Source organism: Phoca vitulina, unplaced genomic scaffold (genome assembly GCF_004348235.1).
Source record: "Phoca vitulina isolate PV1807 unplaced genomic scaffold, GSC_HSeal_1.0 scaffold10, whole genome shotgun sequence".
In the NCBI taxonomy this organism is placed as follows: domain Eukaryota; kingdom Metazoa; phylum Chordata; class Mammalia; order Carnivora; family Phocidae; genus Phoca; species Phoca vitulina.
Window position 1 is genome coordinate 8074039 of NW_022589713.1, and position 72089 is coordinate 8146127.

General features: G+C 38.6%; 1 protein-coding gene and 1 long non-coding RNA gene across 4 annotated transcripts in view; one reads left to right on the top strand and one right to left on the bottom strand.

Moving 5' to 3' along the window:
• TSC22D2 (TSC22 domain family member 2) overlaps nucleotides 1-18877 on the bottom strand; it is a 54338-nt gene extending 35461 nt beyond the window's left edge. For 2 of the 3 annotated variants that reach the window (XM_032408459.1, XM_032408461.1), the window contains exon 1: nucleotides 16293-18877. In XM_032408459.1, the coding sequence (XP_032264350.1) occupies nucleotides 16293-18262 (1970 nt within the window). In that variant the 5' untranslated portion in view covers nucleotides 18263-18877. Of the gene's footprint in view, nucleotides 1-4839; nucleotides 4912-16292 lie in introns of all 3 variants that reach the window. The other variant, XM_032408458.1, reaches the window with a different exon arrangement.
• Nucleotides 18878-39314: 20437 nt separating this feature from the next.
• Nucleotides 39315-56962, top strand: LOC116634936. The gene is made up of 4 exons (XR_004300079.1): nucleotides 39315-39352; nucleotides 48861-49017; nucleotides 49705-49778; nucleotides 56010-56962. It is a non-coding gene; the product is annotated as an uncharacterized LOC116634936 (long non-coding RNA).
• Nucleotides 56963-72089: the final 15127 nt, after the last annotated feature.

The following is a 72089-nucleotide window of genomic DNA, read 5'->3' on the forward strand; positions in this document are numbered from 1 at the left end:
TTATTAGAGAATATATTTGGGGTGCTTACAAAATAGTTCAGGTTCTTATCCTCAAGGTACTTCTAATAAGTAGAGAACATCTCCTAATAAGGAGAGAATATTTGACTAGTAACAGTCTCCAACAAGTAACTCACTATGTGATTCTACAAAATTATGTACTGTTGACCCTTCAACAACATGGGTTTGAACTGCATGGGTACAGATAAAGATTTTATTTATCTATGTTTACTGATGTACAGTTGACAAGTTATTTAGTTTCATGTGTACGACAAAGTCAACATAGTGATTAACATACATGAATTTTTTACAGTACTATAAATGTATTTTCTGTGATTTTCATAACATTTTATTTTCTCTAGCTTAATTTGTAAGAAAACAATATATAATACATATAACATATAAACTATGTGTTAACTGGTATCAGTAAAGCTTCCAGTCAACAGTAGGCTATAGGCAGTTAAGTTTTTGAGGAGTCAAAAGTTGTACTTGGATTTTCAACTTCGCGTGGGGGGGAGGGGGTCAGCGCCCTCAACCCCCGCATTGTTCGAGTCAACTGTAGTTCAGATCTACAACTGTGCAGAGTCATATAGATGAATCTCAAACACTGGGTGAAAGAAGACAGACACAAAATAAGGAGCTTAAAATATTGTGTCTTGATCTGGGTCCTGGTTACACAGGTGTGTTCAGTTTAAGCTGTACATTTACAAATGGTGTACCTTTCTGATACAAATTATACTTTAAAAAAGTCTTATCACTGAGCATTCAAAAACTAGATTAGCCAAGTTCTGCAACCTGAGTTTTACCATCTGGGTTAGCAAGTACTGGTGGGTGTTAATGATGTACCCAAGCTTCTTGGAGGATGAATAAAACAAAACAAATTATCTCATATAAGCAGCTTATTTCTGATTTACTCCTAAGTTCAAAAATGAAATCTCATAGGATCAATGATAGGAAATACTGAATATCTGTCTTCTAACACAAAATACTTGATTTAAACAAGAACTTTTTAAAATCCAATAATTTTTAAACTAGATATAAATAAATTTAAGTGAATAATCTCTATAAAAGACAAAACAAGGGGCGCCTGGGTGGCTCAGTCATTAAGCATCTGCCTTCGGCTCAGGTCATGATCCCAGCATCCTGGGATCGAGCCCCACATTGGGCTCCCTGCTTTGCGGGAAGCCTGCTTCTCCCTCTCCCCCGCTTGTGTTCCCTCTCTCGCTATGTCTCTCTCTGTCAAATAAATAAAATCTTTAAAAAAAAAAAAAAAAGACAAAACAAAACAATTTAAGTGAAATCAGGTATCTAGTAAAAAGACCATCAACTTGGACATTCATTTTAATAACCCAGGTGCACTACTACTTTCCTTATTCATTTCTCTTTAAATACTGGTGCTATCATAAGGAAGGACAAGCCAACTCATGGGGATAGTGTACCTAGCAAACTGTTACTCTCATTTGTTAACTACATTTATGCATTTTCTTCATTAAGGCAGAAATAGTGCATGTATAGTTCATCAATGAAGTTTAAATCCTGACAAGCTACCTGATTTCTTCCTTTAGTCTACCTGAGCAAAAGTTTCTTCCTCCCTAGTGCTCCTTTACCTTACTGACCTAATATATACTAGAAGGTAAATTTGTTTGCTATAAATTCTTACCCTCAGCTTTTTTGCAGACAAAGGACTGCCAACAAGAGCCTGTTCCCCAGTTATCAGTAAAATAAGTTTCTAAACTAATTTTGTCAATGTAACAAAGCAATGCCAAAAATTAAGTTCAGAACTGTTCTTTAAAAAAGTAGAAAGTCAAAGTTTAAAGTTACTATTTGGAAATGCCAATAGGCTAGAATATCACTAAGTATCACTACCACTATAGTAAGATAATCTCCAGAAAGCTAATTACTGAAACTACATTATTCATTTTAATAAACAGTGAATGCAAATATTCTGCACTTCCTAAGAAAGGGCTGTATTATTTTTGAGCTGTCAGTATCAATTGTCCTTGTATTTGGCAATGGTTTCAGCTTGATTCCCTTAGTACTCTGCAAATGACAAATGGGGAAGACAGGGAACAATGATAGCACCTACAGGAAAAGGGAAAGGAAGGCTTGACAGTATAGCTTAAACTTTAATGCAATAACTGAATAAAGCATTGGCTATCAATGGAAAGAGATAATTTCTAAATACAGGCAGAGGCAAATAGGTGAAAAGCTTCTCAATTTGCTAATTCTAATTTAAATAGAGAAGGAAACAAAGGGGCCATTAGGGAACTCTGAGTCAATGTAGGAAAGGTATATTAATTACTTGTATTTTGATTAAAAGATACTCTGCTAAAAGAATCCTGGGGAAAAAAAAAAAAAAAGATTCCAGTCTTTCAAGTAAGGCAAAATCAAGGATCTTCAGCTATTTAGGGCAGGTTTAATGAAAACTGGACAGGGCTTAAAAGCTGTCTCTACTGAAAATGAATTCCAAGATCTCATAAACAAGAGCCTGAACTATGGTATCTGTCAATACTGAAAAGCAATTTTATACCTCAAACTAAGTAGATAATGTAAGGGATTTATATCTCCTTAAACTCCTGAATGGTTCTGTTTAATAGAACCATCCCTGCAAAATACTTATTTGCCAAATTAGTAAAATTGTTTTAAAAATCCGTAATTTATAATAATAAAAAAATGAACAAGGCAATTTGGTGAAATCTAACATAAACATGGTCAGGAGAAGTTATATTTAATATCTTTTAAAGCTTAACACACATAAATCTTCAACGCCGTCTGCAATGAAAAAGAATGTATAATCCATAATACTTTATTTGCTAATACACCTACTAAAAAGTCTGTAGATATTTGCCAACTGAGGTCATACAGTTATAACTAATAAAGCTAGCCTACTGCTCTTATCAATTGAAACAATTTTTTTTTTTAAGTTTTATTTAAGTAATCTCTACACCCAACATGGGGCTTAAACTCATGACCCCGAGATCAAGAGCCACATGCTCCATCAACTGAGCTAGCCAGGCACCCCTCAATTAAAAATTTAATAAGCTAATTGCAAAGTTAAAAGGAAGCCACTAGCACTGGGTTGGACCTGTCACTTTGGTACCAAAGGGCCAACTTACAGTGAAGAATGGCTGACCTAGAATATAAATTCTGATTATAGATTGGCATTCACATACTATTAACACGCTATTAACTTCTTTGACTCTGGACGACAGGCTTCAAGAAGAGCAAATACTTTCAACCCATGAGAAACTACAGATACAGCAACTTGCCTCATTTCTGATACCTTAAATATTTCTGTATCTAAAAAGGAAAACAGATAAGAAATATTTAGCTGTAACAACAAATGATGAGTAGGCAACTTCTATGGTTGTTTTATAATGAAACAAAAGAAAACTTTTAATATTAAGTCAAAATTATAAAAAATAAAGCTCACACCTTTCTACATCGTTCTGATGAAAATACTAGCTCTCGTTTATATTGATATCATGGTAGCTTACAATATTTAGCTATTTGAAATAAATTACCATACAACTAAAACTATTCTTGCTACATTTCTAAACAGAATGTTATTTTTCCTTTTTCTAATGGAAAAGTATAAAGTACAACCGAAAGTACTCACCCTGGCTACATCGGATAAGCCATATGAATGACTGAGCATTCATGCTTGTTTCATGTCACAATTTACATTTATGTCTTAATTTACATTGATACAGCTGTACAATTTCAAAATTGAAATTATAATCACTGTCCTATAAATTTTAGAACTTCTTGTTCTACAAGAAACTATTTTAAAACATTTTCAGTTAAGGAACATATCACTGAAAAGATACTTTGTTAGAAAATCTCTTTAGAGTGACACACAAACAAATCAAGCCTAAGAATTAAAAGACTGTTACCATTTGTAGGCAATGTAAACCATGTCTTAACATGACATGTACATGCACTTAGCAATACTCTTTTCCAATGAAAGAGATGGAGTTAAGTCCATGAGTAGTATCCAAACTATGCCAGAGGACACAAATGCGTTGCCAGGCAGAGTTAAAAGAATCTAACAAAGCTTTGTGTGAATTTTTAAACAGCATTTGAGCTTGTTCTAGTCATTAAACACAGAATGATGGAGCGCTAATAAATATTCACCAAAATAACTGAACAGAGCATATACTACTTAAAATGTGTGTTAAGCAGAAAGATAAACCAAATTATCTTTTGCTATAAATGAACTCTTAAGACTTCGTTCTATATTTTAAAAAGTTAAAAACAAAATTTATGTAACATTTCTATGAGAAAAACTGTTTTAGGAGTTTACAAAACAGTAATGCAGGCAGGTCTAGGGAATCTAACAAACAAGCTTGATGTTAAAGTTTCTCAACAATATAAAACAATGACTACTACTTTGATACCTTGGTCTTGTCCCTTTTCCAATTTCTTAGTATGTAAGTAACATTTCGCTTTGAGTTACTAAGGCGTTCACAGAGAAATCGTATAAAATAGGACAAAAGTAAACTAACTGTTGTTTATTTTACAGAATATATTTTTACATTAAAATATACAAGGATAAATGGATATTTCATATAATAAAATTCAAGAGAAATATATAAGTCCTTCAAAAAAGTAAATATACTTAAAAGTGAAGTAAAAAATAAAGTATGTTTATATTCTATTTAAAATATAGATTGCTCTTTTGGTTTATTTTGCTGCTTTGTCCCATGCTAGATACCACATGATTTCCCCCCCCTTAAATTACATAAAAAGTTTAGGTTTAATGATGAGAAACCAGTACAGTGCAAAGCAATTCATGCATACACTTTTGCATGTATGCATTCCATATGTAAGTATTCATACCTATCCCAGAGGTTCTTTGATTCCTGAAACGTGTTCAAATGGAACGCTTGGTAGAAAGCAGTTGAAGGATTCCTGTGAGATCCAAGAATCAAATGGAAATGAGGTTGAGAAAGTACAGTAAAATCACTACTTTTCAAAAAAAGATGGAAGATTTTAGATTTTTAATATAGTGTAATGGCTTTAGTAAAATGAAAAACAACACTACATAAGCTTGCTTAAAAACATTTTGAAAGAAATTAAAAAACTGGATGAAATCCAGCAGACTTGACAACAATTCAGGATCACAGTTCTAAAAGAAAGGGATAATACAGATAAAATAGCATCCAATTATGTGTGTGCGCATAAGTTTAGACATATATGTGACCAGTTCATAGCCTAATCAACACTACTCTATATCAGATGCCTTTGTAAGTCTCTAAACATTTAGCAGTTTAGCAAAGCTGTTCCCAGGTACAGTACTCATGTAAAATAAATTAAGCTACACCTTCATAATATAAAAATTCTTCACAGGATCTATTTGACAGAGTTTGATGATGAACAATTGAGTCCTTTTCTGGGTTGGACTTGACATGGTTTCTACTTTCATAATCCATTTATTTATGCGTGGTTTCTCTGGATTAGGGCAAAACATGGTGCAGCAATTATATGGCAGCTTTCTAATTTCTTGCATTAGTATAGTGCCCCTTTAAGGGGTAAGAGCTTCCACACCTTAATTACTCTCTATTTCTACCATTCCCTGGACACACATTCCCTAGGGCTATAACCACAGAATCTTAACTGATGGGCTCATCCTGGCGAGCTCCCAGCATGCACTATTCACCTCACATCTCTGCAGTGGTTTCTTAGGGGACTACTTAAACTTTTGACAACTCTGCTAATAGCTCCCCCTCTACCTCAGAATATTCCCGTAGTTTCCCCAACCCCAACCTGTACATTAGGGAGCTAACAAAAACTTGTCGTATCACCTCTAAAATCCTTGACCCACGCTGTAGCAGAGTAACAGCAAGCTAAGAACCTAAGTACGTATTACATACCAGGCACTATTCTGAGTGTTTTACATTTATTAACGCAATTCTACAACAACCCTAAGAGGTAGGTGTTATTATTCCTATCTCACCAATAAGAAAATGGGTCAGAGAGAAGTAATTTGCCTGATGTCACAGAGCTAGTAGGTAACAATCTGGTCCTAGAGTTTATCCTTTTAAACTACTATGCTAAACATATAGTGGAGTTCAATTTTAACCTCTCTAGGTCTCTTTATCAGTTAAATGGTGATATTATGATCTAGCCTTGCAGAGTGGTTAAGGAACTGAGACTATATATAAAGCTCTTTATATATATACAGTCTATGGTCAATAAATAATAGCTATTATTTTATCACCAAAATGAAGTTCAAATACAACATGGCAATTCTGAGACCCTCACAAGCACCTTAAGAGAGTCCCTACCATATTACTAATACAGTAAGAAAACTATTTCCAAATTCTACTGGAATAGCAATCAAATATCAATGATCAACAAGCAAAACAAATACTCAACAGAATTCCATGATTTCAAAATTCAGATTAAGACTCATTGTCTTAATACCTACTGAATTTTTTAAAAATACAAAATGCATTTTTTATTTTAACCACTAGGTACCTCTTAGATGATCCAAAATTAGGAAAGGCAGACAGACACTAGATGCCAGAGTGTCACCAAAGCAACTATTTGATTAATTGGCATCTTCAGTATACGTACTTCTCTTTGCTCTACCTACTTTAACTCCTTTCTATGCTTTTAACCCTTTCTCTATTTTTCTCTAGACTAGGTCCAAGGTAATCAAATATATTGATTAGACCTGCTAATATCAAGGATTAAGAGGCTGTTAACTACTGTTTATTTAACAGCTTGTATCCTCTCAAGATATATTTGGCAGGCCCTTTTTTTCACTGTACTTGGAAATCAGTCTATCAATTTAAATGAAAGTCAACTGAACCAACTGAAGAAAATCGATTGGCTTTTTTTTTTTTTTAAACCAGGCTTACCCAGGACCATATGGGGACAAGTTTGCTTTTCACACAGGTTTGGAGACCTTGGATTTAAAACAGAGTGACTCAAAGAGGAAAGTAGTAAATATGAGAGAACAACAAAGAGTAAACCTAGAGGTTATTCTGCAAGTCTGGAATTTAAAATTCATTAAAGAGTTACAATATATTTATAAGGATGACATTCTTTAAAAAAACTTCAGATCCTCTGACTTTGGAAAAATACATACATACATATTTAATTTGAATCAAATTCATATGCCAAATAAATTGGGTTTTAAATGAAATCATATGACTTTAAGTTATGAGATTCTAGCATTTTTACAGCACAGACTCTAAAAATGAAATGTTTCTCATAAGTCAAATGTAGAAGTGAAAAAAGAACATATCTGCAGTTAGTTGTGTATCTTGGGGCAAAAAAGGAACCTATGAAATAAAATACTATAAATGGACCTAAAGTCTTCAGAACATGTCAGAACAAATACACTTAGGTTGCAAAAGCTGGCAGTGAATCACTTTCTACATACATTCAAAATGAAGAAGCCATATGGAGTAATACAATCTATGTACTCTGGAAAAATTTAAATAGTCTAGATTCCAAGGATAAACATTTAGACAGGCTTATAAAATATGACATTTTTGGTTTCTCGAATACTTCAGCAGGGATGCCTTCCATAAACTTGAGGAATTTTTAGCAAATAGCAACAATTAGCCTCAAAATATTGATTAACAGGTATAGATTAAAGAAGTCTGTAAAACCTAGCTGATCAAGAACTTCAAAAGAGCCATTTGTAAACAATGAAGGGCTTGATCATCAAAGACTTCTGTTTTGGAATGGCATAAAATTGAGGAAATTAATAGCCCAAGGAAAACACCGTTAATGGAGATCATTTCAAGGTTATATAGTCTATGTAATCTGAAGGCACCAAGTCGCAACTGACATCATTAAAAATTTATTAGAAAGAAGTACTGAATTTTATGCAACTTTGGTCACAAATTCTCTTCTGCCCAAGAAATAAAATTTTGAAACCAGTTTTCTAATAACGTATTTGATGTCAATGTTAACTACTAATCTAAATATAAAGCCAACAAAGCACTTCTTAGGGAGACTGAGGTGTGGTTTATTCTGAATTTTCTGAAAATGCTGTTTTCCCATCTGTGGACATTTTTCTTTTTATTAAGGAGGGCACATGTTGTGGACATTTTTCAAAACCAATGAACAAAACATATCCTCTTCCTCCTGACTTTATATACTAAATAACCCGTCCTATTAATTTCTAAGTACATGAAAGTAGTACATCACAGAGTGACTCAAATGTGACATACATTGACCTGCTTTGGTAAGATACTATCTTTGTAGGGTAACTGTAACAGAGAGGAAAAACATACATATACTACACCTCAAAACTAAGCTATGAAAATTGTTGAAGCTTAAAGGATGAGGTACATGAGCCTTGAACTCAGCAAATACTTTCTTCCCTTACGTCAAAACTCAACTTTAGCAATCTCTAAATAGAAACCAGGGAAACACAATAAGCAGAGGAACAAGGGCCATCTCCAACATTATTATCTAAGGATTTAAAATGATTAAAAATATCCTTTAGGTAAAGGGTTACAACACAACAGATCAGTAGCTACAGTAGGCTTTTCCTTCCTCCTGTCTTATAGTCAGCAAATTAATAAAACAAAACTAACTCTGGAAATACCCAAGAGCACTGGCTTTGGAGTCAGAAGGCCTAAGTCTGAATATATGTTATGTTACTCAGTAACTATGTGATTCAAATCCTCAAAGCCTCAGTTTCCTTAATCCATAAAAAGGGGAGGAACACTTCCTTACAGTTGCGGAAAAGCTCAAATGAGATTATGCATACATAAAGCCTGACAAAATTAAGCTTGGTTTGTTGTTTAATATAGGATTACAGTTTCCAAATCATGCTATATAAAAATCAACTTTTAGTAGAGTATCTTAACATACACCAAATATTTCATCATTATTAAGGTAATATTGAGGCAAACAGAATATTTAACTTAGAGCTAGGTATATACCAAGCTATTTAGTACATTCCATTGGATAAGAATTCTGACTTCTGGGACTCAGAGCTCCCCCAGGATTTCCTTATTACACAACTTTATCGCAAGATTTTAATTAAAAATACAATAATCACTGAAAAGGGTACTGAAATGGTTCCAAGATACATACTACTTTAACAATAAAAGCTTCAAGAAACACCTTTAACAGCAACCATAAACTTCTGATAAAAAAAAAAATCTCAATTTCTCACCATGACATTTAAGCCCTTTACTCTGGTTCCTGTCAAATTAATCACATCATTTCCCAAATCTGACATCTCATTCTTCCACACTGTTACACAAACTGCCATTCTCCTCTACTCAGAAAATCATCCTTTTCTCTTAACGGTGACCCCTTTTAAGATTCAGACCAAGAGTTAGCTTCAGAAGAATGCACAAGTAATAATGGGTTGATGCTGAGGACAGAAATTGGGTGGCTGGAGGAGAGAGGTGCAGAGAGGCTTTCAGCTTATACTCATATATTTAGAACTGTATAAACGTATTACCTATGCAGATAATAAATTAATTTTAAATAGAAATCAGTCCATTTCCTCCCCATACCAAATCTGACCTTATGTCCTAAGCTGTTCCAATTAGTACCTTTTATTTTACTCCATCATAGTCTATAATGTATATGAAAGTATACATTTGATAATTATTTTCATATAATCTGAGATCTTGGGAGGGTAGGATAGTCTTTTTTCTGTATTCCAGAACTTACTATTCAGAGAACACAAAGAAAGTTGAATGACTGACATACTGTCACTTTAAATGTTTTCTTGGGTATTCAACCTACTTGATGAGTATCTGGCAAGCTTCGTTTTTGCTTTGTTTTGTTTTTTGTCACATGATAGTCTGGTGGCAGGAAGGTTTAACTTGGCAGCTCTCTTATGAAACATGTCTAAATGTATCGAGTCATACACAGGGAACCTTAAAAATCTGACCAAGTCTCAAATTCTAACATTAAAATGAGGAAAACTGAGATAAGTTGAAAGACTTAACTAAAGAAATTAAGTGGTAGAAAAGCCAGGATTAGAACCCAACTGCTATATGTTTTACAACATCATGACTTTTCTGGCCTAAAACAATGTCTCCCTTTCTCTTATTACATCCATATACCATGTAATTACACTTTCAGATCAAAACTGAAGACTCTTGGTATGATTTATAGCATGATAAGGTGTGATTTGGGAGAACAGTTTGTGGACAATGAAATACTAACATTTCTGTAATGTATGCTTGCCATACATATTATATATGGACTGTTTACAAATTATTTGCATACCTCATTTAATCCTCTCAAACTTTCCAACACAGGTATTATCCCCATTTTTCATATGGGGAAACAAGGGGCTTATAAGGCTAAATAACCACCTGAAGGTCAAATGCCTCAAGTATGCAGCACAGTTGGGATTTCAGCCCAGGCATATCCAACTCCACTGTCTGTAATGGTCATTCATATAATATGCTAATACATAATTAAGCACACTACTGATTTTATTTGACCAAGAGCCTCCCTCTCCTTTTTTGTTTTTGTTTTGTTTTCAAAAGCTAGGTAGACCAAATACGAAGCAAGGATGGGTTTCAGATTAACTTACAAAACTATTTAGTAAAACTTAATTCTAATTCTCCTTTAGAAACTAGTTGGTTTTAAACTTTGCTTTGGGTATCTTTCATTCACAGATTAAACAATTTTCTTGTTTAATAATGAAGAGGGATTGCCTAACACATTAAAAATAACATTTAAAACACACCAGCATTATTTACAATAATTAACACATTAATTACAGTTTCTCTTCTATATATTAATATTCTTCATCAAATTTTAGTGAAAGCTTATGAGGAAAGGAGGCTTTAAGTAATTTAACATTCAGACTTCACTTATTTGTCTTGCTTACTCCAATTAGCAAGGCACTAATAGTCCATGTTCTAGGTAAACACTATTAAAATTATTACTCAGTGATGTGCAGAATTTTCACGTAACCATCACATATAAATGTATAACTTAATGAGAGTTCATTCTTTTTAACAAATGTTAGTTCAGTACAAAGAAATAAAACTAAATACTGAACTCTAATTTTGGGCTTTAAATGTGAGAGGTAAGCAATCCAGAGAAGCATGCACGCAATTTAATTCACCTGATTTAAAAGCAGAAATTATGAATATACTTTTTAGAGATAAAAGCAGATTAATATATTCTTAATATTACCAGCCAAATTTGAAATGTATACATTAAAATATATTATGAAAGTCACGTAATGATGTACAGGAATGATATGAATTGGTTACTGTTCTTAAATCTTTACGGAGGGGTTTTTGCCCTAAACCATGCCAGATTAAGAATGTCACAAATATTGAGTCATTTGGTATGTTCAAGAATTGCTGTGGGACAGACCCAAATTATACCAATGATTCAGGTATGCACATTCTTTGTGGATACAGTAATTTTATTACACCATATAAAAGAGCAGCCTCAAATCACAAGTCCACTTGGTTTAGTATAAAGAACTAAGTTAAGAGATTTATTCCAATTCAGGAATTTTGCTACACATACCCCTTAAATACTGTTAACTATTAAGGTTTTTAAAATTAGAAATCTGTTCTTCCCATTAGTAAGAAATTACTTAGGGAACATCATCATTCAGGCTACATTTAACCAGACAAATCTGTTTTTATAAACCCTCTCTTCCTCATACTTAAAGAATATTTAAAGAGTAATGCAGTTAAGAAATAAACAGTATCTGTTCAAAAAGGAAATACATACTGGTCTAAAACAATTATTTAAAAAAGGAATTAGATGCCTTTTCTTCACTAGTAACAAGTATTCCTATTCCTTCTGAAACCATATTTCATATCATTTCACTGTATGTTTTTCTGTCTTGGTTATCTGCCATCACCCTCTACCTCCCCCTGCCCCAACTTCTGCTATTTTAGGTAAGAAAAGTCAAGATCTTTTTATACTCCCCTAACAATCATTCCTCAATAAAGAGACTAATTTTGGTTTCTTTACCATCTGATTGTTGGGGGTGCTCTTTGTTACTAGAACACTAAAGTGCATGACTACTTCCAATCTCTTCTGGTGCACAGAAAGACTAAACTCTATTCCAAATTAGCAAGTACCAGATCCATAAATCCACTATCACATTTTACTATTTCCAAATTAGTGCTATCAGAATTCTCAAAGAACAGATTAACATTACACTTATTCTCAGGAAGTAGAAAACATATACACCACAGTATCAGTACTATAAAAAAATGACTTCTCATAAAAGCAATTTAGTTCAAGATACCCTACTTCCCCTACAAGGAAAAGATAGTGTTACTAACATAGAATGTGTCTTACCCACACACATATAAGCCCTTATGTTTACTAAAGGTTACCAATGTTCAGCCTATAGAATTTAGTTCATACAAAATTCTGAACAATATATATGGCACTGTTAAAAAAAAAAAAAAAAAAAAAGGCGCCATCCATCTTTTGGAAATCTATGATAATTTCCTTTACTTAGAGCCATGTTTATGACTAAAGTATATTTTAGTAATCAGCCTGGCACTCTGATGAATCCATCAATTATCAGTTTTTATACTAAATAATAATGTCATTCATACAGAGGATTTCACACTTTGATTATAAAATCCTTGGTAAGAGTACATAGGATAATATGTAGTGTGTGATTTAAACGTCAACTGTAAAGCTGGAAGGGCAAAATTACCTCCACAATTCAGTATCGATAAAGAAACATAAGCTCCCAAGAAATACAGATTCAACTAAGGAGCTTTCATTTGTAAAGACTAAATGCAGTGAGACTTTTAGAGCTCTAATGAGTATCTATAGATTTTACAATAAAGGTAAGAGTGACAGTTCTATCTCTTAATATACATTTACATAATCTTCTCACTTAACCATCAAGTTAAAAAAACCTGCCCAAGTATGTGTGTGTATATTTGAGAGATATATATATACATACATATATATATATTTGTACAAACAAAATTTGTGTATTTATAGCACATACCAGGATACACCACTTAACATTCACAATTTGTAATACTTAACCAGTAGTCATTAGCAAACTACACAAATAAAACCATTAACAAGATACAAAGATATCTGCCACTAAGGGATCCTTACAATCAGGTTTTCAACAATCTTTTGGTTGTAGCTGACAGTTCACAATTGCAGCCATTCATAAGAGTTCCTGGAATGTGGCCTACAGAGTTCACATTGGTCAGCTATCTGTGGAAAACGATCTGTACTGTGTTCCCTTTCCAAAAGGGCCAGTAATATTTTGCACCTCTCCCCATTTACCAAAAAGGAGTCTGTTAAGTGTGTCGGAATTTAAACAAATTTTTAAACTTTCAGTATAAAAGTGGCTTTTTATGAACTATATTTTCAACCATTATTATATCTCCAGTTTACACAAAATCGGTTTGAAGAATCATCGACTATAAGCCTTTCCAGTGAGAAAGGCTAGAATATATAAACTTTATGGCAATTAATAGTATAGAGTCAACAGGCAGTGTTAACTGAACTTTAAAACATTTTCTTGCTTTCTATATATAACCGTCAGCCCTTTTATAGGTATATTATTAAAATGTATTTATAAGTCTTCTTTCAAAATAAATAAGTCTCAAAATGAAGCTTTGTAAAAGGTAATGGAGCCAAAACCACAGATAGGGTTTTTAATATACAAACTAAAGAACCTCAATCATTTTTGTTAATCTTCCATTTTCCTTCCTTTTCTCAAAGAACTAGACTATGTTTACTAACATATTAACTTTAAAAAAAAAGCAAACTGTTTACAAATTTTTAGGATCTGAAATTTTCAACCTATTCACAAAGTTAAAGTCATAATTACTCAAAACCTCTCACTCCAATGTTTTATTTTGCATTTGAATGACTGCAACTAAAATTGTATGCAGATTTTAATTTAAGAAGGCAACCCCAAATCACCATATAAAAAGTATGATTTTTGTTGGTACAGTTTCCTCAAAAATAGTCATCTTAGTAATTTAAACATATGCCTAGAAAAATTGTGTTATTTAATTTCAAGCATACAATTTAAAATGCCCTCTTTCACAAAGGCTTTCCATTAAAAACAAAAACAAAACAAAACACTATTTCTACTTAATGGATTTATTCCTTCACCAGGTGTGTTGGTCCAGTGACAAAATAGTCAAATGTGTAAGATTACATCTTGAAAACTAGCATGTTAAATTAAAAACCAATGAAAGACTATAACAAAAATTAGAAATGCACATTGGTAAGTAATGCAGATTTTAGAAGACTGGGTGGGGGAGGGAAGGACCATATTTAATATAGGACTGCACACACATCAAAACCCCTGCACTGGATTAACTATTGCCAATTGATAAGAACAGATGCGGTAGTATCTGTAGCTCATTAACCTTACGAAATAAATTCTTAAAATTATTAACCTTTTAATAAAGAGGATAAATAATTTTATTTTTGAGGTCGTACCCTAAAGAATACATCCCAGAGTTTCCATTTGTCAATGGATCTGTCTGCTCCATGCCACATCATTATATTTAAGTTCTGGGGAATGTAACTGCCTATTTTGTAAACTGAAAGAGTTGTGAAGAGGAGAGAAAAATACATTCTTCATTCATAGACGGGCATGTGTTTTACAAGGAGGCGGGTGTGGTTTGGGAAACCACTCATCATTTCTTGAAATATGGAGGCAATATACAACAGGAACAGAGAGGCAAGCAAATGGTTATTTACCAACCCATCAGAAAAAATTGGCTTCTGGCAGCTAGAAAAGGGAAGATACCTGTTGCCTCTTACAAAAGATAAATAAACAATCTGCATTTCAGGTGTGCCGCTATGTGTGAAAAGTGAAATATGCGAGATGTAAAGAGGGATTTTTCTGAATGGCTTGTGGAATCAATTTCTTTACTTGGTAGACCCATCCATATAAAATTTCTCAATGACTAGCTAGCTGAGCTCACTTATGGACACGTGGTATTCTCTAAGAGTTCTCAAATGGAAGAAAGACTCCCAACAAGCAAGTCACCTACAAAAAAATATGAACTTTGAATTACAAAAAGCAGAGGAGATGATTTCAGTGAGCATTTTTCAAACCAACAGAAGTATATAACAAAAATACAAGGCTAATTAGAAATGAAAAGTTAAGAAAAGAATGTGAAGGAACTCAGAAGAAACAGAAAAAAAACCTTCAACAGATCTCATGGTTCTACATACCAATTATTCTAGAAATCCATAAAATTATCTTTTAACACATCTAAAATTAACCTCGCTCAAAACAAAAAACCCAGCAAATAAATGCCTGTGAAGTACCTGAAACTTTCTCTGTAATTTTTAAATGTAATTTTAAAGCTTTGTAACAAGTTGGTTTTTAAAAATTTGCAATATGTCAAATTTTCCTGTGACAGTTCCTGAAAACCACTTAAAAATCCTCACTGAACCATAACCAAACATCAACTGTTGTACAACTGGTAATGGCAATACACCAATTTTCACTTAAACCATTAAAAAAGCATCCCTTAAATAGAGGGAGCCAATTGTTGACAACTGTTAACACTTTTACTATAAAATTACTCTAATTTCAAGAACTGTAGCTTTTACTACTGTCAAAGAGTCTTACTTCATACCTCCCTTTCCACAGTTAAAAAACTACTGATGGAAGATAACATCTTTCCAATACACTTTTTACTTCAAAAAAAAAAAAAAAAAAAAGGATCTTAACGAAGTCACTGGGAAGCCTCCTGACCTTCCATGTTCTTTTATTTAAAAGGCTGGAGGACGATATGATCTTCAAAGCCAGACTTGACATTTCACCATTCTCTCTCCAGCCTTTGCAGATACACTGGAGGAGATTCCTTACATGGATCTTTCCCTACTATAGAGGACCTCTGGTTTTGCAGAATGGGAAACTTCTGATTTTATGTCTTAGTCTCCAAACTCACACTGACAAAACTCTCTGCCGTAAGGGTTCAAGTGCGATTGTTACCTAAGAAAAGGACAATCCTGTGGGGCATAATCTACTAGTTACCACCTGTAAATCGAGAGAATTAAGCTTAAATCCACCTTTTTTGAATGAACAAATGTTGTGTCCTTATCCAATTCAGTGCTTTTAAATGACTGTGACAAGACCAATTCTCTCATTACACCTTTATATTAGCAATCTAAACGAATGCATTTTCAAGAACTGACAAATTAATCTTACTAAACACAAACTAAACTTACTAAACACAAACTAAATTTAAAAACGCTAAGGGCCTCAAAGTGAAAAAAGAACTCTTAAGTTGCATTCTAAACTACAATGTTTGGTCAAGCACTCCTATCAAATATTTTAAGTAAGATTTCCATACCTGTCTTCATCACCATCAACAGGAATAGCTATGCTGAATACAGAGGTGGCGAGACTGTTCATAGGCGTTAACTGAAGGGGGTTTGCCAGGGCATCTGCAACAGGAGGCTTCACAACAGGCTTATTTTCAGCAATGAGAGAAAGTGGTGGTTGAGGTAGGGGTTCTGATTTTCTTCTAGTATCGTCAACATGCCCGACTAAAGGTTGGGTCTGAGTCTGAAACTGGCTTAGCTCAGACTGTGGTAGACTTGTTGGTGCACTGGGTGTGCCTTGCGCTAAGGGCAGCCCAACATGCTGGATTATGCTGCTGCTCCTGCTGACTGGCGTATGGCTGCTCAGCTGCTGCGACTGGACCAGAGGCGCGGGTACATTTGGCATAGTAACAGAAGTGGTAGACACACTAGGCACGCTTGGAGCGGGCACGGCTGCAGGCACGTTTGGAACTCCGGGCAGCACGGCGTGGGGGCCGCCAGGCACGGCTGACGGCGCACCACTGCCACCCATCTGCGGCGGAGGCACGGACTGGGGCTGCCCGGTCCCAGGGGGGACCAGGCCCGGCGGCACGGCGCATCCCACAGCAGCCAAGGGCACTCCGGCCGGCTGACCAGGCGCGGCCTGTCCGCCTGGCGCGGGTCCCGGCCCCGGGGCCACAGCTTCACTGGGCAAGGAAGACACGCCCATTATCTGCGCACCCACCGAGGAGGCATTCGGGCCGGTGCCCACGGGAAGGCTGGCAGCCGTGGCGAGGCTCGCTCCGGCGCCGGTGGACGAGGGCTGCGCGGGGCTTGGCGGCTGCAGGCCGGCCACGTGCTGCTGTAGGTACTCACTCTGACCCGCGGGCTGGACTGGCAGCAAATGCCCAGGCGGTAGCTGAGGGTACGCGAACGGCTGGAGCGGCTGCGTCGTAGGAGCGCCGACGGCGGGGCCCGGCTGCTGCGGCAGGGGCACGCCGGGCTGCGTCAGGGTTACATTCGTCAGCGGCAGCCCCTGTCCATTGGGCCCCTGCGGGAGGACGCCGGGGCCGGTTCCCTGGGGCTGGCTTGGCTGCGGGGCTGCCATCATTTGCTGAGGCCCGGCCGCGGCTCCCGGGAACGGCGGCACTGGAGCCGCGCTTTGAACCACAGCCCCACCTACGGGCGGCGGTGGCTGTGGCTGCCCAACGCCAAAACTCTGCGGCTGGGCCGGGGCGGGCTGGCTCATTTTCTCCGACGGGGGTAGCTGTGACACAGCAGTCAAGGAACTGTCAGTTCCCGAGTCGGGCCCGTGCGCCCCCTGCATGGAGGCCACCACCACCACCACCGACCCTCCGGTGGCGCCCAGGCCGCTGTCCCGCTCCGCAGTCTGGTCAAAAGTATTGCTGTGCCTAATGCAATCCCCAGACCTGGTCAGGACGCTGCTGTCTGAATCCCGCTCATAGTATTCCATACACGTCCATCGGCCGCGGCGGTAGGGCTCCCCGCTCCCGTGGTCCAGCTTGATCACGCGAAAACGGGAACTACAAGTGGTGGGGGGCTGTGATGGGGCTGCGGTCCCTGGCCCGGCAGACGAGCCCGTGACCGGGGGGGCGCCGGGTGCTCCCGGAGAGGGGGCCGAGGTGGCGGCCGCCGCCAGGGTACTGGCCAGCGCCCCAGCCACGCTCCGGGCCGAAAGGGCTCCTCCTCCGTTGGCGGGAGCAGCCGCCGCGGCCGCCAGCTGCCCGTCCAGGAGGAGGTTTGGAGAGACGGTCCCGGGAGTCTCTGCATCCCCAACATTGTTGAGTGTCTCTTCGGAGGAGCTGCGCTCGCAGACCTCCTCAGGGCCATAATCCGTGGCCCGAGAAACGTCGAATATTTCGGAGGAGACGTCCTCTGTACGTGACTCGTCCGGGTCGTCCAGGCTCTCAGTGTCCTCGGTGATGCTAGTGGCCACCTGAGCCGTGGTGACACTAGTGATCTGGAAGCAGCTCTTCTTCTTGGCCGGCATCTTGGACATGGTGAGGAAGGCTGGAGGGCAGAGAGGCACGCCGGCTCCTCTGCGATCTTGCCGGAAACCAGGAAGGGCAGAGCAGGGGCCCCCAAAGACAAAGTCCGAGTCCGCGCTGGGGTCTGAGGCCCGCCGCTGTTAAGAGTCACTGGCTGATCCGGACGCTGGCCGCTCTGTGAGACATCCTCCTCCCCGTTTCCTTCTGAGTCGATCTCTACGGCTCTGCCCCCGTCGCACTCGCGCGGCGGCTCCTCCTTCCTTTTCGCCTCCCGCAGCCGCGGCGCCTCAATTCAATCCCCTCAGCGGCGGCGCGAGCGCGAGCGCGATCCCAGGGGCGGGCCGCCTGCTTCCTCCTCCCGTCTCCGGGGCCGCCGTGGTCAGTCTAGCTCGGCGCTCGGCGCGGTCAGCAGGCCTTGGCTGGGGGTGGGAGTGGGAGGGCGAAGGGGAGGAGGAGGTGGAGGTGGCGGTGGCGGCGGCGGCGGCGGCGTTGGCGTGAGGGGCGGTGCTGCCCCGCTCGGGCTCCTCAGGCCAGTGCCGGCGTCAGCTCTGGGCTCCCGGACGCTGAGGGAAGAAGGGGAAGGAGTGGCGAGTCTGGCGCCGGGGATTCCTGATTCAGCCAGGAGCCGCGGGCTGGGGCTGGCTGAAGGTCCCGCGGGCGGGCGGCGGAGCTGCGGCGCGGGCGGGCGGCCCCCTCCCCGGCTTTAGCCGGAGCTCAGCCCCAGGGACATGTCGACTGTCTCTGGCGGAAACCCGCTCCGGGGGAGGGGAAAGCCGGTTCGGTCCTCCCCTTACAGGGGGAGCCACCCCGCGGGCGGCGGCGGCGGCGGTCTCGGCCTCCCCTCGCGGCTCCTGAGAAGAGTGAGGGGCGGCGGCGGTGGTGGCGGCAGCCGCCTGGCTGGCCGGCGAGCGGAAGCGCTCCGGCTGTGTGAGGTAGCGGTGGTAGCTTTTTCGGCTCCTCCTCGGTGCGCCCGGTTCGCAGACCCTGGAGAAACTGAAATTCAAACTGCTGAAGCGGCGGCTGCAGCTCCCTCCCCTCGGCCAAGATGGGGCTGAAATGGCCGCGCCAGGGATGCTGGGAGGAGCAGCGGCCCCGCTGCCGCCGCCGCTGTCGACTAAAATGCCGCCGCTGCCGCAGCCACCGCCAGCGCCGCAGCCGCCGCCGTTCCGTGACGCACCGGCGTCGTGACGTCACCGCCCCGCCCCCTCCGGTTTCCTGCAGTTTCGCGTGGAGGCTGGGGGGCGGGGGAGACGGTGGGCGGGACTAAAGGTTAAAAAAGGGGGGCGGTTTTTTTTATTTAAAATTTTTTAAATTTAAAATTTACGCTGTAGGTCTTTAAGAGTTGAAGAGCTGAAGACTCTTAAATTCCAACCCTAGAGAAGCTTACAACCGCGCCAACCGGTTTTGTTCCGAGACGCTGGAAGACTGGATGGAGGTCATGTGCTGTGTCTAATGTTTAGCAAAATCTTAGAGAAACAAGGGCGATAGAAATGGGGGTTAGGGAGAGTTAGGATAAAGAGGGAGACCAATGGAGGAAGCAAATCACTTAAAAAAAGTCTTCTGAAAATAAATGTTGACCACTGTAGTCAGAGGAGTGAAATATTGAGAGAAATGCGGATGATTAACCAAGAATAGCAAGCCAGATTGAGTCAGAAAACTGATCTTTCAGCCAGAAATTCTGTCTCCAACAATGGCATCAGGAGATGGTTACTTGCCCAGGGTGAGGTCAGTTTAAAAAAAGATTAGAGGTTACCAACATATCCCTCATTTTCCTGAATTTGCTGTGATTTCAGCATCGAAGAGTTCATTTAACCTCTTGAGACTGTTTTTACTTTCAGCACGAAATCAGCTTATGGGCTCCATAAATGTAGAACCTACTGCGTTAGTTATAGTTCTTTCTTTTGTTTATTCTAAAACTCCTAGTTGGAGCCAGAGTGTTACGTGGTTTGAATTGGGCCATGAACAACCAGAACAAGTCAGAAAGCACCCTTTCCTCTCCCAGTACAGAGAGCAGCTATAAAGTACTGGAGATTTTATCATCTTTTCGCTACTTTCTGGCAAAAGAAAGTGGTAAGGCCATTCTCTTACCCAGTTAAAAAAAAATGGGGAAGGTGGCTCTTGAACTTTGACACACTAATACATCATGTATGTAAAATCCAAGAAATCTTGAGGGGAAATCAAGATTTCATATCACAGCTTTAGCAGTCATATCATTATGACTTACATAAATCAGTTAATCATTATACTCAGTTCTCTAATCTTTAAAAAGTAGAAATACTTTTTATGACAAAGGATGGTGAGTATAATGATTTTTTGATTTTTTTAAAGATTTTATTTATTTATTCATGAGAGACAGAGAGAGAGAGAGAGGCAGAGGGAGAAGCAGGCTCCCAAGGAGCAGGGAGCCCGATGCGGGACTCGATCCCAGGACACTGGGATCATGACCTGAGCCGAAGGCAGACGCTTAACCATCTGAGCCACCCAGGCGCCCCAAGGATGTTTTGATAATGACAGTTTACAGAAAATTTTTCGGTCCTTACTTGTAAATAACATACAGACACATGTCTTTTCACCTTAGTAGAAACCATGTCCTCCAAACCCAAGTAAAGGAGGTCAGGATGTGAAATAAGACCACATAATAACATCCCTGTTTCTTAAGAAGATGGGAGAGAGTAAAGGAACAAAGTGTAACATTATGCCGCTATTGTGGCAGAGATAGCTAAAGGAATGTTTCATTTCTAAATCTGTAATTTTGGTAATTGTTAGAGATATTTTCCATTAATAAGTTAGATCAACTGGTTAAATCCAATATCAACTTACGAAAGCTTAATTTAACTTTGATTTACCATATTGTTAAAAATGGTGAGCAATTTTGGAAAAATAGGTATAAGATGCCTGCTTGCCTCATTACATTATCTTATTACATAAACTTCTTTTTTTTTTTTTTTTAAATTTTATTTATTTATTTGACAGAGAGAGACACAGCGAGAGAGGGAACACAAGCACGGGGAGTGGGAGAGGGAGAAGCAGACTTCCCGCGGAGCAGGGAGCCCGATGCGGGGCTCGATCCCAGGACCCTGGGATCATGACCTGAGCCGAAGGCAGACGCTTAACGACTGAGCCACCCAGGCGCCCCTTGATTACTTGTTATGATGATCTTAAATCACACAAAGGAAAAATCTAAAGTAATCTGTAAGATGATTTCTCCTTAAAGAACACATTAAGGATTTATTATGAAATGAAAGTAATGATAAAGATAATTTAGAAGAGATCAGTAAGTGGGCTATATTTTTGGTAAGAATGGGGTTAAAGATGTTAAAAGACATCTTAGCCTAAAATAAGATGTATAAAGTTAAAATGTTTTGTTTATATTTTTAAGGATTTCTGTGTGAATAAAATAGTTCTCTTGAAAGTAAGTTTTCCAGAAGTCTTAAAGGCCCTAGCTTCTCTTATACATTTGCTCCTTAGAAATGTAAAGAATTTATTGCATAAAATTGCTATGAAGAAATGATAAAAATTCTGGTTGTTACAAATAGGTTTGAAACCATTTTACAGAGGAAAAAAATCATAGAACTGTCATCAGACTACACAACTATGTAATTCATGGTTGGCCCACAAAGGATTAAAAGCCTCCACATAACTAATTAAAATGATAGGAAACAAGATGTACCAGTCAGTATATACGCTCTGGGTGTGTGTGGAAAGTTGACAATAAGTAACATGGTAGCCTAACTCACTGGAACTGGAGAGATCTCTGGAGTCCCAAACCTCAAGACCAAGGGTCTTAATGCAAGTATCCTGGCTCCATGCTTACACCCAAAAACCACATGTGGAAACTGTGGGAATCCTTGATTACTGCTCCAGAGCACCCAACTTGACTGTCCTACATCTGGTACTTCCCTCAAAGACTTATTTTAAAGCCATGTGTGGGAGGTATGTTTAGGAAGAACAATGCAGGGGGAAAGAAAAAACAATTGCAGCAACTTAGAAAGTAAGGACGGTTTCCACTGATGACCGAGAAAACCAAAACCAAACCAAACCAAACACACAACTACTATAGCAAGATTTCATCTTTTCAGAGTATCATACTCCAAATTCTACTAGGTTATTATCTAACCATATCAGTACCAGATGGTAAATTGTTTCATAGTCACAAGATCCTGGAATGTGAACTGTAGATACTCAAGAAAACCTTTTTTATTTTCTCAGCAAGTACATAATACATTTAAGATAGTCATAGTACATTATCTAAATACTCTGGGGTAGAGAAAAGAAAACCATATTTTCAGGAGAACTTAAGCAACTACCTACCTAAGAGAAGTAGTCCTTTAGCGTTAATACTATCAGTTAGTGACATTTATTGAGCCCTCCCTGTGTGCATTAAGAATTGAACAGCCTGTATCCTAGCCAACAACTTTTTCTGGGATTTAGAAATAGCTTATGTTTACTTTCTATATTTTTATCACCAAATTGTTAGAAAAATACAAAATGGAGGACTAGTTTTCAGATTCCAAAAAGCATTTGCTAGAAATAAATATCAGCTGTCTAAACAAGTAGCACTTGATTTATTACTTTGATTTTCCTGGGGTTCCATTTCTGGAACCATATCTTACTAATAACCTCTTGCAGTTGAGGCCATTATGTAATATTATCTGAAAAGTAAAAAACAAAAACAAAACAACAACAACAAAAAACTGTAATGAAAGAAGACTAAGCCTAGTGAAATTCCATAAATACTTTTATGAAAGAAAACATCTGATTGAGATGCATAATCTTTTCATCACTTGAGAGCGAATGAAGTGTGTAAAATTTTCACATTTAAGAAAAGTTCTATTAGATAGTCTTCTAAAGTTTGATATACTATGAAACAACAGTGTCTTTTTTAATAGTGAAGATTCCCTTGAGTCCCAAAGATCTTTGAAGTTCAGGCAAAATATAGCAATCTGATGGAAGATAATGGTGCATTTTGAACTAATAATAAATATAATGTCCTATTAAAGCCTGTTTTCTTCTATTATGACATTTAATTTAGAATCTAAAATATTATGTGGTTCTGAAATCTAGCTTAATACTGCAATGTAGGGCAACTTCAATAGAAAATCTATTAGTAATTATATTACATATATATATATATATATATATATACACACGCATACACATTATTTGTGACCAGTTGGGATAAAATTAAATAAATCTACATTGCCTAATTGGAGAAAACTTGAGATCAAGAGTAAGCTTCAGTTTTGTTGTAAACTTGTTTTGTGACTGTTGACAAGTCTATTAATCCCTCAGTTTCCCATCACTGAAAAGAAGCAACATTGTGGTGACAAGATGTTAAACTACCAATCCCACTGAGAGAGTAGAAAGAAAAAGATAACACATATGGCAGTGTTTTGGTGTCTTTGGAAGAAAAGATGGCAACTAATGTGATACTATTGGTAGTACTATTTTCAATGTCATTTGTTAATTAAAAAGAAAGTTACTTGGGCGCCTGGCTGGCTTAGTGCTACTCTTGATCTCAAGGTAGTAAGTTTGAGCCCCACGATGGATGTAGAGATTACTTCAAAGAAAAAAAATAAATAAAATAGGGGTGCCTGGTGACTCACTTGGTTAAGTGTCTGACTCTTGGTTTTGGCTCAGTTCATGATCTCATGGGTCGTGAGATGGAGCCCCTGGAGTCCTGCTCTGCCCTCAGCGGGGATCTGCTTGAGGATTCTCTTCCTCTGCCCCTCCCCCAACTTGCACGCACCCTTTTTCTCTCTGTCTCTGTCTCTCTTGCTCTCTCAAATAAATTAATTAATTAAATAAAAATCTTTAAAAAAGTACTAGGTATACATGATTTTATGAAGAAGCCATATTCTGTCATAGATGAGCTATTTAAAGACATTTAATGGGATATCCTTTGGTAAGGTGAATAATCACCATCTATTCTGCCTTTCTTGTATATGTAATTTGGTGTAAGCACAGTGTAATTATGTATCGCTTCAAGTGGTAGTATACCTGTAATTTTGAAATTACAAAAGAGCATTGAAAGACATTGCCAATTTCTAGACTTCTAGGTTATAGTTTGTTCTGTATGTTACTATTATCGGCTTATGAAGTTCCAAAAAAAGTGTTTGAGTGTAGAAACTTGTATAAACTGGATTTAGACATGAAGGATGGTCTAAGTGTTGACTGATAATCTGATGGTCATTCTGACCTGGCTGATTGGACTAATTTTAATTCATAGGAACCAATGGTGGAAAGGCACATATATAATCTTGACTACTTCGTATTAGCAGTTATATTTTAATTCCAAAATAACTAGCACTTCAGTTATTGGAAACAAAGCACTTTTAGCATTTAACTTTAGAATACTTGAAATCCTACTTTGCAGCATTCATACTCATTAAAAGCTCAATCCATGATCCATGTTTGCCCAAGAATTTGGGTGTTACTTAACATGGTCATGTAATGAGCTGCTTCTCTGCAAATTAATTTTCACTCCTCTCCCCCATCTGTAACCTGGGATCTTTGGAGAAGAAGGAGGCTAGTAAGAAATAAGGAAATAGGGGGAAAATTCAAAATCAAGGTGAAATGCTAACCATATGGCCTTTGCAGTTTTGGCCATCAAATATCTGATGAATAATCATAACAGTATTACTATGATACCCATTTTGTGACATTTACCTCTTTTTTAACTAAATTGGCTAGATACAAATAATATTTTCATCTTCAAATATTTAGAATATTTTTTCCATCTTCACCCCATTTCTTCCAGATTTTGATACTAATCTTTTTTTTGCATATTGCATGTGTTTATTCAATAGCTGATTTATTTCTAGATTTTTAGTTTCATTCATATTCATTCATATTTGCTTTATAGGTTCTCCATCAATACAGTGGTTCTACCCTTTAAGGAAAAAAGATCAACCCTTTCACAAAAATGCATATTTTAAAGAAAGATAAATTATGTGATAATGATTCATTCATATTTTCTACGTATTCTCCACTGAATTTCTTTAAGCTTAACTATGGTGTTTAAAATAATTTTGCTTAGGGCGCCTGGGTGGCTCAGTCGTTAGGTGTCTGCCTTCAGCTCACGTCATGATCCCAGGGTCCTGGGATCGAGTCCCACATCAGGCTCCCTCCTCGAGGGGAAGCCTGCTTCTTCCTCTCCCACTCCCGCTGCTTGTGTTCCTGCTCTCGCTATCTCTGTCTCTGTCAAATAAATAAATAAAATCTTTAAAAAAAATTTTTTTGCTTATTAATATTTCATTTGCAGTATTTTATTTTGATAAAAGAAAAAAATTCTCCTAGTAAAATCAAGCTTATATTTTGAACAAACAGCTCCAAATATCTCCTTGTTCATTCATCTAACATATATTTAGAAGACTACTATTTGCTGGCCTCTTTGCTAGACTTGAGGAACAGTTATGAGCTAGACAAGAAAAGTAAAGTCTTTGTTCAACTGGGTCTTATATTTTAGTACAAGGAACAGACGCTAAAGAAATAAATGAATAATGTGGTAATTTCAAAGATATATGTATTAAGAAGTAACAAAACCACAATGGAAGGTGAGGGCAAGGGCACCTTAGGTGTCTGGCAGGTGGGTTCGTTTTCAATAGCCAGCATTTAAGAGAGGTGGTACAGGACACTGGCCCTGTGGTGGAAACCAGTGTGTTGTGGGGAGGGCACTGCGGGCATCTGAGAAGTAGGCAGGCACCAGATCTTATGGACCTTGTTGACCAAGTGATGGGAAGCCACAGGAGGGTTACAAGCAGGTGATTAACATGATCTGATTTGCATTTAAAAAGAAACCACTCTGTTTTCTTAACCTCACATAGTTTAGAATATGTTGTGTATTATGTTCAGAAAGATCTATTAAAAATAGTCAAAGTTTCTTTTTATCTGGCCATAATTATTTGTGTTATACCAAAATGGTAGAAATATTTAACAATCTCTATGACATTTTTTATAGAGAGATTTAACAACTTTGTAGCACAACTCATTAAATAGCTATAAGAGGAAGTCTTTTTCTCAGTAAAACCTTAACTAACTTAAAGTCAGTGATTTTGATTACTCAAGAACTTGAAATGCCCCACTTAAAAAAAAAAAAGAAAACTCAACTCTGAACAACAGCAAAAAAGAAAACATTTTGTTTAAAGGTAATTATTAGATAAGTGTGACAGAACCACCTGACAAGGAGAACTTCTAACAAGTAGAGCTAATTTTAGGGAGGCTCAGGGCTGAGCCTCATTTTTTCAATGAGATAAAAATATGCATAGATAAATCTAGGAATGATGTGAAACATTCAGTTAGTCATAAAAGAGCTACAAAGAAGGGAACTTTATGGAAAATGTAGGAGGCAAGGCCATGCATTTCCATATTGGTGGATTGCCTTTTCTTTCTTTCTTGTCAGGTACAATTGAACAGTGGATGATTTTCACTGTTTCATGGGCTATTTCTTTATTAGTAAGAGAATGCTAGAGTAGCATTTTTTAATGAGGTTACACTCTGGTGCATTAGTGGTGACAACTGGCCTGGCCACTTTCCTTACTCCTTCCTTTATCTTCTCCCAATTCCAGTATGTGTATGAATGTTAAATTTATTCTTACCATGGTGAATTCCAAAGCAGGCCAACATGTCTGAGAGCTTCAGCAGAGATAGATGTATAGGCCATTATTTTCTCTGAAGCACACAAAGTTATTTTCCTGGTGAAACGTGGGAGAAGAAACACCTAGATGTTTTGTGCTACCGGCCCCAATGTAAATATGAATGGGCTGGTATAAATTCCAAACAAAAAGGAAAAGAAGGCTTGCTTATCTTATCTAATATTTTTGAAATATATTGTTTATTATTTGATGGAATTTGATGTTTGTATAATTATAAAGCATCAAGACTAAAAAGAGAAAATGGTAGTATGCCAAAGTTGTTCAAATTCTTTAAAAGGGGTACACGTGTTCCTGTGTTGCATTTTTGTTAAATATCATTCCAAAATTCTTAAATGATGTTATAGTCATGAAGCTTACAACTATTGATCATATTACTTTATGATAGTACCTTGTTATGGGTAGGAAAATATTACTTTATACAAACGTTAGAGCCCACCCAATTAATGAACTTTACTGGTAGTTGACTTCCATTTTCAAAAGATCAAAGCATTTTAAAGAGGAACATTTGTTATCATTTGATGACTTTTTAAAAAATGATAAATATGGTAAAATATTGAGTTAAAAAACATTAAACAAAATTGTATCTCATCTTTGAAAGAAAATTACATGTATGCATAGGAAAAGAATTTGGGGGAAAGTACATCAAAATTTAAATAGTGGCTATCTCTGGCTGATGAGGTTATTGACCTTTTTTGCTTGATTTTTAAAAAGATTTTCCAAATTTTCTACAGTAATCACATACAATCTTTATCTGAATGTATTACTTTTATACTAAAAAAATGTACCCCCGTGCACCACCTAAACCAAATGTAACTTTATAAAAGTGTAGTGACAGACGAGACAACAATTTTAGTCACGTGATAAATAACACTTCATAATTGCTATCTAAAAATAAACTGCCCCTCAGGAATAGTATATATTTGAATCCCATCAAAAGATAACATTAGGAACCATTAGAACAGGTCATGACCTCTCCGGGTCTCATATTCTTTATCTGTAAAATAAGGAGGTTGACTGAAAGGATGACCATTTTTGGTTCTAATATTTTATGAATCTAGACTCCCCAAGGACAAGTTTGGAGTCTTGGTGTTGCATGCAACAGCCAACAAAATGTTTTTGCTTCAGTGTTGGTAACACTCGAATATGCTAATCATTGCCTGATTCCCCAAGGTCACTGTCTGCCTCAGGACCTTTGCATTTCCTGTACCTTCTGCTTATTCCCTGAGAGATTTGCATGTTTACTTCCCTCACCTCCTTCAAGTCTTTCCTCAAATGTTCCCTTCTCAGTGAGGCCTACCCTGACTACACTATTTAAAACTGTAAGCCTCTCCCATTCCCATCCTCTTTCCTCTTTTATTTTTCACTGTAGCACTTATTACCTTTTAATACATTGTCATTTCCTTATTTTGTTTGTTGTCTATCTTCCCACACTAAAATGGCTTGCTCCTAGGAGGGCAAGGGCTTTCATCTGTCTTGTTCATTCTTTTTTTTTTTTTTTTTTTAAGATTTAGTTATTTTGGTAGGGGGAGGGGCAGAGGGAGAGAATCTTAAGCAGACTTCCCACCTAAAGTGGAGCCTGAAGTGGGGCTCAATCCCATGACCCTGAGATCATGACCCCAGTGGAAACCAGAGTCAGACGCCTAACCGACTAAGCCAACCAGGCACCTCTCTTGTTCATTCTTGCGTTCTTAAGGTCTGTAATAGAGCCTGGCACATATTTGATTCTTAATAAATATTGTATAAATGAATTTTCCATTTTTACAACATCCTACATTTTCATTCAACATTATGAAAGTAAAGCAATAAATATGTTGAAAATCATGGAAGATTGGCACAGTGGGAAATTCCCTGCAAAAAAATAGGTACTTCTATAATCATCTATCTTTAAGAGGAAATAAAAAAAAAAACCTCATTTTAATTATTAGACAAATTTTTAAATCTTTATTGAATCAATTTCGATATTTGCAGAAAGTTGAGAAAATATGCAAAGTGTACATCAGATCATATGCAGAAGTCCTTGAGAATACAGCATCTTTAGTATTTCATAGAAAGCACAGATTGAAATTTTGATCACGAATACACATTCCTTTGACACTAGCCATTCTTAATCATATTAATTTAAGGCACATTGAAATGTTTTCAGTATTTGGTATAATAGTCTAGTTTAAATAACATTTCCTTTCATAGGAAAATTTAATAAATAGATCTATTCTATGGGTAAAAAGTTCTTCCCATATAGTTTTTTATTTTTATTTTTTTTAAAGATTTTATTTATTTATTTGTGAGAGAGAGAGTGAGCACACAAGCAGGGGGAGCAGCAGGAAGAGGGAGAAACAGGCTCCTCACTGAGCAAGTAGCCTCATGCAGGACTCGATCCCAGGACCCGGGGATCATGACCTGAGCCAAAGGCAGATGCTTAACCAACTGAGCCACCCAGGCATCCCTCATAGTTTTTTAAATGTAGGTCTATAGATAGGTCACGATAGTAACAAACTATTGGAAAGAAGGCTCTATTTTTAATTTAGAGAGTCTAAATGCTATGTGTTAATGAATACCTAGGCTAAAAAAAATGTCTTTTATAGACTCCTTAGGCTTTGTTTTCTTCATCTGTTTAGTTTGGCTGCTCTCATTTACATACTTGTTCTCATTAGGGTTTGAATTTCAGAGCTGGCCTCACTCTGCAATGGGAACAAATGTCTTGCCATGTGATACTAACTTTCCATTACATCCTGAATTATTTGCAGTCCCAGAGGCAAAGAATTTATGGTTGGTACATGAGAGATGGAACCATCACATAAAAGAAGCCAAATTTGAAAACATATTTTTTTCTTGGTACCAATATAGTTTCAAGATAATGAGAACTTAGAATAATCAGCTAATGACCAAAAATGAATCATTGTTAAAACACTGTTTTTGGGGCATAAAAAAGCTAATGTTTCTAGTTGGTTGATAATTTTCATAGCAACCATGGTTTTTGGCACGTCCTAAACACCTTTCATTAGAAGCCTTCAGACCCCTTTGAAGCAGCTCATTATACTCTGAAACAGTTCTGAGAATAAGGAAAACTAATACACAAGTTTTGCTGGTATTCTGTAGCTGTGTAGAGGGCATCATGTAGCAAGTACTTAGAATGCATTACGAGATTTCTCAATAATTCTCCAGCCAAGCAGGAAATTGAGTAGATGCAGCAAGAGAGATTTGAAGTATTGAAAGTCAATCCAAGTTAGAGTTTGGTCAGAATTCCAGACTTAATTGTTTTATTCTTTAAAAAATAAATAAATGAATCTTGGAGGCTATTTCAATAGCAGGGTTACTATTAATATCCATAAAAATAACATGGCATCATATTTTCAAGGAGTTCTGTATACTTCCCAGCTTCTTCTTACTCTTCACTATGCTCTATGAGATTTTTTTGGTGGCAAGTTTTATTTTAGTTTTGGCCAGAAAGTCAAGAAAAGAGAGTATTAAGAATAGTAGTCAATAAATGTAAGAACTCACCACAGATCTATTCATATTTCTGATCATACCTTGAATTTGCATCATACTTTATGGTTGTCAAACTTTTACCATGTGTCATATCATTTGATTGTTATAACCCTATGTCTGTGTGACCTTGGGCAAGTCATTCAGCCATGGCTGTGGTTCCCATTAGGTCAGCTGAGTTTAACAGATGCCTTCTACTAAGCCTAAGAAATGCTTCAGAATTAATAACAGAATAGTTCAACACATTATGAACCCTTTAAAAGAAAGGTATTATTATAAATATATTATATCCATCTAACTTGGGAAACTGAAATTTAGAGAGACCAAGTGAGTTGGCCCTAAGTATTTAACCATATTAGTCCCAAGAAACACATGGATTAAAATGTTTATAGCTTAGAATAAAAATGGCATGAGATTTTATCACAGAGAGCAAAATATTGTCTCAAGTAGAGAATAGTACTTTCTAAAAAATATAAAGAAATATTCATTCTGAACCATGAACTCACTAATTTTACTTAAATGCATTAAGCTGAATATGATTTCATCAGTTGTTGATCAGCATTCAGGCTACATAAGACAGCTGATGATAAAACACAATTTTTTGAAAAGACACCCAATTTGGCAGTTATTAATCCCATAATTATTATGAATTATATGAACTGAAAGGAGAAATAGGTAATATTTTTGGTAAAAATGTTTTCCAAATATATACGTATATATATATATATCAGAATAGTATTTCATAAGCAATAGTTAAGGTGGTCAGCTGCTATAGCTTTGTCATATAGCTTACATATTAGAATAAAACCTCCTTAGGAACGTTGGCTATTCTATGAGATGTCTCAATATGCATAAAATGATATTCTCTAGCTTCTAAAGTATTGTTTGTTAAAAATATATTATCGCCCAAATCTGCATGATTGAAAGATTATTTGTATTTATTAAACATTGCTAACATTAGGAAAGGATCATTTTTAATTATTTTATTTTGAAATTTTTTATAATGGAAAATTCCAAATATATAGAAAAGTAGAACTATATAACAAATGACAATACATGCATATCCAACAGGGTTCCTAGAAAACAGAGAAAAAGTGAGCAGCAGAGAGAGAACAGAAAAGAATTAGCTCTGAGTGTGTGCCAGGCGGTGTGGTAATTTAAATGTGTCTTCATTTAATCTCTATAGCAACTCTATGGGGTAAACATTAGCATCTCCATTTAAGAGATGAAGAAATTAAGCCTCAGAGAGATTGAGGACTTCCTCAAGAGTTTAGAATCAGAACCGTATATGAACTGGGTCTACATGCTCTTCAGGTCCATGTTCTCTCAATTTATGAGCCAGCAGATTAGATGTTTCCAAACTTGTGAAGACAAACTACTTTCTGGGTTTTTGTCTTGTTTTGTGATCTCATGATGGTGGAAAGACAGGCCAAGAGAAAGGTTGATCCTGTTGTGGATGAATTTGAGGAGAAGAGCTGCCAGTGAGGTTCTTGAGTGGGAAGGAAGTGGGCAGGAGGTGGCTTGTGATGTGAAAGAAGTGATGGACCAGTGTAGTTAATTAGACTGGTGGGTTGGGAACACTGCTGTGGTTAGGGAAGGCTCTCTGTGGGACTTTCTATTTACTTATATTAAGGAGTAGAGTTTTTATAATACGAGATAAAGAATTTTATTTTTCTATTCTTAAAAAAAGAAAAAAAACAACTGGAGGTGTTGGTCTGCCATTCTATTGAAATGAAAATGCATCTTTAGCTGGAATGTACGTGTAACTGTCTTGGAATTAGACTCTCCAAGGTCAGACTATCTCCACACAGCAGACAAGCAAATTCCCGGGATACCAGGCAATGTTTTCAGCAGGCTGCTGCTGCTTCCTGTCCCAGAGAAGAGGAGACGTTGGTTCTCATCCCAGCTCTGGAACTGGCAAATCATCTCACCTCTCTGGGCCTCTGTTTTCCCTCCCCTGAAAAATAAGGAAGCTGAAGTGGACAATTCCTAGACCCCCTTCCAGCCCTTCTGCTCTGTGGTTTCATGAGAACAGAAATCATAGCTATTCCTTAGGCCCTCTGGGGGGGAGTAAAACCAAAACATGGTAAAACCTTCTGTCTGCTATACAAATTTTAGCATCCAAAGATTTAAAGTCCATTTATCCTAGAGATTTGCCAGGAAGCAGGTCAGTTGATATTTTCATACACTTATATGAATGTATTTTAGCATTGTTAGAAAATTTTTCTGTAGGCTGAAACTTTGCGGGGAGTTAATTCCATTTTTTTTTTTTCCACATCTCATTTTGAAATTCAAAGTAATTGACTTGTTTTGGGTGTCCTATTTAGGTGCTTTCCAAATCTCAAATAATTTTGTCAAACACTCCAAAAATTATACTCTGCCCTCAGAAATTGTTTTAAGGACAATTGTTTATTATATGAAATGGGATAGATGAAAACCTAAATGTTATAATATTTCAGTTATTCAAACATCCACACCTTAGCAATGAATGCATGCTAAGTGGAGCCATCTTACTATAATATGACTTTGTGCTTTTCTACTGCATAAGGTTCATTTGTTCATGAATGGGTAGATGATCTTGGTGAGAAAATGAAAAGACTTTTACATGTGTGAAAATATAGACTCATCTTCTTTTGGAGTTGTTGCTTGCTCAGCACACATATGTTGACTTCCTGCTTACTAGACAAGCACTACTTGTTGAGGTTACACAGATGAGTAAGATATGCTCCCTTCCCCTGGAAAATCAAGGCTAGTAGAAGATGCTTGTAGTTTGCACAGAAAAAAAGAACTTATAAAGTTTTTCTACTATATTACCTCATTGGAACTCCTGAGGGGGTATTATTATTTTCTTTATTTTACTCACAGGGAAACTGAGTCTCATAAAGGTTAAGTTACTGTAATGGTCAACTTGTTATTACTTGCTCAGTATCTGTTGTCCTATTTCACAAGGCCTGGGACTGTGTCTATCCTTTCACTCTGTTGCCCCAGTGCCCAGCACAGTACCTGGAACCTAATAGGTGCTCAATACATATTTGGCGTATTAGTAAATATTAGATTATTAGTACATCCAGCAAATATTAGATCACAGAATGGCATTAGTAGTGTTAGTCTTCTCCCTCTTCAAGCAAGCGTTTTTTCACTGTGCCTTGCTGACTCTTCAATTATATCTGTTTAGTATTAACAGAATGGATGCTTGAGGTCTGGAAAAAGAATTATGTACTACCTAATTTTATAAATGAGGAAAGAGATTGCCTTTGGAAAGCAGAAGCTAAACACCCTTGCAAAGCACCACAATAAATACCCCAGAACTCAGACTTTGAAACTCAACCATCAAAGTACTCTTTCCTTTATAAAGAAACAATTATGTCACATGGACCAAGATTTCCAATTGTTTAATGGCTTGAAATAATTTTGAATTAGCCATTAAAAGAGATGGCAGCAAGTTTGAGAGTCTAGAAGAACTTGTGTGCTGTATTAGTAATTTGGCTGATATTTGTGAAGCTCAGCTTATGGCGGATACTAAGATACAGGGCTATTAGCACTTTAGAATATAAGAATGGAATTCAAAATGACCTTGGCAAAACTGAGGGTTGTTAATCCTAAATAGGAACACATGTAGGCAGGAAAGACAAATGTACAGTAACTGTAATATGCGACTGTGGCAGAAAGGAATTTAGAGTTCCAAATTCGGTAATCACAAAGTAATTCCTGTATTGCATTCTTCAGTCTGTTACTAGAATACTCTGGCCAGTTGTGGGTCTACCTGTTTAAGAGATTTGTAACAAATCGTATGAGATTCAGAGGATATAGAAAAGAGTTGAAGGTTGGGGATTTGGGAACGGGAAAACATAGAAAATAAGTCGAATTTCAGTCATGTAAGACCTCAAAAATTTTTACCTCTCATACACCCATGCTCAGAAACTACTTTGGGACGTGCTGCACCAAAATGAGGGAATGAAGCAAGACAGAGGAAGGCAATGGAGACACGATACAGGCCAATGAGGCCCCAGGAGACAGGGAAGCGGAAGCCTGGTGGCAAGTGTGTCCCTGGTGTCCAGGGCCATCCATCTGGTCAATGCACATTACAAGGCTCAAGGAGAGACTTCTTTAAGAAGATGAAATTAAAATAATCTTGATGTGTTTGAACATTTTAAGAAAAAGGTTAAATAATTGTTGGAGAGTTTGGAGTTAAATTAGTGATAATACATAGAATACTTGACCAAACAAACAGAAAGTAACCTCAGGGAGACAAAAGTCTGAGCCAAAAAGAATAGGAGAAATATAGTTTATATGGCAGAGCTTAGCTATAAATAACATTTATATACTTACTATAATATGAACACTAAGTATTAATTGAACCAAAATTGTGATCTAATGATAATGAGCGCATGAAGAGGTGAGAAGGGGATCTGGGCCTGATGGGGAGGGAGAGGGAGCTGAAAGGATGCTGTGTCCTTATCATCCACAGTGAGGAGTCCTGTTAATCCAATTAACAATATAAACTAATATAGTATACTTAGAATTGTGGGAGTTAGCACGAAAAACATCAATCAACCAATTAATCAAACAAAACACATAGCTAAAAATGTTGGAAATGGCTGCTTTTGGAGTGGGGAGAAAGGTGCTGGGGGAGGTATGAAGGAGTGCTATTTTTCACAATAGACCATTTAATTGCATTCTTTTTTTTAAAGATTTATTTTATTTATTTGAGAGAGAGAGAGAAGGAAAACATGAGCTGGGGAAGGGGCAAAAGGGGGAGGGAGTGGGAGAGAGTCCTCAAGCAGAGTCCCCACTGAGCAAGAAGCCCGAGGTAGGGCTGGATCCCAGGACCCAGGGCCATGAGATCATGACCTGAGCCAAAATCAAAGAGCTGGACGCTCAACTGACTGAGCCACCCAGCCATCCCTAATTTGCGTTCTTTAAACTGTGTGCAAATTATTTAACTACCTAAAAATGTATTTAAGAGGTGACCTAATAATATCCAAACATGGAGAAATTTGTCTTTTCAAGATAACTGCTTGTTGTATTTGTGAAGTCAAGATTTTGCTTAATGCTGTGTTCTGGTAAGGGCTGTTCTATAGGAGTTTCTAAACAGATGAGGCATTTCCTTTCCTGGAGCTGTGTGGTACTAACAGTCCACACTCACCAGCCTGGCCTGGCTTGGCTTATATGCAGTTATGGATTAAGGCCCCAGTACATTGCCCTGGCTCATCTCCTGGGTTCTTTATAATTCTGTGGGCCTCTGGCAGAGGTGTGGTGTAAAGGACAGAGCACTGGCTTTGTAGACACACAGACCTGAGGTCAAACTCCAGCTCAATCATGTGCTATTCATGTGACCTCGGAAAAGTTACCTAATCTCTCTGAACCACGATTTCATCATCTGTAAAATGGGGCAGTGCAATACCTACCTCATAGTGGTGCTGAGGGATTAAATGCAATTATAAAGCACTTGGAAGATTCTTGAAAAATATCCATTCCCTCTCCTCTGACATAGTAATCTCACAAGTTCAGAGAAGTAATGATTTGAATCATATTGTGACGGTGTCTGTTTAACTTGAATACAATCAGGTGGAAAATTTAAAATATGTATTTAAATATATGCTTGTTTTTATCTTTTACATGAGACAAAACAACCGGTTCTTCCATCCCAGATGGATATGCTTTAAAAATAATCGATTTGTTCAAATTAGATAGCTATTTTGATGTCTTGTAGACATAATTTGAGTGTTTATGTGTTACATGTGGTCTAGTATCATGAAAAGACTCCAGAAATGCTCAAGGCCTGTATTTGATGGAAGAGTCAAAACATGCCCCATCCAACCAGTCTCCCAAATTGCTACATAACCCCTTGAGACCCTGTGAATCATAGTTTATAAACAACTATTCATGGATCCAGGTATTCCCCCTAGGGTATTATTTATGTGAGGCTGCTAAAGAGCAATTTTTTTTTTTTTTGGCCTTGCTAAGTATTAACTCTAGTGCCTGGCTCACAAAGACAAAGGGATGTGAGGGTGGAGAAGAATCCACTTAAGAAGAGCTTAAGAGACCCCTTGCAGAGAAAAGATGGCAAAAAAGAAAAAAAAAAGTGTCAGGCTTTGAGGAAAAATCTTCCTAAGGAATAAGAACCATGTGGTCCTAGGGTCCTCCGTAATCCAGATGCCAAGAATAAATGATCCTGGTTGATGAAGAGCAACCTGCCCCTCACTCAACTTTGTAATTCTGCCCCAAATGGATTTCCAGATGAAAGATTAAAAAAAAAAAACAAAAAAACTCCCTATGTTGCTGCCTCTCAAATCTGCACAGATATTGACAGTTCAGTGCCTATTTTCCACATCAAATTTCTGTCATTTGATAAAAATATTTTCATCTTATATATTTTTTTAAAAATGCAAGCAGTAACCATTCTTATTTTTCCAGAATTGGCTCAGGTTAAAATAGATTTCTCCCCTTTGATCTAGGTGAAAGAACATTGAGTTCCTCCTTTGTGTTATTCCATTTTCTCTACCTCAAACAGGAACAAAAATCCTTTCCATCATTCATCAATTGAATTAGTCAGTTCCTTGAATTGAGCACCTGGTAACTGGCTGGGAGGCGCTCATTTTCTATTTAGGGATGATGGTGGAGGGAGAAGAACCTAGATTTGGAAATAGACAGTGATGATAAGATGACAATAACAATATGTACAAAGGTTAAGATAGCATTAAAGCTAGTAAGGCCAACCATGGGGTTTTCTGGAAAGGCTTCCACAGATGAGGTGAAGTTTTGGCTTGGTCTCGAAGGCCTTTTGAGAACTTGCCAGTCAGGCAAAGGGAAATTGAGGACATTTGTGAAGGATAGCAAAGGAATGGTGAATGGTCAAGGAATAGAGTTTAGAACCAAATGGTATTTTGGGGGATGGCATGAGGCTCCATGTGGCTAGGGTAAATATGGGAAGGTGGTAGGAGGTGAGAAACAGGAAGTAGGTAACAAAAGTGACAGGCTCCAAGATGCATTGTCAAGAGAACACTTGGAGAACCCAGGGAGGATGGGCTGGAGTAGGCGAAACACTGGTTAAGAGTCATTCTGGTGAGGGATATGGAGTTCCTGAGCTATGGCAATAAGTACATCAAGCAGGAGATAATAAGTCATCAGAAGTCACTGAAAAATGTAAAGTACTATGTAAAATCATAAAAAGATACTAATTCCTGGTATTATTATCTGTCCTAACTTGGAGTGTGTTGTGACAGTCCATCCCCAGTGCAACTATCCCCTGTGGCCAATCTAATGTACAATGTCATCTAGAGTAGGTATGTGCTACCATCACTGTCCCCTCGTGACTTCCCAGAATTCATTATGAAGGCTATTTGCAGAACAAGCTCATTTTAGTCTCTTTAAAACATCATAAAATAAACGTAGATTGCCCGTTTCATTTTCTTTAAGTACCCTGCAGAAGACAATTAACTTTGCTTCTAGCACAAAAGATAGTGTCAGTATAACTTTTGTGGAATTGGTAGAATAGTGAAATCTAAGGATGTGACCAAAGACGCCTGCGATTTTATAGGCTTTTTCATTCAGATGAATGAATTGATGGCTTTGCCACAGCATTTTTAGCATTCTAGGCTTGTGATAAAATGGAATCCAGTTCAAGTTTCTTTCAACCTTCATTTTAAGGAGCTGCGTGGCACTTGTGATTAGATATGTAAACATTTGTCAATATACATGTTTGGATTGGACAATGATTTAACATTCTGACCAAATACCTATGCTAAATCCATCAATAAGACAGCTGAGGAAAGAATTTCTGGAAGAATTTTTACTGTTCTTCAGTGTTCCTCAGCCAGGAAGTCACAGGAAATAATGTATTGTGGTGCATATTTCCCTGCAGGATTTGGTGTGTTGTTCATTGTGCAGCATTGTGCTTTCCAGATGCCTTGTACTTTTTTTCACGTTTTTGTGCTTGCTTTTCCCTTCAGGATAATTTGATGAAGTCAGTTCCTCAGAGAGAGAAAATGTCTTTTTTATTTTTTTAAGGTCAGGCACTTTCCACTCCCCCCCCCAACAATTGAGAGACAAACTTGATTAAACAAAAGATTGAAGTAGCCAGAATTAATTATTTTGACATACGAAGTAAACATGATTGCAATATGAAATAGTCATTAGATAATTTGAATAATCTAATCGGATAAGTGTTTCTGATTAAACGAAAATAAAGTCTGTCAAAATTGGAGCAGTTGAAGAGGTAGTAAATTAGAACCTGGAATATGAAAATGAAAACCACCCTCTTCTGAGAGAACCTCACTATTATTTTATTACATATGGTTTTTACTTTCAAGTTTGTGCTTTTCTTCGCACTTACCTTCACCCTGTCTTTATTGGAGAGTGAAACATTTTCCCTACTCTTATGTGGGAAAGTAGTATCATGCTTTTAAGTCAGAACTGATATTCGTAAGTTAAGCAACTGTTTTTGTTTGTTTTTTTTTAAACACCTATACCACTGGTTTTTCAACCCTGTCTGCATATTAGAATCACCTGGGAAATTAAAAAAAAAAAAAACCAACTCACAGACTCCACCCCCAGAATTACTGATTCAGTTGGTATGGGGTGGGGCCTGGGTGTTCACATTTCTCAAAACCTCCTAAGCTGACTCTAAAGTACAGCCGAGATGAGACCAATGACCTCCACTGTTCTTTGTCCGAGTGTCCCCAGGCTCATTTTCAACCTGCCAAACTTGACTCCCTATCTCCACTTAAAGACTGCTCTTGGGATAACTGTGGCAATTAAGAGCAGTAGTTTCCAAGGGAGGGGACCACGATGATTTATTAGGGTGCAGGGGAAAAATGACAAGTTCTATCTCTATTTTTAAATCTCATCCTCTAATGATAGCTGTTTTTAAAATATTTTATGCTGCACATACTGTATTAGCACAATAGACTTTTTTTTCTTTCAGGTGGGGATGCACTATCAAAAAAGTTCACAGCCGTTGAGGTAGGCCGAACAGAAAACGTCCTTTTCCCCATCACTTAGGTCCCATAATTCTTTGCTGTCATCAAGAGTAGCTCAAATGTGTTTTTGTGGTCAACTGATTGATGTAATCATTTGTTTGTTTGTTTATTTATTTATGATTTTTTTCCAGTAATCTCTATACCCAACATGGGGCTCAAACCCACAACCCTGAGATTAAGAGTTGCGTGCTCCACTGACTGAGTGAGCCCGGCCACCCCACTGTAGTCTTTCAGAGCTGTGTATGGAGTCTGACAAGGTGTTCTCCACTTCACAGCTGGCCCCTTCTCTTAGTAAAGTTTTCCCTAGCCCTTAGCTGTTCTAAAATGCACAAGCCCTTTTGGGTACAGCAATAGAAGGAGAGGCTTTAGCATAGAAATGACTGCAAAATAGCCCCTGATATTAAGAAATTGTTTTTAAGGTATAATAATGATATTGTGATTATTTAAAAAGAATAAAAGAAACATTTATCTTTTAGAGATACATGCTATATTTATGGATGAAATGAAACAGTATCTGGAATGTGCTTTAAACTAATATGAGAGTATTTTTAACCACAAAAATAAAAAAAAACCGAATATGAGAATGAGGGAAATAGATGGAGTTCGGCACAGTTGGCTGCGATTTGACAATTACTGATGTGGAGTAATTGGGTATATGAAGGCCCTTATTATATTCTGCTTACTTTTTTGTATGTTTAACTTTCTGTGATAAAAAGTTTTAAAAACCTGTTTGGATCATTTATGGTTCATTTATTTAAAGAGAAAATCCTCAGCCCAATTATAAGAGCATCCCAAACTACCACTATTGGGCCTGCACAGTTTCAGATGGGGGTCTCCGATTGTGTTCTACAGTGAATCCCACTCCTTCTGGGCTGTCTTCCTCCTCCCTCTCTATCCTTACGCTCTTTCCTCCCACCACCCCCAGCCATGCCTCTCTCTCAACCTGCTATCCCTTTCGACAGTGAGTAGCTCCTCTTCTGTCTTTTCTCCTTCATCTGCCTTCATGGTTTTCTATCAAATCATTTTAGTTTCTGCTTCACCCCAAAACCCCCTCAGACATCAAATCGTCAAACCTAGTCGGTGCTCTCGGTCCATTTCACCTAGTTTTGCCAAGCAGGCTGAGCCAAGCACAATCTTCCTTCGCTGTGCTTCTGTTCTTGGGGGACTGGTGTTCCAGCAGGGCGAGAAAAGCAGCTTCCCCTGCTTCTTTGGGGGGCTGATTCTTGATCTCGTAGCTCTGGCCTGGGGTCTTATCCTGTGTGTTCTGCGTCCTTGGGCCTCATATCACAATCCTGCCTGTGGGGATTTCAGATATTTGCTGATTGGGAGGAGGTGACCTTTCTGCTCCCTTCTGCTGGGCCCAGTGGAAACCACCCCCCTTCCTTGTCCTCGTGAAACAGAAAGTCTTGATGCAGGTTTCAGAGTTTCTGTCGGGGGAATTTCTAGGATGCCTATTAATCTTCCTGAGTTTTTGTACTCCTTTTAAATATGAATTGCTCTGAAAGTCCCTAAAGCATTTATCTTCATAATTGTAACTCATCCCTGATATTTGGAGAATTTCAGGGTTTTCAAATAACTTGGATGTATGCAATCTCACTTGAACAATCATTTCTTTTTCTTTTACGATGCACACAGCACCTGCTTTGCACATTCCATGATGATAGGTGAGGAGGACCACTCTCAGCCACTTGGATGCAAGCTCCATTCCCCTGCTGGATCTTGCTTCCCCCACCCCCAACCACACACAACTTCCTGGTCCCCCACCCCTCGCCTGGCTATTAGATATTGCATCACCACCTCCCTTTCCCCTACTGCTCTGTGACCTACCACGTGAAAAGTAGTGCTCAGTGTGAACAAGCTGGCATCACAGTGTTGGCAGCTGCATTCAACTTGACCTATAGCTGGGCCTGTGTTGGGAAACCGAGGGGGAGGGGCGGGAGCCAGGAGAAGGGAGAAGAAACGGAGAATTGTTCACTTTCTCTTCTCTCTCTGCACTTCCAATTTTAGAGTGGGGCCTCCACTTCAGCTTGCAGTTCAAGGACACTAGGAGAGTTAAGCTTAGGACCTTCCAGCCTCACTTGCAGCCCCAGGACTGAGACCAAATAGGGGAAGGGGGGAGAAAGAGAAGACGCCAATGCAAGGCGGTCCTCGCATTGGCAGTCCTCAGGAGAAGGGGGGGAAGGTGGGAGAGAGGTGGGAGAAGACGCGGCCAAGAGGGAGAGGAGGAGAAAATATTTACGGGTTCATTTGTTTCCTATGTTAGAAAAAAGCTGGATTATCATGTGCCCTGTTTAACTAAAATGCATTTCACTAGACTTCTGAAGAAGTATTTAAAATGTCCAAATGGTAGGTGAGTTATTGACATGCTAGGATTTGGGGGGCAAAATGAGGCAATTTTTCAGATACTTCGTAAAGCAAGAAGTTCAGGACATTGAAGAGACATTCATTTGTTGACACATTTTCTAAGTTTCCTTCACAGCTCCTCAATAATATTCCATATAATATGTATTTCATACCAGGTTGATGTTTTCACTCAATTTTCCAGGCCATTGGAGGTAATTGCTTAAAACTCTTTCTTTTCCCTCTACAGACAAAGCCTATGTGTTGATAAGATTGGTTTATTCTTTTTGTGTAAATCCTGGCAGGAGCATATAGATAACATTTATCCTTTTTATGTAATTTGGCCACATAAGGAAATCCAAGAAATCCAGAAAAAGTACAAAAAAACCCCGAAACGTAAAGGGTTGAAAGCTCAGAGAGAATTGCTCTCACTATTTGGTGTGTATCCAGTCAGCCTGCTGTGCATACATCCATTTCTCCGTCTCTTTCTCCCCCGACAGGGACCACGGTGTTCATTCTAGTCTGCATCCTTCTCTTTATTTCACACTGTACCTTAGACATATGCCTATATATGCAACAGAATTTTTTAAGTATGGATTTGATTGCAGTATAATACAAAAATGAAAATACACAAATTGTGAGTAGCTTGATGAATGTTGTCACAGTGAATGCACCCACGTAACCAACACATGCATGCATGTAACTGACTCTGGGGTGCACAGCAGCACTCACCAGCTCCCCAAAAGCCTCCCTCATGCCCCCTTCTAGGCACTGTGCTGCATCTCAGGTGTTCCCACTATCCTGACTTCCGAAGCAGAGAGGCTTCCCCGCCCCTGGTTTTGAAGTTTGTGTAAATGTTGTATTTATAAAATAGATGGTCTGTTATAAAATATTTATTAAAACTAGTGTATGTATTTTTCATTTTTGTTTTTGTCTACCTTCTCTCGTCCTTATGTGCAGAGCAGCATTATTCATTATACCTCAGGAGGGGCCAACAACACACATGTCATGCAAAATAGAATGGTTAAATACGTTGTGGTAGAAGACTACACAAAGAAATCTTCTGGAGGACACGCACACCCCTTTCTATCCTAGAAAATGGATTGTTAGGTGGTATGGTAGGCATATGTTTAGCATTACTAGATGATTGCCAAACAGTTCCAAAATGGTGATACCAATTTTAGGCTGTCACCAGTAACGTATGTTTAAGGGTTCCACCTGTTTCTCATTCTTGCCAATGCTTGGTATTCTCAGCTTAAAAAGGCCAGGCCATTGAAGGTAATCGGTTGAAGCTCTTCTTTTACCTCTATCGATAAGGCCTATATATATGTTTATCCTTTTTGTATAAACCCTACAGAAGCATATAGATAATACTTGTCTTTTTTATTACCCTGATGATGCGTTCACTTAAAGAAATCCAGGACAATTTCGGTCATTTGGATGGGTGGGTAGTGGTATCTCATTGTGGTTTTAATTTTCATTTCACTTATTTACCAGTCATTTGGAGACCCTGTCTTGTGAAATGCTTGTTCAACTCTTCTGCTTATTTTTCTCTTGAGTTGTCTGCTTTTTGGTATTGACCTGTAGGAGTTCTTTACATCTTTGAATGAGTCCTTTGTCAGATTTGTAGTACAAATATCTTCTCCCACTCTATGGCTTGCCTCTTAATGATAACTTCTCATGGGATGGAAGTTCTTAGTTTTAATGTAGTCCAACTTATCAATATTTTTTTATGGTTAGTGCTTTCTGTGTCCTGTTTCAGAAATCTTGGCCTATTTTGAGGTCATGAAGATGTTCTCTTGTGTTTTTTCTAAAAGTTATATATCTTACCTTCCACATTTAGGTTTATGATATATCTAAAGTTGATTTTTACATATAGTTTGTGGCAGATGATCAAGATTTTTTTCACATATGTGTCTGATTGACCCAGTATCATTTCTTTAAAAGACTTCTCCCCACACAACATGACTTTTACACGAGTCTATGATAGTCCACCATATGGATATAGATGTACCATTTAACTAGTTGAGAAAGCATTTTAATGGAGTATTTTCTTGTAAATGATCTTCCTTAACATTAGGCCCGAGTGACTTCCCAAAAAAGAAAAATTACTGCAATGAGTGCTGAAGCAATTTTTTCTATAAAGAATAAATACTGAGATGCTAAAAACAGCCACATGTATTAAAATATGATAAAAATTCTTAGTTATAATTTTGAATTGACTGTTACAAGACAAACAAAAGGTAGACTTTAAAAAGTGAATTTTGACTGAAGGCTTGTATAAAGTGATAATTCGGAGAGGTTTAGGTTAATTCTAGCTAACAATGATATTGTTCTTATTGTATTAGCTATACATTAATCAGCTGAATAATTAAGCTACTGTTTCATATTTTGACAACCAGTTTGGAAGTGTAACAAATTATTTGTTATTTACCAGAGGAAACTTGGTTTGAGAATACATTATATTATGAACATTTTTAGTTATTACACTATTAGCATTCATTTCCTCAGTAACTTCTTTTGAGGTCTCCACTTTATTTGACATGACTCATAACTGTAAAGGTTTTAGAAAAATGGAAACTTGTGAAGAGTTATTTGACAAAGATGGCTATAATTAAAACTTAGGAAGTGGGTTTTATATATGCTGATGATATATATGTGAAATTTATGATTGAAATTTAACATTTCCATATGGTCAGAACAACCATTTTGCATAGTTTATTAGAATAAACTTAATGAGAAAACATAATGCCAATTTTCCAATGGACTTTAAATATATTATAATATAAAATGGTATTGGAGGAACTTGTTATTAATCTTACTTCTAGTTACTGAGAGAATGTCAGTGGTATTAATTAGTCTTTGACATGGGTTTTTTCCCTCTGTTAAGTATATTATTAAGTCTTATGTATTTGATTTTTAAAAATTAATCTTAAAGTGTGCTTAATAGTTCAGCCATTTAAAATGGTTGCAATCAAGGGGCGCCTGGGTGGCTCAGTTGGTTAGGCGACTGCCTTCGGCTCAGGTCATGATCCTGGAGTCCCGGGATCGAGTCCCGCATCAGGCTCCCTGCTCAGCGGGGAGCCTGCTTCTCCCTCTGACCCTCCCCCCTCTCATGTACTCTCTCTCTCTCTCTCATTCTCGCTCTCTCAAATAAATAAATAAATTTATAAAAAAAAAAATAAAAATAAAATGGTTGCAATCAAAATAAGCAAGTTGGATTTATAATAAGTAAACTTAATTTTTTGCACTTGCTTGAGCAAAAACTATTAATTTTAATTTAGAAGATCTGACTAATCTGCAGTGCATTAAAATGCATTTGAATTGGATTTTAACCTTTAGTAATAGACTTCTTGTTTTCATAGAACTTACACTAGTTTATATTCACATATATTTATCATTACATGCATTAACCAGTTTTAATTCTGTTGAAATTATTTTAAGGTGAATAAATTGGTGAAATTAGATTTATTGACTCTTGCACTCTTTACTTTTATACCTGCAAACCGAACTATTGTCTCTTTTCAAAAATCCTACCTTATATTTATTAAATGCTTCTACTGAACAAAATGGAATTGGAAGCTAGAAATTACAACAGCAAGGCTTGTGGGTTATGGAGAGTGATACAGACCAGAGCTTCCTGAAGTACTCGTTCTCAGGACTTAGGCATTGCTGTGTTCAAGCAGAGCAAAACAAAATAAAACACATACAATGGTCAAATTAATTTGGGAAATCAAAATTAACCAGGTTTTCAAAATGCTGAATTATTCAAAGCCTTTAAGATGCTATGGTACGTTATGAGTGCCCAAGTGGCTGGGGGGTAAGGGATGGGAGAGCAGTGTGAGAGGAGCACTATTTCCCAGACTTGAGGGTGACTCTGGGGTCTAGTCTAGAATTTCTGGGACATTCTTCAGGAAATGTTGGTTTATAGAAACCTCCTTCACTCACCAGTTCATCCCAGCTCCTGACGGCTCCCTCCGACCCCCAAAGTTCCCAAGTCTAAAGTGGACCTGATTATTTCGGTGCTTTTCTCTGCCTTACATTCCCGAACTGAAAAATTAGTATAATCCTGGTTCCTATACAGGAGGTGCTGGAATCTCCTTTACAGCCTTGGACTAGATCCCAACCAATCCCTTCCTTCTTTCCAAAAGCATTTTGAGCTCTTGCTTTTCCCTCAGCCTGGAACAATCTCGCCCTTGATATTCCCAGGCATGACTGGCCTCTCATCAGTTTATTACTCAAATGCCATGATTAGGCCACTTTGTTGTCCTTCCCCTCCCTTAGCACTTTTTAGCATATTATGCCATTTTATTATCTTCACAGCTCTTGTCCCTATCTAAAAATATTTATTTTTGCACTTAACTTTGTTAATTGTCTGATTTACCCCACTGGACCATGAGCTCTGAGACATCAGGGACTTTATCTCTCTTGTTCTTTGTATTCCCAATTCCTACAACTGTGCCTGACACATAATGGGCCCTTGGAAGGTTCTGGGCTCTGTGATCAAGGAATGCACATTCCTTGTGCGGGAGAGAGATACAAACACAGAATCCCATATGTTACCAGCTGTGCTTGAGGTTCATGTAGGCTGCTATGGGACCTCCAAGGAGGAACGCTGCTCTTGGGCAGAAGTGGTGGGATGGGCAAACGGTGTCATAGAAGACCCCTCATAGGCAACCTCTGAACTGAGTCTTGAAGGCCAAGTAGGACATATAATGTTTGGGGCCAAGGATATAGCCCATGCAAAGGGCTGAGGGTGAGTTAGATGACTCGGATATGTACAAGTGGTTCAGGCAGGGTGGTTGGCAGAGCAGTGGACTTGAGGATGGCAAGGCTGGTGGCAAGAGATGGGGACAGGGCCAAAAGGCTGTGCTAAGGAGCTAGGACTTTATTCTGAATCTGATGGGGAGTAGTAAAATTGGAAGGATTATAATCATGTCGAAATTAATATTTCATTTCTGGCAGCTGCAGAGATGATAGATGGGAGAGCATGAGACTATAGGTGGGAAAGCCAATTTGAAGCCTTTGAAACAGAATTCATGTTTGAGAGAACCGCAGCATACTTTGCCCTTTCTTTCCTTTGTTCACAGTTGTTGCTTTGGTGGAAAACATTTTTTCTTCCATCTCCACATGCTCTAGTGCTACCTGTTGTTTGAGGCCCAGCTTGAATGAATGAATATGGTCACTGTGGGCCAAAGAGAACCAAATATATAACCCTGGATCTGTTTCTGAGGGTATGTGGCAGAAGATTATCCTGACCATTCGTGAATTCATTCTGGGCGTTTGGGACTATATAGAACATTTCGATGTCTTGTTGTTTCCTACATGCTAGACACTATGTAGAATGCTATATTTACAAGGATTATCTATTTAATCCTCACAACCACCTGTACACTGGATATTATGATTAGCTTTACATTATGGATTAATCAACTGAAGTACAGTTTTGTAAATAAATTGCTCAAAGTCACACCATCATTAGTAAAGATTAAAGATACAATCTTGGAGGATTGGCACCAGAACCATAATAACAGCATTATCTTGTAAAGGGCATTAGACTAAAAGTCAACAGAGCTGGATTCTAGTTAATAATTAATAATGACCATATATCCAGCTTCATAATCCACTAAGATAGGTGTCATCATCCCCATTTTCATAATAAGAATACTATGGATTAGAGGGTTTTAATTAATTGTACAAGGCCACATAGCTTTGGATTTGAATCCATGTATATATGATTACAAAGTTAATGATTTCAATCACTTGGAAATACTCTTCCTGGTAGCTCTGGTCCTGATTCATTTGAATGGTCTATGACATTAGACTCTGAGCTCCCGGCACTGTCATCTGTAAAATGGCAGAGTTAGACTCGATGGCATCAAGGATTCCTCTGCTCTATGATCTATGATCTAAAAGTATCCCGGAGCCCCCACTGATTTCTTCCCCTATTACTCTTCTTCACTGCTTTGTGTTGGGTTTACTCTTTTGAACAATGAGAGAAGTATGAAGAAAAGGATGACCTGGATAGGTAGCTTGCAAGGTGAGCATGGGGTCAAGGGCAGAGGGTTGGCTCCCAGCCAACTGGAAATTAAAAAAGGAATTGAGGTGGCGACAAACCCGAAGCCAAGTTCCACACAGCCAAAATATTGGAGGAGAACACTGGCGAGATGATGAGGGAGTTTCAAGGTCACTCAGAGGCCCTGTGAGAATCCTGAGGGAATAAAGGGTATGCTAGCAATGAGTGTTTGTGGCAGGTGTGGTGTATGGCTAGGGCTGAGAATGGAATTCAGTGGAGAAAAACCAGGACTTAGTGGATAGTTTGTTGAGACAACATTGTGTTGAGAATAAAGGAGGAGAAAAGCAGGTCAGTTGGGTGACACCTGATCAAGGCAGCTTGTCGAAAACGGAAAGATCACATGCCATCTGGGGACATTTCCTAGGAAATGTGTTCGTAGAAAACTCAAGCTTTAGTAGATAAATCGTTAGGAAAGCTTTCAGGGGAAGAGATGTGGGTCATGTTTACGGGGCTAATTAGATCATATAGAGTTGGGGCTTTGAGGTACACAATTAACAATTTCCCTTCTTAGAGTTTTTATGTCACAGAAACAAAAGCGTAAGAGACGAGAAAGGGTGAGGTTATAAGAGAGTGAAGAAAAAAAAGGCATAATAGACAAATGATAAAGAAAAAAAGTAGGAAAATAGAAACCTTTGTTGTGCAATCAGTGTGTAACAATTGCAATAGATCATTAGGAAGGAAGGCCCTGTTCCCAAGTCTCTCAGGCTCCCCCTACAATTGCTTAACTCTCTGTGTCTGAAATACGGAGGCAAAGTTATAACGAGAACAAGTTGTCAGAGACCCAGAAACATTCTTGTACTGGAATGCTTTTTTGCAATATACATGTGATGAGAGTCAGTTCTTTCTAGAAGGATAAACCTAGTCGCATTTTCCCAACTGGGGCCCGATAATTAGAGATACCCATTTCGTTATCCTTCTGTCTCGTTTTCTCCATGTCGAGTAAGGTTCGTTTAAGTAAAGCGTGCTTCACATAGGTTAGAGAGACCGATTACAAAGCCATTGATGTAAGAAATAAAGATCGGAGATATTGTGATGTGTAGATGAAGTGATAGAAACATATCATTTTCATTTTTAGGGTCCCAAACGATATGACGTGAAGTTCTGAAAATGTGACCTGTGACAGTGACATAAGCAACTGCCTTGTGTGTCACAACCAGGAGTCCGTGACAATGAAGACAGGAAGAAATTGTGTTAGGGTGAATGATGATATGATGTAAGATAGTTCTCCACAGGTGAGTGCGTCAATAAGAAGGTAGAGACTTGAGACTCCACAGGTGTTTAAGTGTTTGGGAAAATATGGAGCCTTCCTTAAGCAAAGTAACACACATAACATGGTGCCTGATACTCAGTAGGTCTTCCTGTTTCTCCCTTTTGCTACTCCTAACTGGTGAACATGGGAAGAGAGAACGTGGGCTTATTTTTCCAACACTTTCACTGGACTGAAACCAGGTTTAGGTGAAGATACCACAGGGAAGTGAACTGGTGTCCATAGAAACAGGACATATCCTTTCAGGAATGGAGCAAGTGAATTAGTGTGTACTATTTCTTGAACACCTATTTTGTTCCAGGAGTTTTATTATGCATCGGTGACTTCATTTTATGCTCACGGCAATCCAGTCTTGATCTTGAAAATGAGGAACGAGGGAATCAAAAGTGTAAAAATATGCCCAAAGTCACATAGCTGCTACTGAAGCAAAAGTTGAGGATTGTCTCTAACCCCAATTGCATGCTTTCTCAAACTAGCCGACCTTTGCAATCATCATGAAGGTCATTAAAGGGCAACTGGGATACAAGAGGTAGATGGTGCAGGAAGATTATCTGGCTGATGTGCTTTAGGGATGATGTAGAGACAGCTCTTGTTCTCACCCCTATGTGCAGTTAAATAGAACAATAATAATATTCTCTTTCTTCTTGCAAAGATAATACAAGTTATTCAAACCAATGGACAAGTAAAAGAAGAAAAAAAAAGTCACCCAAATTCTGCTACCCAGAGGTAAGCAGGGTTAACATTTTATTATATCTCTCTAATTTTTTTCTGTGCTTATATATTTATAAATACTACGTTTATCCAAATACATATTCTAAAAAATGATAAAAATGTACATACTTGATTTGCAAACTAATTTTCACTCATTCAAACAGATGGCATGTGAAAGAAGTTTTTCTACCTTAAAATTATTAAGACTGGGTATTAGAACAATATTTTGACAAACAAATCCATTTGCATTAATGGAAGTGTTACAATATTTATTAAAGTTATTGAGAGTGCCAGAGAAGTAAAACTGAGTGTTAAGGCTATTGATGTCTACTAAAATAACATTTATTATGTGATGCATAATAACTTGCTCTCACACAAATTTGATGTCTATTTAATTAATAATTAATTAATATTAATATCAAAAGTACTGGAAGTGCTAGGTACAAAGTCTAACTGTATTTCCTTTGAAACTGGAATTTTTATATCCCCCCAGTCAGCAACAAAATCACCAGAGTAACTTCTTTCGTGACATTATGAGACCTCAAATTATGTTATCACATTAGTTTGGCTGAAAGAAAAAATATTTGGAGAACACTAAGTGACTAGTCATCTTCTCCTCTAGGGTATTCTAAGTTCTATCCTTGGATCAAATAAGGTGTTTAGGCTAGCATGTATTTTTACTTCTTGAAACCCTTTACTGACATTAATGAGGATCCCTAGAAGAAACACATATGTGAAATACGCTCCCACATTTGCTATAGAAATGCTATTGAGGACAGTGTCTATCATACCACTTGATTGCCCCTACTATTAAACTCCTTCAGAGAATTTGTTTTAGATTTCAGTGCCAGGAAATCATGTCTTACTGGTAGTCTGATATATAATTCTTCCTTCATCATAGTAACAGCAATTTGAATAATTGTGACTCCGAAACTTTCCGTCACCAGCCAGGAAGCTTAGAGCCAAATTTGATACCAAATCATATAAATTATGTTAACGATGTTACCATGTTGGCATTTTCCTTTTTCATAGTATTGTTTTCTATCTCCACTTTATTACCCTCATTATTATATTTGTATGTAAATGACAATTCTTCCTTATTTTCTCTCCTAACTTAGAAAGCTAAAGCAGATGTCTTTATGTTAAAGGAATGTAATATTATAAATACTGTGTTTTACCACCTTACTAATTTATTTTGTTCACTTTATTTTGCCGTGTATGTGTAATCTCAGAGGATTTTTCTCGTGATCCTTGGAATTTAGAAAGTGCATCAGGATGTAGCTAGGTGTGACTCTCTTTTCAATAGTCCTACCTCGCCATTAGTGAACTCTTGACCTGAAGACTAAAATCTCTCTTCAGCTCAGAGAAATTTTCTTCTTTTATTTCTTTGATGATTGTTTCCCCTTCATCTGATCTATCCTCTCACGAAGCTAACTTTGTCTTGCAATTAAAACACTTGTAAGATGGCCAACTCATCCTGGTTTGCCTGGGACTTTGCCAGGTTTAGTGCAAACCAGGACGGTCGGTTACCTTACACTTAGCTAAGTTATTGTGTCCCCGAAGATAATGGTTTTTATAGTGACAAGGGAGCTTTTAATTTTTAATTTTGAATCCACTGTGGACTGATCTTTTGAAGATACTATACAAATAAATACGACAAAAGTCAAATTAAAAAATACAAGTCCAATTTAAAAAGTTATTTTTAGATTCAAAAGACATACACTCACTTTGTCAAAATGTTCCAAAGGTTTTAAATGCTTTCTCTCTGTTTCTGTAGGTAGCTTGTAAGATCTGATGTCACCTTGTGGACCACACTTTGAGTAGCCCTGCTCTAGGATTTCTCTAATCTGCTCTGATAATCCCTTCCATCTCCTCCACTCCACATTCTGTTCTCTCCAGCCTGTGCTAAATGCCTCTTTTGTGTTAAAATACCCCATTACGTTAAGCTGTGCGCTTCTTAAGGGAGACAGTTGGAATCTTATTTATCTTTCTACGCCCAGCACCCACCACACTGCCTGACAGGAAGTTTGTTCGGCTGCTGTATTCATTCTTTATTGAGATTGGAAGAAAGTTACAAAGTTCTAGTTATGATTTTTGGGGGGAGGATGAGATTGGGGGGGCTTTCCTCGTACTTTTCAGTATTTCCTAAATTGTCTCGAACACACATGTATTACTTTTGAAACGGGAAAATTAAAGCATTATTTTAACAACTGATTTTATGGAATAAGTGATATCCACCTCGTGGTTTGCGGTCAGTAAAAAGTCCCCTTTCATAGTGTAGCTGAACTGTAGGACAGAGGCCAACTTGTGGAAGAAAGAAAAAAACAATGCTAAATAATCCCTGTCTTCACTGAGAAACAGGATCCTATTCTCATGCTATTTGGATTTGGAGAATCATCAAGAGAATGGAATGACTAACTGGAGGCTACAGTCCAGAAAACATGGTACAAATTTTCCCTTAAAAATAGAAGATAGAAAGTGTTTCCTTTTCACACTGTGTCCCTTTTCAAGTGGCCTGTGATGTTATGAAGTTCAATAACCACTTCATTGGCATGATTCAGACGCTGGAATAACTGGATGTGATCATTTAAACTGTGAGTGATGGGGCCCTGACTTCCCTAACTAGACAATAGTGCTATTGGGACTGGCAGTTAATCAGTTTAAAAGTGACTTATCGGTAACGTACAATATGACTAATTTAGCAGCTAAGCAGTTTCATTGTGATCTTGGTGTCAGTGGAATTCCTGTCACCTATCCAACAGTTAAGTCATATTGCATAATTGTTGAGTGACATCACTGGGCTGCAAGATTATTGGCTGAAGAAATGAAAAAAAAAAAGAAAAAAGGTTTCCTGGAGTGTCAGCCTTTCCGGCATCTGAGCGAACGACTTGCACTGGGACCGCAGTGCAGCTGGCGAGCGAAGTAAAAATGCGAGTTGAAGTGGCTGGCTTTTGGTGTGTCATTGAAAACCCCAGGCTGTAGCACCCGGGAAGATTCTCCAACACGCCTAATTATGAGGTCTCTTCCCTTTGTGTGGGACTTCGCAGTGCCAGTCATTAAGGTAGGGGCTGAGGGCGCCGAGACAATGGCACTCTCTTGTAATGAGGGCATTTAATTTTTCTCAGAACTTTACAGTCTTCTCTGTGGAGAGAACAGTTTTAAAAATGCAGCTCACCATCTGCTATACACATAGACACCGAAAAGACGGTCAGCTGGGACCCGGTTGAAAACCTTTTATGGTTAAAAGCCTGGCTTATTTCCAAGGGAACTGGTAGTTCAGGTTAATCACCACAGAACACATAAACTTTAAGTTTATTTAATTGTACAAAATATCAAGCTTTAAAATGACCCACAGAAATTCATAAAAACCGGAGCTATGGCTGAAGGGAATTTATACCACTAATGGCTAGCATTTATTGTTTACCGTGCATCAGCTTTATGCATACGGATTTATTTCATCTTATGAAGTAGCTACTATTATTATCCCCAATCTACAGATGAGGGAATGGAGACCCTGGGATCATACAACTGGTAAAGAGTAGAACAAGGGTCTGAACCCACGTAGTTCAGCACTAGAACACATAGTCTTTCTTTTTTTTTTCTTTCTTTCCTTCCTTCCTTCCTCCCTCCCTCCCTCCCTCCCTTCCTTCCTTCTTTCCTTCCATTCTTTCACAGAGAGAGGGAGAGAGAGAAAGAGAACAAGCAGGGGGAGGGGCAGTGGGAGAGGGAGAAGCCGGCTTCCCACTGAGCAGGGAGCCTGATGTGGGACTCGAACCCAGGACTCTGGGATCATGACCTGAGCTGAAGGCTGAAGCTTAACTGACTGAGCCACCCAGGCACCACTAGAACACACAGTCTTAACCTTTGCCCTCCACTGCATCTTTTTAAATCATAACAACAACAACAACAACAACAACTACTATTTCCACCTACTGAATGCCTTTCATGTGACAGGCACTGTCCTATAACCATCGTATCCTCTCATCAACTCTGTGAGATACAGGCTGCCCTGTTATTACCCCCACTGATAGATTAGGAAAGTGAATCACAGAAAATAACTTACACTGACAGTAGGTAATGAAAAAAGGATTCAAACCCAGACGGTCCAGATCCAGACTCCATGCTTTTTAACCACCATGCAAGACTGCTTTTCATAGTTACTATTAATATATTGAGTATCTATTAATGTGTAATCCTTACAACAATCCTGTGATACCCGTGATCTACAATAATACCTGCACTGTAGGAATTATTAACCCCAATTTATGGATGAGAAAACTGAGGCTATAAACCATTGGGTAACCTGCCAGCTTCTAAGTAGCAAGCAGAGCCAGAATTCTTCCAAGTCCATCGGACTCCACCATCCCACACCACCACGTGCAATTCTGATGCAGGGAGGCGAACATATGTCAGGTAAAGGGCTGGGATCTCAGGAGTCACTGAGTGTGAGGAGTAATATCTTGGTCTGGGCATCCCCAAAGGATGGGGCCTGCTTAAAGAGATGTCAGAAAGGTCCTGAGAGTCAGCAGGGCTCTGATGAAGAGGCATCCTGCCTTGAAAGCACACTCTCCACTTGTGGATTCTGGCTGATCTCCTGAATGTGGTCAGCCTCCCCTCTCTCCCTTAAATTCCTTTTCTCTTTTCCTTCTCCTCGATATTTCCACAACTGCACTTCCCTGCCCTCCTTTGGTCAGTACAGAACCTCGCACATGCTCAGTTCTCTTGCCTTGTAAGGGTTCCTTCCCCACCCCCAAGCCTCCTTTCCTTTTGTAGCACGTATTCAGTTCTGTGGAATGTGGCCACCCATAAGCATGATACACATTTTCAAAAGGCTTTAGAAATGAATGTGATTAGCGAACTTAATTTTGTTAAAGGGGAAATGCATCAACAGGGCACATGTGGAACCTATTACTTTTACAGTATCGGTGTCCTGCCTTCAAGGGTGTAATAATTTTAAAAAGCTGAAATCACAACAAAAAGCAAGCACAAACCAAAAAACAAACAGAAGATTGAAAAATAGCTTGAATATTACAGAAGTATTTACCTTCAAGTTTTCAAGAGTAAAGAGTTATTTTTAAACGTTATTCTAGTAAAGGAAATCAAATGTATCTGTTTCTTTATTTAAGAATATTTAGTGTGTAAAAATGAACGAATATTTATTTTGGGGAAGTAGAGATTAAAATATGTATGACACATCCTAATATACCTAAGTCCTTCAAGAACAAACTCAAATGCTGCAAGAGTGAAACAAATTGTAAAATAGTGTCGGTCCAATAAGGAAGTGAACTCTCTGGAGGGAATGATCAGAGGATCTTCTTGAAGGAGCAGATACTTGGCTAGAACTAGAAGAACTGATAGAATTAGGATAGGTTGATCTTAAACATTAAGGAAAGGATGGTCCATACAGGGAACTAGTGTGAGACAGAAAGACAAGATGAAGGTATAAGGCTGTGAATCCTTCTCAAAAGTACACAGCTATTAAGTAATATGAGAATCTTCAATAAAAATCTGCAGGGATGGCCAGTTATTTGTTCTGCTTTTATACCAAAGATTAAGACGTAATGGAAAAGTGTGTCTCATCCCAAAATTAGGAAAGGGAAAATCTTAACATTTTGATGTGCTATGAGCTGGCCATCCCCTGCATGCATGAATCTCCCTTTAGTGAAGATAGTAGAAGACTCGGCATTCTAAACAGCTCAACAGCATCCAGCATCCAGCTCATCTAAACCTCTCAGTGGACAGGAAGTCTACTGCTGGGTCATCTGATCTTCTTAGCGACCTCAGGTCATTCACCCTGATCTGAGATCATATTCCTGAAAAATGATAAGGTCCTTCAATTCAGAGAGTGAGTGAATAATGAATGCATTGGGAACCTCTCTCAAGTGATTTTTATGGTCTTAGTCAGTGTCTGGGGGTGACTTTATTATAGCTGAGACTGCCTTAAGGTAAATAAGTTTGTTTTGGTTCTTTAATCACTAAGTGCTTTGGGATATGGTCCAGAGGTGGTTCATTCATTCATTCATTCATTCATCCATCCATTTAGACATTGAATAAGTACCTACTGTGTTTGTCAGCCTCTAAGATGGCGCCCAGGGATTCCTCCCTCCTGGTATGCATGCTCTATCTAGTGCCCTTCCACATTTACCAGGGTAACTATGTGTGACCATCAGCAAAAGTGATGGTATGTCACTTGTGAGGTAGATTACCGAAAAAAAATTGTGACTTCTGCCTTACTTTTTTTCTTAGATCACTTGCTCTGGAGGAAGCCATCTGCTATGTCGTGAGGACAGTTTAGTGACCTATGAAGAGGCCCATGTGGTGAAACTGAGGCCCTCTGCCAACAGCTGGACCAGAACTGAGGTCTTTTGTCAAGAGTTATGTGAGTAAGCCATCCTGGAAGCAGATTCAACAGCCCTAGTCAAGCCTTTGGATGACTGCAGCCCTGCCTGACACCTTGATTTGAGCCTTAGGAGACCCCGAGACAGAACCTATTCTTCTAAGCTGCTTCTTGGACTTCTGACCCTCAGAAATTGTACTAGATGATACATGTTTATTGCTTTAAGTTACTTTAATTTTAAGTCACTTTAATTTTTTTTTCACATTGCAATAAACAACTAATATGTCTACCATTTATTTGTTACTGTGACTGACGCTGGCAATGAATAGAGCTTGATCTGACCCTCTAGAAGCTAACAGTACCCAGAAAAGCAACAACTGATATATAAGCACCTACATACAACAGAGTACAACAGATGCTATAAGGGAGATCCCTTACAAAATGCCATAGGAGGCAGGAGATAACAATTAACTCCATTTGGAGAGAAAAGGGTCCCCAAAAAGAAAAATAGACATCTGGAAATTAATCTCCAAGAAAAATCAGGACTTTTCCAGTGAAGAAGAGGGAATAGCAAATGCAAAAATCCAGAAATGAGAAACCATTGCATGTCTTAGGGAATGTGTTCTATATAGTTACAGCCAAGGATTCACATAAGGATTCCTTGCAAGGGAAGATGGATTTCTTCTAAGATATGAGAAGCCCTTGATTGACAGGGTTTAAGCAGAAGATTGACCTGATCAGATATATGTTTTAGACAGACAACTATTGTAAGTTTCACCAGAAAGGCCTAATAGGACTAGAAGCGGGAAGAAATGGAGGTCATATAGAAAACTCTTGCTGTTCTTCTCAGCAGCTACTCCTGTTAGAGACTAGTGAGCTTCTGATGTGACTGTATCACTCATATTTTTTTATTAATCCTTTAATTAAGATATATATTTTTATAAGGGCACCTGGGTGGTTCAGTTGGTTAAGCATCTGTCTTTGGCTCAGGTCATGGTCCCAGAGTCCTGGGATCGAGCCCCACATCGGGCTCTCTGCTCAGCGGGGAGCCTGCTTCTCCCTCTGCCTCTGCCCCTCTCCCTGCTTGTACTCTCTCTCTGTCAAATAAATAAATAAAATCTTTAAAGAAAGTGTTCCCAAACTCATTTTAAAAAAAGATATATATTTTTATTTTATTTTATTTATTTATTTTTATTTTTATTTTTTTAAAGATTTTATTTATTTATTTGACAGAGAGAGAGACAGCGAGAGAGGGAACACAAGCAGGGGGAGTGGGAGAGGGAGAAGCAGGCCTCCCGCCGAGCAGGGAGCCCGATGCGGGGCTCGATCCCAGGACCCTGAGATCATGACCTGAGCCGAAGGCAGTCGCTTAACCAACTGAGCCACCCAGGCGCCCCAAAAAAGATATATATTTTTATAATAATTTTTATTTTTTGTTTTCATTTTGAAATTTGGTTTACCAAAAGTTTACAAAACTAGTACAAGGAATTCCTATATACTGTTCACCCAGCTTCCCCAAATGTTAACATCTTACATAACCACAGTACAATTATTAAAATCAGGACATTAACATAGCACTTTAAACTAGTCTACTAAACTTATTCAAATTTCACCAGTTGTCTGGTTAATATGCTTTATTCTGGTCCAAGATCACATTTTTTCTTTTTGTCTCCTTAATCTCCTTTAATCTGGAATAATTTCTCAACCCGTCTTTGTCTTTCATGACCTTGATACTACTGAAGAGTACTACCCAGTTATTTTCTAGAATGTTCATCAACTTGGGTTTAGTTTATCTGATATTTCCCCGTGATTAAATTTAAGTTATGCATTTTTGGCAAGAATACTACAGAAATGATCTTATGTATCCTCAGTTCATCATATTGGAAGTCACATGATATGTCTCATTATTGTGATGTTAATTTTGATAACTTGGTCAAGGTCGTGTTTGCTAAGTTATTTGATTCCCTTTGTAATTAGTAAGTATCTTATAAGAAGATACTCTGAGACTATGCACACTTTCTGTTTTGTTTTTTTAATCTAACTTTTGCCCAGGAATTTTAATATCCATTAATGCCTGAAATAATGATTACTTTGGTGCTTGCCAGATGGTGACAGTCAAGAGATTTTGAATTGTGTTGTGTGGTCATTTTAAAGCATGTACACAAGTTCTTTGACACTCCATTGTTCAAGACAGGAAGCCTAATTATCCTCTCCTTTATTTTAGGCTACATTCAGTGCCTCTCTTCTAATGAATAGAATGTCAGAAGTGACTTCAAAGACCAGGTCAGAAAGGGCATTGTGATTTCCTCTCTGCCCCTCTATTAGATCCCTCACTTTGGGAGAAGTCGGCTGCCATGCACGAAGACACTGGAGCAGCCCTATGGAGGCTAGCATTAACTTGCAGGGCGTTTAAGTGAGCTACCTTAGAAGTGAATCCTCTGGGCCTGGGGAAGCCTTCAGACTGCAGCTCTGGTAAACACCTTGACTGCAACCTTGTAAGAACCCCTGAGCCAGAACCACCCAACTAAGGCACTCCTGGATTCCTGACCTACACTAATGAGTGTGAAAGATAAATAAATATTTATGGTTTTAAGCCACTAGTTTTTGGTATAATTTGCTCCACAGCAATAGATAATGAATTCATGCTGGTAAGTAGAAATGAAATCATGAGAAAAATGTTAAGGAAGAGCAAATGGTAGGAAAGAAAGTGTACCCAAAAGAGGGGGAGTAGGAATGCATGTTAAAATGATAATGAGATCCTACTTCTCACCCGATAAGCTACAATTAAGAAATCTGATAGTACCAGGTATAAAGAATTCTCAGGGGCGCCTGGGTGGCTCAGTCGGTTAAGCGTCTGCCTTTGGCTCAGGTCATGATCCCAAGGTCCTGGGATCGAACCCCACATCTGGCTCCTTGCTCAGCGGGGAGCCTGCTTCTCCTTCTCCCACTCCCCTGCTTGTGTTCCTACTCTCGCTGTCTCTCTCTCTCAGTCAAATAAATAAATAAAATATTAAAAAAAAAATAAAAAATAAACCTGTAAAAAACAAAAAGAATTCTCAAACACTGCTGGTCAGATTGTAAATTGGTGGTCATTTCAGAAAGCAGTTTGACATTATCTAATAAAGGTGAAGATACACATACCACCAGATAAGTTATCAGAATCCTACTCCTAGACACACATGCAACAGAAATAGGTACACATGGACGTCAAGAGACACGTACATGAAATGTTCACGGCAGTATTACTCATAATATCCTGAAACTGGAAACAAACCAAGTATCCATCAACGGTAGAATGTGTAAGCAAACTGTGGAACATTCATTCACTAGAGTGCTGTATATAAATAAAAACTAACCAACTGCAGCTACAAGCAATAATGTAGATGAATCTTTTTTTTTTTTAAGATTTTATTTATTTATTTGACAGAGAGAGAGATAGCGAGAGCAGGAACACAAGCAGGGGGAGTGGGAGAGGGAGAAGCAGGCTTCCCGCCAAGCAGGGAGCCCGATGTGGGGCTCCATCCCGGGACTCTGGGATCATGACCTGAGCCAAAGGCAAATGCTTAACGACTGAGCCACCCAGGCACCCCAGTGTAGATGAATTTTAAGAATAATGTTGAGTGGAAGAGATCCAGCCAAAGAAATATATATTATATGATTCCATTTGTGGAAAGTTCAAAAGCAGACAAAATTAAACAATTTTTACAATTTTTTTTGAGATGCATACTTAGGTGATAAATCCATTAAGAAAAGCAAGAAAAAAGGGCACCTGGATGATGTAGTCGGTTGAACATTGGACTCTTGGGTTTGGCTCAGGTCGTGATCTCAGGGTAGTGAGGTGGAGCCCCATGTAAAGCTCTGTGTTCAACGCTGTCTGCTTAAGACTCTCTCTCCTTCTTCCTCTGGAACCCCCCCCCACCTCTCTCAAATAAATAAATAAATCTTAAAAAACAAAAAAGAAAAGCAAGAAAAGTGAATGTCATAAAAGAATAATGGTTCCTTTAGGGAAGAATGTAGGAATTGTGGCTGGACAGAGGCCACGGGTAGGGTCTTTTGGAAGTGTTTACAATATATCACTTCTTTTTGTTTTTCCTTTAGAAATCATTGCTATTGTGGTGTAACTCAAATGCAATAAAATTATTGTAATATTGTATGTATGTATAATATATACATACGCAATGTATAATGTAAACTGTGTATTAGTCACATAAATGTTGACTTTATAATAATTCATTAAACTATTCATTTGTATTCTATGCACTGTATGTGTTTTGTTTTACAGTTTAAAAAGTTACAAATAGAGTTTGCATACAGGTGAGGATCTTGGGAATCAGACTGGATCAAAGGTGAACGTGAACTGGCAATTAAGGTTCTGTTAAAAAGAAATTAACACACGCTGGGAAATAAGAATAAAGGAAGCACACAGTAGACAAGAAGCTATCCTCCCAGCTCATATGTGGAAACATCACTGAGTGGACCACGGGCATATCCTGACTGCCAAGGCAGGTCTTAAACCTGGGCAGTATGCCTTATGAGCTTTTTACCTTGAGAGCAGAAAAGCAGATGGGCCCAAGAGAAGGTAGGCTTGATGCTATCAAAATTATGATGAAGGTGAAGCCTTCAACATCTTATCCTATCTGTGTCTCTGCTTGTGTTTCACTTCTCCACACCTTCTTCGGATACTCAACAGCCTGTGTATTTATCTTCCTTCCTTCCAGTCATACCCATATCGGAAGTCAAGGCAAGTCTAAAGGCCAGCTTTGTTGACTCTTGGTCTAGTCAGTGGTATCACACTGGTGGAAGGTATTTGAAACTTAATCTAAATCTCTGATTATGAATGAAAGGTTTTGTGGCCTTTGGTGAAATTTCTGTCACCAGTGACTGGTTGTATGAGGTATATTTTGGGTGAAGTAGGCCTTCCTGCCCCAGACGTGGCACCCTGTAAAATCTGGTATGGTACGCCCTGGGGAGAAGGTGTCAGGTAACTTTAAAAAAAATCACCCCAGGTGATTCAGATATGACAACCTGTATCCTGTATGACAATATGCCTTCTTTCCACACCCCATCCCTCACTGAGAACCACCCGTTTACAGGAAGGCCATTCACTGAGCAGATATAATATCTGTCCATTCATCCATTCATTCATTCATTAAACAACTATTTCTTTTTTCTTTTTTTTTTTATGGCTGAGCCACCCAGGCGCCCCTAAACAACTATTTCTTGAGTTCTAACTGTGTGTCTGGCCCTGGGCTGGCACTGGTGATTCAGGGTTGAACAAAAACAGGCATGGGCCCTGCCTTCTTAGAATGGTTTGGTGTACAAATTAATGAAACCAAGCAGATAAGTGTAAAATCACCAGTCAGGTAAGTGTTATAAATCTGCGTTTACTCACCAAGAAGAGAGCTAAATGAACAGTAGCTTAATAATCAGGATTTTTCAAATATAAGATGAGGAAATTATATGGAGGAAAATGACTAGTGATTTTATGTTAAGAAAAGACATAAAAAAAGACATCAAAAAGGAGGTTTGCTCTGTAACAACTAAAACTGATGAAGATCATTATTATTCTTTTAAAAGATTATTTATTTATTTATTTGACAGAGAGAGAGAGAGAGAGAGAGAGCACAAGCTGCGGGAGCTACAGGCAGAGGGAGAGGGAGAAGCAGGCTCCCCGAGGAGCAGGGAGCCCGATGCGGGGCTCCATCCCAGGACCCGGGATCATGACCTGAGCCGAAGGCAGTTGCTTAACCAACTGAGCCACCCAGGTGCCCTGAGATCATTATTATTGATATTTAAGAATCCTGTTCATTTGCTCCAGTTGTTCTCTCAAACTGTTTTGAAAAATATTAGGCTATAAAATAAATGTAAAATTAATGTCCCAAGAAAACCACAGGAGGTTTGCTGTAGCATAAAGAATTTAACATAATATTTATCATTATCAGAAAGTTTGTCCTGTGCCAGGTGTGTTGTTATATATAAGTATATACAAATGTCTAAATATATTATAAAGATATAAATACACATTTATTATATATTATATATTGGTGATTATGTATATGTATGTACATATATATCAGTGATTATGTATATAATAGTGATTATATATCATTATTGAATATATGTATTAATAGAACCTCACAGTACCCTATAGAAAAAAGAAATTAAGACTCAGAGAGATTAAATAACTCATCTAAGGTTACACAGCTAATATACATATTTTAATAACACTTTATTGATACATAATTCACATAGTATAACATTCACCCTTTTAAAGTGCACAATCCAATGGTTTCTAGTACAGTTCAGAGAGTTGTAAATTGCTGCTACCTTCTAGATCATTTCCATCACCCTGAAAAGAAACCTTCTGGACCTAAATTTTCCCTCATTCCTCCTCCTCCTCCCAGCCCTGGCAATCACTGACTACTTTCTTTCTGTATGACCTTGCCTATTCTGGATGTTTCATATAAATGTAATCACAAAATGAAGCCTTTTGTGTCTGGCTTCTTGGGGTGATTTTTTTTTCTTTTTAAATATTTCATTTTTCAGTAATCTCTACATCCAACATGGGGCTCAAACCCACAACCCTGAGATCCAGAGTCGTGCACTCTTCTGACCGAGTGCCCCAGGGTGATTTTTAAATAGCTATTTATGTTGTAGCATACATCAGCACTTCATCTCTTCTTATTGCCAAATAATATTCTATTACATGGGTATACCACATTTTACTCATCCATTTATCAGCTGATGGACATTTGGGTTGTTCCCACCTTTTGGCTATCATGAATAATGGTGCTATGAACATTTGTGTACAAGTTTTGCCCACACAAATGTTTTCATTTCTCCTGGGTATAATTTAGACATGGAATTTCTGGGTCACATGGCAACTGTATTTCAACCTTTTGAGGAACTGCCAGGCTACCACTTTCCATTCCCACTGGTAGTGTATAAGGGTCCTAACTTCTCTGCATCCTCACTGGTACCCATTGTTTATTATCTGTCTTTCTGACGATAGCCATTCTAGTTGGGTGTGAAATGACATTTCACTGTGATTTTGTTTGCATTTCCCTGAGGGCTAATGATGTCTTTTTCTGTGTTTATTGGCAGAATACTATGTATGATATGATAAATTTTTTTAAATGCAAGTTACCAACACTTATTAAAAGCATAAGAAGACTACGTACCAAACTGTTAGCACTGGGTATCGCTGTAGAACAGAATCATGGGACATGTTGGCTCCTTAAATTTTACCTTCTGCATTATTAATTTTTATAGCAACAGGCATACATTCCTTTTATAATTAGAAAAACAAAGCACAGATAATTAAATAAACAAAACAACACACAGAGACTGACCATCTCTAATCCTGGAGGGTCAGAGCATTCCCCCCAGACACTGTGTTGCCTTCTTCTTGGGTCCAAAAGTGCGGGAAAGCATGCAGGGAGGGTGGTTAAATGATTTCTGAGCCATGTTTTGGAATGTCTTCCCTCAGGGTGACAGTGTTATAAACCGTGGTGAATTTCCAAGGCTAGCCCATTCTGCTATAGATTAGGTATAGGCTTCTGAGGCTATCTGGTAAACTCAGCTACCAAATTAATATTGATCCCAAGGACATATGTGTTCTATTGTCAAAATGCTCAGCTTTTGGAATGCAGCCTTACAATCAGTAGAGAACTGCCTAGACAAGTAAACATAATGAATAAATACAAGAAGTTTGAGTGTGAATGTGGCATGTTATGGCAATGTGTTCAATATTTTTAATTCTCTTTCACATGGAATGTTTCCTTGATTTCTCACTTGCTATTTGTGTAGCTTATGAAGGCAATTATATTTCTATTTTAGTATTGTGAGAAACGAAGTTGGTAACGGAATGCGTAAACTTTCAGAATGTATAAGACTTTCTTGTTTTCAAACAGATCAATTTTTCAGAATATGGCGAAAATAAGCAGTTCTTTTGGGAACGGACTTTTTTTTCACCCCCAGACAGTTATCCTGGAGTGAGTACTTATGGTCTAGATAGAATCCCCTGAAAACAGAAGTGTTGTCATATTCTTGTTTGTATGTAACACTTATTTATTACAAACGGCAGGAAATGCTAATTTAAAACTAACTCTCAAAAATGAGTTCAGAGAAGCTTAGTTCAGAATTAATTTATAGCTTGAACACTGAGGGAATATTTGGGTCAATTTATTATTCACTGAGATTGTTGGAAATTTATATGATGATTATTCTGATTCCATCTCTAGGCAGAAGGTTACTCTCAGTGGAAAAAAACCAACAACTTCCAAGGTTATTGAAATGCCACGCATATAAGCATCCAAGCTCCATTGGCAATTTGCATATGTATGTGGGGTATGGTGTGTTTTCCCACCCCCACACCCCGCCCCCACACACAATCCTTAAAATTACCTGGAATATTAACAAATAATATCCTTCCGTTCCATGTTAGTAATATCGTCAGAGAGATGGTCATTTGTGAGACTCTGTGAGCATCTTGCTAATGACTAGTTTTATATCCTGACTCCACCGTTCTGGGCCCACCGTGGTTTGCCCACATTCAGACAGTGAGCTAGTGACAGGCTCTGTGGAGAACAGAGCACTTCTCTGTCCACAGAATTCCAGGCACCAGGATGAACACATATGCACTGTATACTTGAGTATTTTTATATGACTCAGTATAAATGTATACATTCATAGCTTCATGAGCGCATGTCTGTAAATATGGGGGTCTCAGTAGCTTCATGCATTTTCCTCACTAGCCAGTGAGTTTTCTGTTACATTTTATAAATCCTCTACTATTCCTGGATAGGAAGTACTAAATTTCTGAGGTTTTAACAGATATCATGTTTCACTTAAACCGTGTAGAACTTATCCCAGTATAAGTACTTTTAAAAATGTTTTTGATTTAAATTTTATTTAAAAATAACATAAGTAAATCATGTTCATAGTGGAAACATATAAAATACAGGAAAGTAAAAAAAAAAGTCACACCTGATCTTACCACCTGGAGATAATATCATAATAAATTTGATGTATAATTTTGTATATTTTTTCCGTGTACCTTTATGCATGTATATAATTTTTCATAAAAACAGATTATCATACAGATGTCTCAAAACTTCCAAACCCTGCTTTTAAAATTTAATATACCATGCATACTTTTCCATTTCCAACATAATATTTCATGGCTGTAAGGCCATGGGATTCTAGTTATACGGTACCGGGAAATTCCTTGTCCCCGCAAAGAACTCAGCCCCCTCCAGGGCCTTGCCTCCTAAGGGAGTGGCCTGCATCATTATGGAATCAAAGGGTAGCTATCTCAGGTGGCTAGATGTCCATGTGAATGTGAGTGAGTGTGTACAGTGTGTGTGTGTGTGTGTGTGTGTGGCACTTCACAGTGTAGAATTGGGGTGATCTGGGATAGAAAGAGGTGTAGACTATAGGCCAGGGGCAGGGACCAAGGGCCAGGGTCTGAGAATTCCAAATTTAGTCCCCGTTTCCAGATAATTATGAAGCTGTCTTTTTCAAGGTAAAAAGATCGAATATACTTAATTGAATAGTTTGTTAGACTGCCTTTTTAACTTCAAAATATTGTGTGTATGGTACGTATGCGATTCTCCATTTGTATTCTAGGTGGGCCCCCAAAATGTTAGGAGCAGGCTGAACATATATATTCTATGACTTCTACTTTCTAGAATATATATTTTGTTTTGTTTAATTTAATTTACATTTTCCTTGGGGATGAAAGGGAGTAGTATATAAATGAGTATGCTCATTTATTGACCAGTTAAGATTCAGCTTAATATTTCTATTGAAACTTTACCATACTTCAGCACTCCACTGGGTATAGGGACAAGAAGTAAAAATACACAGCCAGGCTGTTGTGGAGCTCACAATATCCTAGGGATCTCAGACATGTGGAATTATTACTACGTGGGGTGATAAGTACATCAGTCAGGTGTGGACATGGGAACAGAAGCCACAAAGAGAAAGGAGGGAAAATCTGTAGGTCAGGATCCTGGGATCAGTTAGTTAACCTGATCAACTATACCCTCACAGAAATCTTGAAAGGGCTGTAGAAACCATTCCATCCAAGATGAATTGTTGTAAACTTTCTAAAGGGCTTAAAGTTTTTGATAAATTTGGTAAATTGGTCACTTGACAAAGTAACCATTCAAGAATTCACTTTCAGCAAATGACTTTTAGCTAATTGGCTTGCTTCCTTGAGGGGAAGTGTCATTCAAGCTGGGATATAATGAAGTCACAGAAGTTTGAATGGGAAAGAATGCAGTGCCTTACTGAAGAAAAATATTCTGTGAAGAGGGAACAGCACATGTGTCATCTTGGAGGCATGGAATGGAATGACATGTCCTGAGAACAGTATTTAGAAGTGCTAGAGTAAAAAGAGTGAGGTGGGGAAGCAAAAGGACTCAAAACTAGAGAGAAAGGCAGAGCCGTAGTCTAGGGGGTTTTGTGGTCCTGGGTCCCAGGGAGTTTTATCCTATAGGAAATAGAAGCTGAAGTTGAAGAATTCGAAGCCAGGAAATGAGAACATCTGATTGCATTTTAGACAGATCATTATGGCAACAGTACGGAGGAAAAATTGGAAGTGAGTAGTCCGGAAGGGGGGAGTCCACTGCCGAGAAGGCAGAATACTCCAGGGTCGCGATGAGGGCAAGTTCTGGATTCAGACTGCTGGGAGTCAGCACCTGTTTCTACCACTTAGCACCTGTGTCTTTGGGCAAGTTCCTTAGCCTCTCTGTTGACCTGGTTTCCTCATCTGTAATATGCACATTATAATAGCTGTGAAGATGAAAGGAAACAATACCTATAAAGTGCTCAGGGCAGACACCGCCGTATAGAAAGCTCTCAATACCTGCTTACTACAAGTACTACTCGTAGCAGTAGTAAAAAATAATAATTATCCTTCAGTAGTTCAAAAGAAAGATAACGATGGTCTGAACTGGGGTACAGGCAGTGGAAAATGTGAGGAGGGCAAGGGGATGAGAAAGACAAGGAGTGGGTTTGACAGGACTTTTAGTTGATTAGATTCAGGGATGAGGTAGGAGATCTCTTGATCTCTAGCTTGAATGACCGAGTGGAAGGTGTTGGTACCAAAAACGTTTGGGAAGGCAGGAGCAGGGACAAACTGGGCGGTGGAAGATGATGAATTCTGTTCCAGAGATGTTGAGTTTTAGATACTTGTGGGTCATAAAGGTGGAGATGTCCCAAAGGCAGAGAGATATGCAGCCTGGAGTTCCGGAAGGTGAGGTAAAGGCCACATGAGCCGAGTGCCAGGGTAACAGACTTATTGACTGGAAATAGCTGCCCTGACATACAAATGTCTTTTCCTCTATTTGGCCCCCGATGCATGACTTCTGTTAGTATCCAGAAGGGAGGGCACCTTAATGGCTACCTCAGATGCAACCTCCAGCATAAAATCTTTGCTGATCAACCCAACCAGATAGGGTCTCTTTACTCTGAGACCCTTTGTTAAGGACTGAATGTTTATGTCCCCCCCAAATTCCCATATTGAAGTCCTAGCCCCCAGTGCGATGGTATTTAGAGATAGGGCCTTACCGGGGTAATTAAGATTAGATGAGATCCTGAGGATGGGGCACTGGTCTGATGGGATTAGTGCCCTTGTAAGAAGAGATACCAGAGAGCTTGCTCTCTTATTCCACACACACCGAGGAAAGGCCACGTGAGCACACGGCAAGAAGGCAGCTGTCTACAAGCCAAGAAGAGAGCTCTCATTAGAAACCAGTCCTGCTGGATCTTGATCTGGGACTTCTAGCTTCCAGAACTGAGAAATAAAATTTTGTTGTTTAAGCTACACTGTCTATTTTGTTACGGCAGCCTGCTCTACCTAAAACACCCTTGTATGAGGCTTCACTGTATTTCTCCTGGAGGCTGACCCTCCTTTCACTCTAGTAATGCACATTTACTCCTACTGCTTCTAGATAGAGGCATTGGGAGGGCGGATCCTTCATCATACTTACAGTACATTTCCCTGCAAAGCCCTGTTTTGCCCATAGTAAATGTTTAATAAACAACTGATGACCTGAGGTCAGCTTGGAAAGACTGAAGATCATGCAACACTTTGTGTGAAGAGGGTCACAGAGAATGTGTTTAGTGCGTGGCACAAGGCAGAATCCTGGGGTAAATCAAGACTGGAGTTTAGGTGGAAACAGGATGGTCTCAATATGAAACTGGGAGATTACCAAGAAAAGACAGTTTCTCAAAGATCAGTGGGAAGAGCGAAATGGCCAATGTGTTCCACATGAGGCATATTTTTCATGAGCATTTTGTACTATGCAGACCATTATGTAAGATTACACGGTGGCTTATCTATTTCAAATTGATCTGAAAAATCATTACAGTCTTTGAGTTAGGATTTTTCTAAAGCAAATGAATTTAAGGGTTAAAATCAACAATGGTTCAGGCCCCTAATAGTTTGATCCTATTCTGTTTCAAGAACAGTCAACCAACCAACCAAACAATCCGACAATGACAGTTTTCCTCCGAAGAGATGAAACAAAAAAAAACAAAACAGATTTTGTTTATTGCATTTCAAACTCTCGTCAACTTTACTAGGAATCATTTAAAGTTGACTGAGTGTTCTTAAGTGAAGTCTCAGGGGTGATGCTGTGAGTCTGTGTATTCTCTGTGGGATGCCAAGTGTGTGCTGGCAACCATGGTAAGAAATACAGGGAACTGGCCCCAAATGTGTCAAGACACTCCTCTGTGAGGATGGGGGAGGGGGGAAGATTTATTTTTTTCTCTGGAGCGTCTTCCATTACCATCTTGCTAATCTCTTGAGTGCTATGGAAGCGGGGACTTTCTAGTAGCATCCTCTCTGAAGCCCAACAGTACAGAGGATACGAGTGGAATACATTTGTGCTGACCTATCCACCTAAGAGAAACCAGAAGCACATGGATCACTGGATGACACTTAGAGCCTGGAGCTGTGGAAACTCCTAGACTTGAACTCTGATATGGGTGCCCCTAGCCACAAGTGGCTAAGGAGCCCTGGACACTTGGCTAGTCCAAATTGGGATATTCTGTGAGTGTAAAACACACCCCCGATTTCAATGCCTTAGTTTAAAAAAAAAAGAACATAAAATAACTCATTAATACTTGCTTATGTTTATTACCGGTTGAAATAATATTTGTGGTATATTGAGCTAAATCAAATATATTATTAAAGTCATTTTTACCTATTTCATTTTATTTTCTAATTTGGCAACCAAAAAACGTAAAATTACATATGTGGGTAATGTTATATTTCTGTTGGACAGAGTCTAAGGCTTACACCATCAAGGGGCAGATATACATTCTGGCCTTGACAGGATATAGAGCTTACAAGAATTTGTCTCTTCTCACATGACTCATGCCCAGCTGTGCATAAAAGCAGTTTTATTGTTTGTGTAATAGCCCTATACACATTCAGAGAGCCTTTCATCTGAGGATCTCAAACGTTAATTAATTCTCACTGAATAGCTGAGGAAGACTGGTGTTCTTAGTTCTATTTTACAGATGAGAAAACTGAGGCATGGGGAAATTTAAACAATTTGCCAAGGGCTACCCAAGGTAGAATGGCAGAGCTCGGACTAGAAACTGTGAATCATTATAATTAATCATGCATCTAGCCGGCAAACAATATTTTGTCTTCCTGATCAGGCAAACTCCTTTAAGGTAGGGACCATACTTTTAAAATGCCATTTCCAACTAATAAAATACTGAATGCTCAGTGAACATTACACAACTGAAGGAGTCATTGCTTCCAGATGAACACGTTTGGACATTAACAGTTAGGTAATGTACAAGAGGTAAATAAATGGTCTTTTTCCTTCTGGGGAAGGAATCGTTGTTACGCCTTACTTTGGAAGCGGACAAACAAATCCTACCTTTGATTAGTTCACTTGTTTTTAAAACTAGATTTCTAGGTCTTATTCTGATATTTTGAAGAGAAGGTATTCCAAACAAGAAGCATGTTGGTCTAGATTTGGACTCCAATCTGGCAGAGGAAAGAAGCGCCTTTGGAGCTGTGTGGTGCCTTCCACCAACGTCCTTCCATCACCTTCTCCCTGTGGAGAAGGACATAGCTTCCTTTCACAAGCTCAGGCATCACAGCTCTGATGAGTGAGTTCTCTCAAAAGCGTACACCTTTATCCAACTTATTTTGGAGAGAAGGCCATCAGAAATAGACATCAGGCTTCCCAAGCAAAAGCTACATGACGCAAATAGTTTCTTTCCCCCAATCTTCATGTTCATTTTCCTTATACTGAGTAGGGACAAAAAGAAAAATCTACTACCAACTTGTGATTACATTCCCTTTGATTGAGACTGATTTTCAGTGTTACTCTAAAATATTGGGCCACTAAAGTACATGAGTTAAAAAAAAAAAAAAAAAGTACATGAGTTTAGGAGAAGATTCAGAGGAGCACCTGGCTGGCTCAGTCAGTAGAGCACAAAACTCTTGATCTTGGTGTCAAGGGTTCAAGCCCCACGTTGGATGTAGTGCTTACATAAAAAAATAAAAATAAAAAAATAAGTAAAATGTGTATAGAAGTAGATTTAGGGAGTTCTAGAAACCATCCATCCATCCGTCCATTCATTCGACAATGCATCTCCTCTTTTATGTATTCTAAAAATATTTATTGTGACTGCATGAGTGAAAGGTTACTACTATATGCCTAATTCTGCTTCTGATAAAAACTATATGAATAAAATGTGATATTTTTCAAGAATGGTTGAAGGATGTTCATTTTTGCCAATGCATACATACTGCACAAAGGAGTATGTTCCCATGATGCCCTCTCTACCTTCATTGCCAACATCATTAAACCTAGCTCAGTTCTCAGTGTGTCATCTTGCCCTTGTGACAGGAAGGATGACTGGAGTGCTGAAAGGTTTTTAATTATACTCGCACTCAAATAATGATAGCCTACTTGTGGGCACACGTCTTAGAGGAGAATCATAGTCTGTGCTTTGTGCATCAGATTCCTTCATTTCCTTTGCCTTTTGCTTGAACCAGAAAAATGGCTTAGAGAGATTCATGCACACTTCCTTGCCATCCCCACCCATGGTGGTGAGGCTAAGTCAGTGGGGGAAGAGTTTCAATATCTTTGGCATCTTTGACACTCCAGGCTCAGAATGGTGGTGGGGGGGGGTGGGGGTGGTGAGCGGGAGGAGAAGGGGAGTGGAAAACACTGCAGACTCCACCCTAGACAATCCTTCTGCGCTCAGCATTTCTTATTCCTTCAAAGCTGATAATTCCACTTTTGGAGGGCGAGGGTGGGGGGAGGAGGAAGGGTGAGGTAGAGGACATGATACGTGCATGTTGGGTCCTTTACAAAATTGTCCCCAAATGGTCTTTGCATAGATAGCTTTGGTCACCACTTCCTGCCATTCAGTTTGCCCCGATGTAGTCATACAGTCTCTGATTGGGCAAAATATCCCACCACCAGAATCGTGCGACACTGGTTCTAGCACATCTCTTTTGGCAGAGAAATCAAGGAGACTTTTTAGCAATGGCCACTGATGAGTTCATGCCAATGAGAAAGCACAGAGGGCTGAGGCTTCTGTACCTGGAGCAAAGAGGGAGTCATTTCATGGACTGATGCCTAACAACCCTCTAGTCTAGGAAAAGGTCTGTAAAAACAGACTATCTTCACTCTTCTAGCAACTGGGCTAAATCTATAGCAGTGAACCTACCAGGGAGTATGATCTGAATGATAGTTGAAGAGACAATGGGGAGAACTGTTTCCAGTTTAGCTCTTTATTTGATAAAGCTTTACACAAAGGATACATCTTCAAGTGATGATAAATTGAAGTAGTGAGAATATAATCATACTTGAGTGGGGTTAATGAAACGATGCTATTTTGCAGCAGGGGAGGCGAGGAAGGTGGGGGGAAATAATAGACTAATGAAATTTAAGGGTGTTCTAATTTCAGAAAACAAATGTCTTCCCCTTGTGTTGGGCCCT